General features: G+C 32.2%; 2 long non-coding RNA genes across 2 annotated transcripts; one reads left to right on the top strand and one right to left on the bottom strand.

Moving 5' to 3' along the window:
- Positions 1–41,175: 41,175 nt before the first annotated feature.
- On the bottom strand, positions 41,176–42,095 carry LOC126892524 (uncharacterized). The gene is made up of 2 exons (XR_007700889.1): positions 41,303–42,095; positions 41,176–41,239 (listed from the first exon to the last, which is right to left on the bottom strand). It is a non-coding gene; the product is annotated as an uncharacterized LOC126892524 (long non-coding RNA).
- Positions 42,096–43,398: 1,303 nt separating this feature from the next.
- On the top strand, positions 43,399–43,776 carry LOC126892448 (uncharacterized). Its single transcript, XR_007700835.1, has 2 exons — positions 43,399–43,649; positions 43,713–43,776. It is a non-coding gene; the product is annotated as an uncharacterized LOC126892448 (long non-coding RNA).
- Positions 43,777–72,089: the final 28,313 nt, after the last annotated feature.

The raw sequence follows: 72,089 nt of genomic DNA, 5'->3' as shown, positions 1-72,089 counted from the left end.
GATTGAATTTTTTCTGTAAGTGACTTTTGCTAAAGCCAACTTTCGCTGCTCTTTTTCGTAAACTTAACTTTGGATTTTCCCTTACTGAGTGCATAGCTAGGGTAGTAGCTGCATCATCGTCCTCATTATACGTCGTTTTCGATCTTTTTCTATTTTCAACAGATCCTGTCTCATTTAATTTCTTTATCAGCTTCTTCAATCCATTCCGCGTAACGAGTATCTACATCTGGATATTTTTCACTGAACATTTCAATCGAATGTCGGTACGAAACAGTTCCAATTCCATAACACTGAACAAGATAAATTATTTGTTGAACGCTTAAAATTGTCGAAAAAAATGACAATTCGCAAATTATTTATCGGAGTTAAACACTAGAGTATTGTTACAATTTCGAACTTAGTGCAAAATTTATAGGTATTTACGTAAAATTGGCTACACAATTAAGCAGCTTTTGAAAACGTTGAATTTTTTCAATTCGCTAAAATCGAAAAGTTTTTTCTCTTGGGCACCCCATCCGTGGACACACTCTATCTGAGTCTGACTAAATCATTTTCTGAAACAAAACGGTTTTTGAGATAATGAGTCATTTAAAAAAAATTGATATCTTACAGTTTTCTTCTAAAATAGTTACAATTTATATCAAGGAACTTAAAGATACAACATATTGGAATAATAATTTTTATTATAAAACGATTTTAAACAGAATATAAAATCAGTATAAACTGTAAAAAATTCATGTTTTTCATTGTTTTTTCTTTCTGAAAAAAGTACCTCTAAATGAATCACCCGTGTTCCTAGTTCTTCCATTCATGAGGAGTTGAGTAGCAACTTGGTTTGCTGTAACCTTGCAAGGTGGTTTATGTTCTTTTGCATCACAGCTAAGTTTTTTACAAGGTTCCTTGCTATTTTGCTACTATGTGTCATGTCCATTTTTCCAGAGTTTCAATCCACTTTTCCTTTCTGACTTAACTTAGCTGTTGTAGTAGGACTGCTTCGCAGTCAACCGTTTCTTGGCTAAAAGGGTCAGTAGAATAGAGGGTTTCGTATGTTTCATCAGTTCTCTGGACTCGCTGGACATCCCGGGAACATATTGTTGCCTACATTCTCTGGGGATAGCTTTTCTAGACCTCTACAAATTTTTCGTAGTTCTCTACTTTTGGCTCAAGCCGTAACGGTTCAGAATCTAACATGTCTGCATACTTTTGCCAGTTTGCCTTTTAGAAGTTAAATCTCCTTCTGAATGAAATAGTTTGTGGTCTGGCAATTGGAAAGATGTTTATACACCTTTGTTGTCTACGTTGAGTTTTTGGTATGGGGTCATATACTACTTTAGTACATCGGCATTCGAGGTTATTATTTGAAAAACAGATATCCGGGTTATTTTCTCTTCGAATTATTCGCGGGTTATTCCGGATTATTCGCGGTACAATCCCGGACTAGCCCGAATTGCGTCGCGAACGAGACTATTTGTAACGTATTAAAACGCTGTAAACCAGAATAGATATAGCTTTCAAGTTACTTAGTTATGGAAGTGTTCTGAAACTAGATTAGCTGGATTTTCAAGAGACTAAACAGTAAGGCTCAGGGGAGGATTAGGCCAATTTGCATGCCCTAGTAAGACGGTACCTAATGAAATACTTGAATGATAAAGAAAATAAATGAATATAAGGAGTAATGAAAAGAAAGGGAACTACTGACCAAGAAGATATTCAGAAGTAGTGTTGAGCGCCAGGGAAGGATTTTTTTGAATTCTTCTCCGAGTGACTTATATTGCTGCACCTAAATAATATTTCTAATAGGTACTAAAAAATGGTAGGATAATAAAACATATATTTATGTACAACCAAATTTAATGAAATATGCATACCTATACCCCTATATACAAATTTATACACTAGCTAACCAGTACCTGTCGTACTAGAAGGATACGCTCCTGTCGACAATGAGATTTACAGAAAAAAAATAAAACACAAAAATTTAATTAATTATACCAAGACAGTTATTTGAAATTACAAGTTATTTACCTAAACAAAAATGTTATATTGATATTGACCACAGTATTGGCTGACAATCCCGTATCTGACCTAAAGTGATAAACCTGAGTACAATATCTGATAACTGAAATAAAGGTTATGAAATAAGGGAATAAACACCTAGATATTGTATACAACACCTTTACACGATGGTTTATAACCTTCAGACTATTTTAAATGAATGATGTGAACGGTGAAAGGTAAAATTTGTTGAAAAATATTAAATATTAGACAGTTAATAAATTTTAGCAAAGTGAGTTTATATTATTATTAAGGTTATTTATTTCAAAGTTATTAAAACTATTAAAGTTTAAAGATATTATTGAACAAAAATTGAAAACGTAAATTTTATTATAAAACCTGTTGCTTTTACAAGTGAGAGCTGGTTTCTTCTCCAAAATCCTGCTAGATGAATGGTTGGAGATCCAAGTTATCCTCCAATCTTCCCCAAACCTGGGGGGGTACTGTCATCAACAAGGAGGTACGCTTCTATGACTGGCAAATCAACATATATTCCATAAAAATAACAAAATCGCCCAAAATTATTTTATTCCATGTCCAAAAAAAAACAAAAGCTGTGACTTGACTTAATCTTCTACTTCTCCTTCTCCACCAGTGGCTAAAAACAAACCCTTGATCAGCTGGTTGGCCTTGAGCATATATGAAACAGGGCCTCTACAAAAAGGTGTATCACCTTATCAGAACTTGACACAGAAAAAATCTAAGTAAAAAATGAGGTTTGATGTACATGCTTGAAGTGTCATTGACCTTGAGTATCCTTGACTGGAAAAAGCCTTTTTAAGCGAATATAAAGACGTATTTGAACAAGTAAATATGGATCTGATAATCAAGATTACACTATGGAGTTATTTAAAGGAGAGAATGAGCTTATCATTGATTTCAAACTTGTGGAGTGAAAATGTAATTCTAGGAATTTTTTTGATCTGTAGAACGTAGATTAGAAGTATTGAAACTGTGATAACTGAAGAATAGCAATGTTTTCAATATAATCTAAACATGGTATTGGGAATTATTTAGACAGTTACTTTTTTTACACGGAAAAGAAATGAAAAACCATAGCTACGTGACATTCATACATACCCATTGCTTTCCAAAAAACGGAGTTGAAAACAAAAACTCTTCTCTTGAAACACTCCACACCCCAAAACCAAAATAAAACTTTCTCCAACGTAAATTACTCTTCTTATAAATTAATATGTCAACCAAATTTCTATTTCTTATGCAATGGCCACCGGCGGAGATTGAACTGTTGCTTTCCCAAAAGCCGAAAACTAAGTGACGGACCGCTGCGGTTGCCGAAATGACAAACACGCCAGCCGGATGCCGGCATCGCCAGGCGAACCAACTTATAAAACCTGAATTTCCCAAAAATTACAAACATCATCCAAATAGTAAAAATCTAGGCAATACCTACTACACATGGAAGCGTATTTGGTTGCCTACTTATTGGAAGTTGCTTATAGGAATAAATATAATATCGTAACGATGGCACTCACCGTTACATATTATTACATTGTTCTAATACAAACCTGAATAGATTTTTCAGAACTTACCGAAGAAAATAGTATTAACTAATCTACTACACTTTTCGGTAGAAGTCAAGTGATAAAACTGAAAGATATTCCGATGATTAGAGTAACAACTCGAAATGTTACGCTCTTGCTCGGAATACACGAAACAAAAGTCTAAACTCTTCCAAACTAAACAGTAATAACTACAAATATTACACTTTCCGGCGGATGTACATATTTCGGCATTGTGAATATGCTTACAGATATTAAAATAGATTAGAGTAGGTATGTACAGGAGTGGTAATCTGAAAACTGCATATAGCTTGCATAATTAGTGCGAAAAGAACAGTATAAGGTTTTTCTGCTAACCGAGAGAGACCGAATATAGTATGAAATTATTATCGACATACGAGCTTATTTTTAACACCCATTAGATGAAATTCCAGTTTTGTCAAAGTGACATTCAGTTTTTATAACGGAAACGTCAAATGAACGTTTATTTTTTCAAAATAAAAATGTATACCACTCTAAATCGACGATTTTCGACTCTAATTGGAGTCATCATCAGAGAGGCGAAATCAATTTTCCTTATAACAGAATTTTAATAAAAACTGGTATTAGTGCTAAAACTGTACGAAATATTTTAAAAAGAAACAAGTACCATTGAAAAAACTTGAAAAAAACTTTTAAACCGAAAACTTTCAAAAACACCGTAAATGTTGTCGAACACCCGAAGGAAATTATACAAAAGATTGGGCTACTGCTTGGCGGAAAGTGGTGGACTTTTTGAAAATTCAATTTAAAATAGTTTTAATTAAAATTATAAAATTGATATTTTTTAGATTAAATTGTTAATTTATGCCATTAATGCCCAGTTGCGCCAACAAATAAACGATTGATTTGGATTGCCCGTTTATTTTAAAATATAGTTGTCAAAAAACTGTCAAATAAAAAACAGAAATTTTTACGATTCTCCCAAAAAGTATTAAATTTTAACCTTTTTGAAAAGAAAAGAAAAGTGTTCTGTTATTATATTTGATGGTAAAAAATGTATTATTTTTCGGGAGAATCGTTAAAATTTCTGTTTTTAATTGACAGTTTTTGACAATTATTATATTTTAAAATAAACGGGCAATCCAAATCAGAAAAACAATCGTTTATTTGTTGGTGCAACTGGAAATGAGAATTTATTTGTTATATAATATCTTTTATGAATTGAGATTAAAGAAATTGTTGATTTAATCTAAGATATATGAACCTGCTTTTATAAACTTGTAATCAGATCTTTGAAATATTTGCCCACACCTAAAAAATATATTTTCTTTCAGAAACAATGTACAGACAAGATTGTCCATAGTGCTTACGGGTCTATCACAGACATGTGGTTACACGTTATTCTCTCGGACATACAAGTCTATATAATATTTTTCTCAGTTCGCTGCGTTGTCTTAATGCCCTATAGTTAGATAATTTTTTCCATACCTGCATATATTCACATTTAAAAGTATGTACACATATATTATACAGCGTACATTTCAAATCACAATTACAATCATTAAAATTACAATTTCAAATTTGTTTCAACCAAATAAGTTATAGTATTATTTGTACTAGATTAGACTATGCACTTGTTTTCTGAAACTGTTTTATGTGTTGAACTATTAATAGACAAGCTTTCGTTATGGCTGTTTCTAATAGTAATTAATTTTGGAGTTAACTTATTTTTAGATTGTTTAATTACTAATTGAAAGTTAACATTCCTAACTAAATTTAAAACAACATTAATAGATTTATCCAACCTCCTGCACTGTTTTCCTCTAAATATGTTTATTTAATTTTTTTATGGAGTGCCTCCAGATACATATTAGTATTTATCCCTAAAAATATTCTATAACAATAAGCTCAGGCTTGAGTCTTTCCTACATAATATTTAAAGAAATAACTACCAAATGAACTTGTACCGGGATTACTATTCAAATCATCTAAAAAAATTTCTGACCCTAACAATATTTTTTTTCATTTGTCTCCCACTGTAACCCCTTTAAAGTCTTGAAAACCAGGGACCTCTTTTATTTTGAATTATTTCTAGTAATCTTGTTTAAATTCTGGAATAAGTTTCTTTGAACTTTGAAGTTTCTATTAGGAACATAGCGACTAATGTTCAGCTGGACCCATTATGTGCCGCCAAGCATTATAAAATGCTGGTGCACCATCAGACATACATGTCTGAGTATGTGTACTGAGCCAAAAAAATTTAAAAAGTGCAGAGATTTAGAAAATCAAAACGCAACTGGAATGCTGGAACCATATTTATCAACAACAACTATAGTGTACAATTGAAAGTTGTAATTATCAAGGCCATGTGTTCCATCAATACAAATCTTATCAGACCAACGAACTGTCAATACTGATGGAATAGGTATGAAGAAAATTGATGCCGCCAACATACAAGAGGGAGGTCCTAGAGAGACAGATAATTTTTCAGGTAAAATTTGACAGGCCGTGTAATTTCAGTTGCCTATGTCAACTTAAATCGGGAAAATAGACCTCATATTTTTTTAACTTTATTAACTTAATCAACTTAATTTTTAATACTGCCTATCAGCCCTGATGCCAAGTTAAAAAAATATGAGGTCAATTTCCCCGATTTAAGTTGATATATTACACGGCCTGTCAAATTTTACCTGATTCTTTTTTGTCTCTCTCAGGACCTCTCTCTTGTATGTTGGCGTCAATCTTGCTTCACTATTTGAATGGGACGGGGCCATTCCATCCGTATTGACAGTTCATTATATTAGACTCATATTGTATCAATTGCTCTTGTTAAAACTCTTCATTTTAATCAAAATAAAATCTTGATCATTTAAACAGCATTGATAGCCTTGCTCTTTAAATACAAGGTTAACATAACAAATTATAATAACAATTATAATTTATTCATTCTCAATTACAGCATAATACAAAACTTGTACTTGAACTTGACTGACAACCTATTTTATATTTTTTTGACATCTCAGAAGTCTATATTGTCAATACATAAATAATAACCGTATAACAATCATAGAGGTAATTATTAACAGAGAGAGTGTCATTCAGAGCGAAGCGACGACACCATCTTTTTTATTTGAATTAGTGCTGGTTCACTCTTGCCCATAGTAAAGCTGCGACATTTGTCCTTCCCTTCCGTACCTATACTCACACTTAAGGTCAACTTAGTTTCTATATACAATCTGTTAGAAAGAGATACCGCAAACCAGTCCATGAGATCTTGTCGTCAGGAAGCGCGGAAGGTAGGCTCACTCTATGTTAATATATAACTCTATGAGAACAATTCCCACTTTTAATGTTGTATATTCTCAGAGCATGGAGTACCTTTCATTCTCAACCCATAATCACACACTGGTTGCATCATTTTGATGAAGTTTTGTGCCATAGCCTGTTATAAAATCTCATTTAATGTTATGCAAATCCTTCTTCTCAAGAATCCACGAGGAAAATAAAATTCCGTATATCCTGTATCCTGTAAAAATCCTGTATACACCATACATCACAAAAAATACTGGAACCTTTACCTAAAATTTACTTTCTGTAAAACGATTAGAAATGTCTCAGATTGCCGTAATTTTTGAAAGTGGTGTTGTAAAATTAATTAAGGACGGTCGTTTAATAGGATTAGGTAGAAGAGATGGTTTATACAAAATCAATTTTGAAATAGTTCAATAAAAATATTCATGTTACTCTGTCCAAAATGACCAAAATAAAGAATTTATTAGATGGCATGAAAGGTTTTCACATTTAAATTTAGAAATCACTAGAAAAATTAATTAGACAAAGCTTTTTCAGCCAGGACAAAAGTAATAGAATTTTAGAAATAATACATTCTGACGTGTGCGATTCTATCAGTCCACAAACAATTCAGACCACAAAGGTTTCTAAATTAAGGTGTGATAATGGGGGTGAATATGTTTCAAAAGAATATTCAGTCGGAAAAATGAAAGAATACCCATGAACGAACATAAAAAACACGCTGTATTTTCCTGTCACCGTGTCTCAAAGAAAATTGCCCAGCGCAAGTTCATGTAATAATAATTACTACATGTACTTACTCTGGCCAATTTTTTGTGTGACACGGTGACAGGAAAATACAGCGTGTTTTATATGTTCGTTCATGGGTATTCTTTAAATTTTCCGACTGTAGAGTTTTGTAAAGAAAATGGCATTCTATTAAATTATACAGTACCTCAACAAAATGGTAGGCAGAGAGGATGATCCGTACTTTGGTGGAAATAGCTAGATGGATAGGAGAAGCTATAAGGGCATCATGTTATGTGATAAATAGGTCACCTTCGGAAAGCCTGGATGGAGACATTACACCAGTTGAAATATGGATCGATAAAAAACCAGAAATTTAAAAGTTTTTGGGAGTACTTGTTATGCTCACATTTCTGATGATTGAGGAGTAAGTTTTATGCTAAGGAAGGAAAATGTATAATGTCGGGCTATGCACCTACAGGTTATAGGTTGTGGAATACAACTAAAGACAAAATAATTATTGCCAGGGATTTAAGTTGAATGAAAATGAATTTTATTTTAAAGGATTGGCAACACTAGATGAAGACGGATAAATTAAGAGCAAACGTGATGAAGGTATGGATAGCATAGACAACATTGCGAAACCGGAAATGAACCTCAGAAATGAAATAGATCAAGTTAGTATTAATGAAGAAGTAAGAAATGAAGAACAGAGCACAAGTCGAGCAAAAGGGAGAGGAAGTAGAAATGTAAAGCCACCAAAATGACTAGAAGATTATGAGACTTATATGGCTCTATGTGCCATGAATTTGGTTGAAGATGTGCCACAGTCATTTGAAGAAGTAAAAGAACGGGATGATAAAGACTGCTGGGTTAAGGCAATGGAGAGGGAGATTGATTCGATAAATAAAAATGGTACCTGGAACATCGTCAGTAAAAAACCTGTTGGAAAGAATATTTTGGCTATGAAATGGGTATATACTTTTAAACCTTTTGAGGAGAGTAAATGTGATAAATATGAGGCTATAAGATTAGTAGTTCAAAGATTTGCACAAGAGAATGGAACAAACAGCTTATGAATAAATTGATTCTCCATTAGCGAAAATGACCACCATTAAGGCGATCTTGGCTATTGGAGACCAATTTTCATTTTATTTCAGACAACTAGATGTTAAGTCACCATTCTTCAATAGAACTTTGGAAGAACAAGAAGACTATATATGTAATAATGTTTTTAACCGTCAAACTTTTGATGAATAAAAACTTAATTGTGTTTCTCTCTGTAAGAAAAGGAACTTTATTATTTTATGTACAATATTAACGATTTACAGATACATTACCTGTAAGAAAAGAAACAACATTTAAAGCTTATATTCTAGATTCTAGTTTATTCTAAACAGGTAACAAATATTATTTCAATAATGCAAAATAACACAGGTTTACAAAAAAAAATAAATTGTGGACTATTTGACGAAACCATATGACAAGGGGGTTTTTGGGGTCGCTGATCACGAAACCGGGATCCGTTGATCTCTATCACATCAGATTAAGGTTATTTCAAGGTTAAATCAAGATAAATCGACAGTCGCTCTAAAAAAGTATATTAGGGGGTTTTTGGGGTCGCTGATCACGAATTCGCGGTCCGCTGACCTCTCTCACGTCTAGCTCAAGGTCGAATCAAGATGAATGGACACAACCGCTCTGAAAATGTATATTAGGGTTTTTTTGGGGTCGCTGATCACAAAACTGATTTGACCTTGAAATGACCTTTACTGACGCGGTAGAGCTCAACGGACCCCAGTTTTGTGATCAGCGACCCCAAAAACCCCCCTAATATACTTTTTCAAAGCCATTGTGTCGATTTATCTTGATTTGACCTTAAAATGACCTTGAGCTAGACGTGAGAGAAGGTAGCGGACCCCGGATTCGTGATCAGCGACCCTAAAAACCCCCTAATATACTTTTTCAGAGCGATTATCGATGTATCTTGATTTAACCTTGAAATGACCTTTACCTGATGTGATAGAGATCAACGGATCCCGGATTCGTGATCAGCGACCCCAAAAACCCCCTTGTCATATGGTTTCGTCAAATAGTCCACAGTTTATTTTTTTTTTGTAAACCTGTGTAATTAATTGTCACTTTCAAAACACCTCACAAGTCATAAGTCAACATAAAAATAAGAAGAAGAACTCAATGTTTTGACAGTGGCGTAACAAAATGAGAATATAAATAGATATTAAGAAAAAATAAACAATAGTTTTTCGTTACATCTTCCCCATCCCCCCCCCCCTTGGAGAAGAACTTTCAAAACAAAAATTGAACGTTCACTAAATATTTCCTTTCAATACTGGAGTAAGTTTAGTGATATGGAAGAGGTTTGATTCTGTTTTCCTATGCCCAGTATCAACTTCGTAAATTGAATTGGAAATCTTCTTTAATATTTTGTATGGTCCAATCCTTAATTCGTCTAACTTTTTTCTATTTAGACGGTTACCCTTTTCCACATATACTAAATCCCAATGTTCAAATCAATTTCCTTCCTATGCCGATCGAACTGCTTTTCATTGTAATCATGTGATTTTTTTGTATTTTTCAAGCCAACTGTTCTATCTATTTCGAGATCTGCATCTGTGACTTTAGGTTTTAGCTCGTTTGGTAGGATGCTTACTAGTCTAGGCGCCAAATAGAGGTCACCGTGTCCTTTTCAATTCTGATGGACAAACTCAACGGTTTCTTATGGATTTTTGGCTGCTGATTACGAATTTCGAGGGGGGAATTCGATCCGAGTGGTGAAAAATTGTTGTAAACAATTTAATTGTTTATAAATTGTTTATAAGGCTCTGGCTCATAAACTAAAAGAGATAAAAAAGAATGTTTTAAATAAAATTTGTTCGTTAATAAAAAACGAAGAAAAAAACGTTTACTAAACTTAAATCCAACAATTAGAACTCAAGATATTGTAAAATTAGTGCACAATGCAAAGTTCAAATTTCAAAATAAGTATTTTTCGAAGCTTTATCGATTGTAACTCGGCTTCTACGCATGCAAATGAGCCTTAGAAAGTCTCATTTTAAAGTTTAATAAATATGCTTTTAAACAAAGTTTGCTAAATTACTTTGTCTTCATGTGTTTTAAAGTTATATCCGATTGAAGTTAAAATTTTCTTAAAAAAATTGTACATTAATTTGTTTATAAGGCTTTCAAGCAAATTTGAGCTATAAACATTTATACTTGAATTAATAATAATGATAGAAGAACTCAAAAGGAACATTTTGAGCTTAAGAAAATGTTCGTATGTTTATTTTTTGACAAGATATCGATATTTTAATAGCGCGCTCTGAGGCGCGGGATTGGCTCACCGCGTAAAGGTTCACGCGCTAACTTCTCGATGCAAATTATAATATCTATGTATATATACGTTATGTTCATTTTTCATTTTTGAAGATCCTAGTAAAATTTTATCATATAATTCTTATAGTTAAATCATCATACTGTACCTCGTATCACCTTTCATTCTATTTACTTTGTCTTCTATTTTTTGTACTAAATGAGAAAAAAAACATTAAAAACTAATATTTCAGAAATATAACTAAAAAGTAAGTTGATATTATTTATTAATACTATTTTTACAAACATTATCTTTCATGCATCTGCATCGAGATATACAGAGAATCTCAGCTTTTTTACTTCTGCTAAGTCCTTAGAGCAATTTTTACAGTTACATGGTGGTACTAAGTCTGTTCTTATAGGCAGTAAAACTAAAACTTTATGGGGCCTCAGAGTCTAATTTTCTATATGATTTAAATATAAAGTGGATCTAGTTCTTTTGCAAGATCATCAAGTCACGTCAATTGTGTGTATGCCGCCACAACATAAATGCTCGTCTTATATGCAATGATGATGCTGTAAAAGAACTCGATTCATTATAAAATATAAAACATATAGAAATAAACTGCATTCACTTATCGACAAAACAAAACGGAATTTTTATAAAAATAAGATCCTAGAAAGTTCAAACAACAATAAAGAATTATGGAGTGTAGTACAAGATTTAAGTGGACCAAAAAAAGGAAAAGTACCTATTGAGAGTCTTAAAAACCAAATGGGAGATATGTTGACTGAGCCCTCTGATATTGAAAATGAATTTAATAAGACATTTTCAGAGATGGGCAAAAGTTTGGCTGAAAAAATTAGTACTAATCCCCGCCAAGTATATGAAAATACTGTCTTAACAAACTCAATGATTTTATTACCTACAAATACATTTGAAATAGAAACAATAATAAATGAACTTAAGTGTAAAAAGGCAACTGGTATTGACGACATTAATGCAGAATGTTTGAAAACAATTTCACCATACATACTCGAGCCATTGGTTCACATTATCAATATATGTATAGAAAAAGGAATATGGCCTAAAGCCTTCAAAACAACAGTAGTCATACCAATATACAAAAATGAAGACAAAACTTTTGCTGCAAACTATCGACCTATATCTCTTATTCCGCATATTTCTAAAATATTTGAATTATTATTGAAAAATAGGCTTACAGCATATATCAAAAAATATAATTTAATTTCCCCTCACCAATTTGGTTTTAAGCAAAATACTTCCACCCAAGATGCCATTTTGAATTTAACATCTAAAGCATATGAAGCACTTAACAAAAATAAAGTTTGCTTATGCGTATTTCTTGATTTGGCCAAAGCTTTTGACACTGTTAGTCACAATAACCTGTTACAAACCTTAGAGAAAATTGGTATAAGAGACAACTGTTTACAGTTATTTAGAAGTTACCTCTCTGAAAGACAACAGGTAGTAAGGGTCTCCGAAGTAATAAGCGGACAAAGAAGTATAACATATGGAATGCCACAGGGAACAGTATTAGGTCCTGTCCTGTTTAATCTATATATAAATGGATTATTTTCATTACAGAGTACAGGGCACATAATTGTGTTTGCTGATGATACAGCTATTATTTATGATGCTGAGAATTGGTATGAATTAAAAACAAAAGCAGAATGTGATCTACAACTAATGAAAGAATGGTTTGACTACAAAATACTAACAATCAATTTTATGAAAACTGTTTATCTACCAATATTTAACTCTAACTTGACCACTAATCTTTTCAAACCCCTTCAAATATCACATAATAAACAAAAATTTTATATTAAACCCGTAACAAATGTTAAATATCTAGGAGTTTTATAGATACACATCTAAAATGGGACTTTCACATTAAATATATCATTAAAAAGCTACAGTTTATCCTGTATAAGTTTAAACATCTTAAAAAACACATACCTAATATATACCTTCGCACACTATATTACGGACTAGTAGAAAGTCATCTCCGTTATGGTATACTGGCTTGGGGAAGCGCCCTAAAAACACACATTCTCCCACTGGAAATCATACAAAGAAGATTTCTGAAAATTATTATGTCTAAACCATACACCTACTCTACAGATAGATTATATAAGGATAGTAATATATTTGACTTAAAACAGTTATACTTTCTTTGTGTGTCTTTAAAATATCACACCATGAAAACAGACAACAATTTACCATCACATGAGCATGATACAAGAGGCAAACACCTTTATATGATTCCGAAAATGACAAAGTCCTTCTGTCAAAGAAGTTTTCTATTTCTAGCCCCAAAAATATATAATCATATCCCCAGTGATATCAAAAATACTAAGAATGTTCTTCTATTTAAAAAGAAATTAAAATCATTTCTGATGGAACAAACAAGAAATTTTTATGACATCATTATAGTAGCTTAAATTTACATACATTAAAAAACAAAAAAATAAATGAAACTCTAGAGTCACTACCAATTTTTATACCTATATTTCAAATTTTATATTGTTTTAAACTGATTTATTTTGTTTATTATTTTTATCATATTTAATAAAACATGCGTATATACACCATTCTTCAAAAATATTACTAACTAATTGAGCCATACATAATTGTTTAAAAAAAATAATTATTCGTGCTTTATTGTTAAACTAAGTATTTATTTTATTGTTTTCATTATATTATTTATTCTACGTATCATATTTACTAAAACAACTATGTATTTACAATTAAAAAAACGTACCTATCTATTTATTGTATTATAATATATTGTATTATGTTGCTATTTATGTTATTTATGTTATTTACGTTAATATGTTATTATTTATTATTTTATATCCTATTTACCGAAACAGGTGTATCCACACCTCTCGGAGACCTTCGGGTTAATTTATTCACTTTAGCTGTAAATATCTAAAAAGATTGTACCTATTATTGTTGACTAAATTATTATTATTATTATTAAACCATACAGAAGTAAAAACTTCTTTTGTATATTGGTATAAAAAGTTTTATTAAAAAACATAAAAGTCCTCCAAAAGGATTTGTAAGACGTTTTCAATCTGAATCAGATCATCCTCAGTGCGTTCTGCTTCGTAAAAGAAACTAGCAACTTTTTGAAAAAGGTTACATCGATATTTATGGTTTACATAATAATTAAGTGGTATTTGTAGCGACTCCAAGTCGATGTTACAAGATGAAATGTGTTAGGAGTGCTCAAAGGTTGGTCTGTGTCCACTGAACTGGCAAGAACCACGAGTTCTTAACGAGCAGGGAACCATGTTGACCTTTGAGCACTCCTAACACATTTCATCTTGTAACATCGACTTGGAGTCGCTACAAATACCACTTAATTATTATGTAAACCATAAATATCGATGTAACCCTTTTCAAAAAGTTGCTAGTTTCTTTTACGAAGCAGAACGCACTGAGGATGATCTGATTCAGATTGAAAACGTTTTGCAAATTCTTTTGGAGGACTTTTATATTTTTTAATAAAACTTTTTATACCAATATACAAAAGAAGTTTTTACTTCTGTATGGTTTTTTAAGCCGAGTTACGATCGATAAAGCGTCGAAAAATACTTACATACTTGACTGTGAGCCGATTTGGCGCCTCATAGCGCGCCATTAAAATATCGATATCTTGACCAAAAATAAACTTACGAACATTTTAAAAAGCTCAAAATATTCCTTTTGAGTTTTTCTATCATTATTGTTAATTAAAGTATAAATGTGTACAGCTCAAATTTACTTGAAATCCTTATAAACAAATTAATGTACAATGTTTTTAAGAAAATTATAATTTCAAACTGGCATAACTTTAAAACAAATGAAGATAAAGTAATTTAACAAACTTTGTTTGGAAGCCTATTAACGAAGCTTTAAAATAAGACCTACTAGGGCTCATTTGTATGCGTAGAAACTGAGTTACGATTGATAAAGCTTCGAAAAATACTTATTTTGCAATTTGCGTTGTGCACTAATTTTACAATATCTTGAGTTCTTACTGTTAGATTTAAGTTTAGTAAACGTTTTTTTTTCTTCGTTTTTTATTAACGAACAAATTTTATTTGAAATATTCTGTTTTATCTCTGTTAGTTTAGGAGCCAGAACCTTATAAACAATTTATAAACAATTAAATTGTTTATAACAATTTTTTGAGCACTCGGATTGAAATCCACCCTCGAAATTCGTAATCAGCAGCCAAAGATCCATAAGAAACCGTTGAGTTTGTCCATCAGAATTGAAAAGGACACTGGCGCCTAGACTATACATTTTCTCCTTCTACTAAATATGTTGGTAAAAAATTTGTGATGTTGTGTTCAGTTTAATTATATTTTTCTATACATTTTTAAGCAATTGTTGTCCATGCTGTTTTCCTGTCACCTTCATTTATTTTGCATCTGATTTTATTAGCCAATGTTTGGTTTAATCTTTCATTGATACCTTTACTGATACTGATTCTTTTGGATTTGTTTCGTTTAACTCTAATTCTAGTTTATGGTTTTTGACAGTTCTTACCTCTTGATTTTTCGGAACGTCACTTTTGCTTCTGAACCAGCAACTTGATTCTAGATGGTAACGTAAACCGTTCCCTTCTTTTTTACAAATTTTGCAGACTTGTTTTTTCTTAAAGTATGATATTTCTTCTTTTCTGAAGTCTTCATTTTTATTAAGTGTTTCATTGAAGAGATCTTCCGTTTATTTCAAAGTGTCTCTATCAATTATGTCAGCTATATAATTTGGGAGTCCAATAGCTCTCAAATTATTTTATATTTTTTATAAATAATTTTTTTATTCAATGACTTGTTTATTTGTAGTAAACCTTGGAGTCTTTCCTTTTTAAGAGCATATTCTAATAAAGAACCCTTCATGTATTTGAACTCAAATGCATACCTCACTGGAGTCCACCCTTTGTCTGCATAGGTGTCACAAAATTTGTTTTTCCATTCATCCGAATCAGAATTTATTGAATATTTTATAAGCATTGACTTGTACCAATCCACACAGGATCCTTCTAAAAATAGTCTTAGAATTTCAATTTTTTCAGTATTTTGATATATTTGCAATCTTGTGCACTTATTTTCAAATGTTTCCATCTATTGTAAAACAGTCACATTTTTACCTGTAAATTTTTCATCACCTGTAAATCACAAATTGTTCTGATACTTTTTTTATTAAAGGATTCAATTCATTGTTTTTCATTTGACTTAGATACTCTCTCTAAAATCTTTTCTAACGTATCTAGTGAGATACCAGGTGTGAATGTTATAGATTCTGTCCGTTGAATACTTTGTTGTTCTAAGAGAAAATCATTGAATTGTATATTCCCATCTTCGTCCATATAAACTTTCAAAATATTTTCATCTGCGATCCAAACTTTTCTTGTAGTGCCCCGTTTTGTTAGACCCCGTTTTACTTTCTGAAAAGCTGCTGTCGGCTGGATTTTTTCATGATAGGAAATATTTTGCATATCATTAGGTATTGAAAAAATTTCATTTTCCTCAGTCTCAATTGAGGTGATGGTAATGATATTTGTTTTTGTATCAGTCTGCAATGATTTAACGGTAAATTCAAATCTCAGTTTTGCCATTTTATAATGAAAAATTATTATTATATTTCTATTAACAAAAATGTTGTTTTGTAATAATGTTTTTAACCGTCAAACTTTTGGTGAATAAAAACTTAATTGTGTTTCTCTCTGTAGGAAAGGGAACTTTATTATTTTATGTACAATATTAACGATTTGCAAATATATTACCTGTAAAAAAAGAAACAACATTTAAAGCCTATATTCTAGATTCTAGTTTATTCTAAACTAGTGAACTCACTGAAGGTGGATATGAGCTATTACCTCCGATTTCGTTGAACCTTTATCGATTTTCATGAAAATTGGTGAGTAGTTAGAGAATACCTCAAGGAACAAAGGTGACACGATGCCAACTTGCGCTTTTACCCTGGGGGTGCATGCCACCCCTTCTCGGGGATGAAAATTATTTTATTAAAAATATTCCCATAAATCGATAGAGGAACAAATTCTAAGCAAAATTTGTTATATAAAGTTATTAAAATAAGTCAACACTTTTTGAGTTATTAAACATCAAAGATTTTAATTTTTCGTGAGAAAAATCCATGTTTTTAACCGATTTTTCATAAATAACGCAAAAACTGTAAGTTTTTAGAAAAAAATTATTATTACCAAAATTGAAGCTAATAAAAAAAGAAATAAACTCTTTAGTGTTAATTTAAAGTGAGTTATAGGTAATTGAATGTATATTTTTTTCGGCGAGTACCTAAATCCAAATATTCAAGCTTAAATAACGGGAAAATTATGTATTTTATAACATAAAGTATTAAACATTTGCCAAAGTACTTAAACTATCTATCAAATGTGTTTTTTTAATAACTGAATCAATTTTTACGATATCAGGTTCACCTAAAAACCATTTGAAAGATAATTTCAAGGGATAATAAACCAAGATGAATTTATCCTTTTAAACCCTTTACTTTTTTAAAAATAAAAGGTTAAATAGTCCCGGCTACATGGTTGTCGCAGCAAAATTTAAGTTTTAAACGTTTCTATCTCGGTTATTTTTTACCGTAGGCAAATAGTAATAACGGTAGAATATTTGGTACAAAAAAAACTAAAATTTGGTTATTTATCATTTTTTACGTATATTGAGTATTTTTGGAGTTAATATCAACAGAAAATGAAAATTACAATAATTTTAAAAATTCTAATTTTCTTAAATTATATCTTTTTTTTTCAAAAATATGCCTTCTAAACCGGTCAAAATTGTTGAAATCATTACTTATACTGATATAAAGAAATTCTAGTAAGAATTACTATAAATTTTAATTTTTGTGGAAATGGCGTATGGTTTATTTTTCACTTTTTCCTAAAAAATTCTAAAGGGCTCTCTTATTTTCATCATAACTTGCTTAATTTTGATGCTATTAACTTCTCCTGGAGGTCATTTGATAGGTATTCCGAAGTACTTTGATAAGTGCATTGCAATTATATTTTATAAAATGCATCGTTTTCCGGTTATTTAAGCTTGAATACTCAGACCTAACCATTCAATTAGCCCTAACTCACTTTCAATTAACATTAGTTTAGTTTTTTAAGCGAGGAGTTTATTACGTTTTTCATTAGATTCAATTTTGATAATTATAACTTTTTTCTAAAAACTTATAGTTTTTGAGTTATTTATGAAAAATCGGCTAAAAACATGGATTTTTCTCACAAAAAATAAATTCTTTGATGTTTAATAACTCAAAAAGTTGTGATTCATTTAAATAACTTTATATAACAAATTTTGCTTAGAATTTGCTCCTCTATCGATTTATGGTATTATTTTTAATAAAATAATTTTCACCCCCGAGAAGGGGTAGAATCGGCCCCTAGGGTAAAAGCAAAAGTTGGCATTATGTCACCTTTGTTCCTTCAGGTATTCTATAACTACTCACCAATTTTTATCAAAATCGATGGAGGTTCAACGAAATCGGAGGCGAAAACCTTCAGTGACTGCACTAAACAGGTAACAAATATTATTTCAATAATGGAAAATAATTAATTGTCACTGTCAAAACACCTCACAAGTCATAAGTCACCATAAAAATAAGAAGAAGAACTCAATGTTTTGACAGTGGCGTAACAAAATGAGAATATAAATAGATATTAAAGAAAAATAAACATTAGTTTTTCTTTACATATATATTCGCCCGAGGGAGTAGAATGTAAAAGTGAAGTATATGGGTTAAATAAGGCATTGTATCGGTTGAAACAATCATCAAAATGTTGGATCATCGAAATTAACTCTTCTTTACTTGAAATAGGATTTCTAAGGTCCGAAAATGATTTTTATTGATATATCACAAGAAATGATAATTTTGCAACATATCTCTTAATTTATGTAGGTGATATAATAATTTGTGGTCCTGATAATGATTTTATAAAGTTTGAATTGAAGGACAAGGGTAAACTTTAATATTTTCTTGGTTAAAATAAACTATGATAGAGACAAAGGTATTTTACATATTAGTCAGACAATATACAGAGTTTTATGTATGGAAACACTGAATTATCTCGAAAACGGCTTGGAAGATTTTTAAAGATTTTGGTAGGTAGGGGCTTTCTAATGCGGTAGATATTATAGTGCTAATTACATTGTTGTCATATTTTCCGTTTTTCTGGAAATCTAATGAATTTTCTTATTTCAAATGGAATACCCTGTATATTTTTTGCGTTTTGAAGTCCTTAAGAAATACTGATTATTTTTCATGTTATATTTTCTATACCTAAATACCATAATTTTGGAGTTATTGCTACATTTATTTAAAAAAAAAATTTTAAACAAATTATAAAAATCAATTTTTTCGGTCCAGGTAAACACTATTTTAGGTTGTTTGGATCATTGGGAACAAAAAAATCTTTTATAATTTTTCTCTAAAATTAATCGTTTCCGAGTTATAAACAATTTAAAACTGAAAAAAAATCGAATAATGACGATTTTCAAGGTTGAAGAACACAAGTAAAAAATATAATTTTTGAAATTACAAAGTGCCTGAATTCAAGTCCATCTCTTGTTCTAATAGACTGGCATAAGATTTTTTGCCTCCTTTTATTCTATAACATTGCTTTTTAATTTTTAATGAAGTGCATATGAGAGAACGGGCGATCGGGCTGCATTAGTAACTAAAAAGCAATGTTTTAAAATAAAACAATCTCAAATTAGTTATCGGTAACTGATAAAATAAGGCTTGGGCTTAAATTTGGGTACTACGCAGTTTCAAAAATAACATTGTCAATTTGTGTTCTTGAACCTTGAAAATCGTCATTATTCGATTTTTTTTTCAGTTTTAGACTGTTATATAACTCGGAAACGATTAATTTTAGAGAAAAATTACAGAAGATCTTTTTTGTTCCCAATGATCCAAACAACCTAAAATAGTGTTTACCTGGGCCAAAAAAATTGATTTTTATTATTTGTTTAATTTTTTTTTCTAAAATAAATATAGCAGTAACTCCGAAATTGTGGCATTTAGGTATAGGCAATATAACATAAAAAATAATCAGTATTTCTTAAGGACTTCAAAACACAAAAAATATACAGGGTGTTCTATTTGAAATACGAAAGTTCATTAGATCTCCAGAAAAACGGAAAATATGACAACAATGTAATTAGCACTATAATATCGGCCGCATTAGAAAACTCCTACTTATTAAAATCTATAAAAATCGTGCAAGCCGTTCTCGAGATAATTGAGTGTTTCCTTACATAAAACTCAATCTGTATATTAAACAGATCTTAAGAAAGTTTGGTATGGATTCTTGCAATCCTACTTCTATGCCAGTAGATCCAAAATTGAATTTGACATGCAGTGATAATAATAATAATTCAGATAAACCTGTAATGAGTTTTTCTATATTTAAGAATTTTCTATGCTTGAAAGTTTTTTTACGAGGGAGGTGTTATAGATAATTAAAAAAACTCCTTACTTATCCTTTTTCTTACAAGAAGAAGAAAACTGACAGATGATAGGTTATACATTATGTTTAAGAGATGTTTTTTGTATTTTTCCTGTAATTCAGAATAATCGTAGAAAATAAACGACAAATATGAAAGTGGCTGCTTTTATTAATCAAGCAAACTGATAATAAAAGAAAACAAAAAGTAACGCCGTAAGAACATACAAAAATCAATTCAATTCAGTTCAATGTATCAACCAAAATTTACAATTTTAAGTAGGTATAATAATAGTGTACAGAAAGACACCTACATAGATGTGAAAACATCTGTGTGTGTCTATAGAAAAAATCCTAAATAAATATAAATTATTAGTTATAAACAAACATAACTTAGAAAAATATTTGTGAATCAAAATTATTAAGAATTTAACTTAAAACCAAGTGAACAACATAATGTAAAAAAATTATAGGTATTAAGAATTCTAAATTAAAAAAAATTCAGGATTTACAATTCAAATTGTGTTTTGTTTCCAGTAATACAATCAACTACTTTTTTATTAAACTTTTTTATTGATTTGATTTCTTTTATTTTGTTTGTCAGTAAATTATAATACTTGGGTGCCCTAAAAATCACAGAATGTTGGCTTATTCCTCGACTTAACTGTGGTAATACTAAGGTTTTTTTATGTTACCTCTAGTTTGATAATTATGTTCTATTAGTGTCTGTTTCATTGATTTTGAGAAGGCATTTGACAAAGTGCAGCATAATGGTCTCAAAGAAAATTTGTTAAATAAAAACATAGACAGTAGAGATTAGAATTATATGTAACCTCTATTGGAATCAAACAGCAAAAGTGAAAGTTGAAAATGAACTGACTGAGGATATCCAGATTCGTCGTGGGGTGCGCCAAGGGTGTATTTTATCACCATTGTTATTTAATTTATATAGTGCAGCCATCTCAGAATTAGCGTTGGTTGAAGTCAATGAGGGCCTAATAATAAACGGTGAGCCACTTAATAATATAAGATATGCTGACGATACCGTACTTCTAGCTGGAACACTGGAAGAATTGCAACACTTTGCTCAACAACTAAATATACATTGCAACGATTATGGACTAAAAATAAATTTGAAGAAAACCAAGTTCATGGTATTTACAAAAGCACAAAACAGCAGAGTTAGACTAGTACTGGATAATACAGAAATTGAGCAAATATCTTCGTACAAATACCTTGGAGCATGGATCACAGAGGATACTGATCAGACAAAAGAAATAAGATGCCGCATTGAAATTGCATGATCCATTTTTAACAGAATGAGGCAACTTTTCTGTAATCGCAATATCAATACAACGCTCCGGATAAGAATGCTTCGTTGTTATATTTTCTCCACCTTTTTGTATGGAGTTGAGGCATGGACACTAAAACAATCCAACATTAAAAACCTGGAAGCATTCGAAATGTGGTGTTATAGACGTATTCGGAAAATATCATGGACAGATCGTAAAACAAACGCACAAGTGCTCGAACAACTAGGAAAACAATGCGAAGTTTTAAATTCTATAAAAATCGGGAAGTTGGAATACTTGGAGCACATCATGAGAGGTGAAAAATACGAACTATTAAGGAATATAATGCAGGGCAAAATCAAAGGCAGAAGAAGCGTAGGAAGACGTAAAATCTCGTGGCTACGCAATCTCCGTGAATGGTTTGGATGCAGCTCAATTGAACTATTCCGGCGCGTAACGAACAAAATTGTAATTGCCAGAATGATTTCCAATCTCCGATAGGAGCGGAACTTTAAGAAGAAGTGTCTGTTTGGAGAAATTTTTGTGAATATATGTATATGCAACATGTTGAAATATAGAGTGTTTTCAAGTCACAGATTTTATTATTATATAATTCATTTATACAGAAAAGTTTAGGTTTTTTACCATTATTTTAATAATTGAATTTTGAGCTACTTTGAGATTTCTTATGTTGTTTTCATATGCTCCACCCCACAATAAAATTCCATACCTTAGTAAAGGTCTAATTAAGGATTAATAAATCGTAGTGATTTTGCAAGAAACTCCCTTAGCAGATAAAATTTATGCATAAGTGCCCTAATCTTTTTCTTGGGTATGTTATGTGGTGTTCCCATTTAAGATTTTTATCTAAATATACTCCTAGATATTATATGGCATTTACTTGTTCAATAGGATCTTCAATGTTTTGTATGTTAATATTTTCAAAGTTTGGACGATTTGTATCATTTATAGAAAAGGCTACATATTTAGTTTTTTTTAGCATTTAGAAGAAGTTTAAATGTATCCAGAAAGTTTTTTAATATAAAATAGATCTTGTTGGCGTTTCTGTTTTGCTTCTCCCCATGTAGATGCAGACAAAATTATGACTGTATCGTCCGCATATGACACGATTTCACCTTTGATCTTAAGATTAAATATTGTGTTTATATATATTAAAGAGTATTGTGCCTAAAACTGTACCCTGTGGCACTCCAATTTTAATAGTTCTTGGTTCGCTGATAGCATCATTTATTTTTGTATATGTATTGTATTCTTTCACAAAGATAGTGAGTAAAAAATTTTTGCCCAATATCCCTTACGCCATATTTATCCAGAATATCCAATAATTTAGTGTGAAACCGTGTCAAATGCCTTGGATAAGTCAAGGAACACTGCAATACATTTTTGCCCTTTATCAAGATGCATAGTTATATCTTGCACAACTTCATTCATAGCATCTACTGTTAAAATGGTTTGCAATGTCAATGTTATTTTCAACTTTATTATCATTTTCAACCTTGATGTACTTAATTTCATTTTTTTTATTTTTTGTCTTTTTGTTTGTAGCCTCGTTTATAACATTGTAAATTTTTTAATGCTTTTGCTATTTTCATTTATTTTGTTTTTATAATAATAATTTTTGTTTGTGTAATTAATTTATTTAGTTGATTTCTGTAATCTTTATATTCAATGATTTTTTCTGGAGTGGATTCTTTTTTTAGATTTTGTTTAAGTTGATCTCTTTTTTTAATAGATACAATAATGCCATGAGTAATCTACGGTTTAATTTTTTTAAACGTATTTTTAAGAACTATGTCATCATGAGAAAGTTGAATTACTTCAGATATTTTTTTATAAGTTTTCCCGCAGTCTCTGGTTCTGCATAGTTCAAAATCTCTCTCCAGTTTACATTTTTTGCATGATTAAGAAGTTTTTGATAGGTTAATTTTTTATTTATTTTTGTGTTACTAAATGAGTTGCTACTGATATTTTTATTAAAATAAAAATTTAACAAGACTGGTAAACGATCTGTTATGTCATAATTAATTATATTTGGACTTACCTTTATAAAGTTTTCTTTCACTCGTGTTTTGAGGAATACATGATCAAGACATGTTTGAGATTCTGGTCTTGTTGCATCCTTATATAATGAAAAAAAAACATGAGAATTAAGGATAGAAATATGCGCGCCAGACGCTATTTATTATAAATAATAATAGAAAAATTTAATTCATTTTAGTATGTCTGTAATTTTAATATTATATTATTAACACATAAATAAATGCAAAATTAATTTGCCAGACATTAACTCGGTTGCAGTCATCAGCCAGATTGATTTAAAATCGTTTAAAATTATATATATTTTCATCAAAACGTACGCTGGCTGTGTTAAGAAATAAGACAAACAAAATATACAGGTAAATATATTTGAAATTAGTTTAAGACGAAAAATTTTTTTGTCATTATTTTTTAAACATTATTAGAAACATGAATTATAATTGCCAGACATTTCTGTGGTTGCTAAATGCGCGCCAGACGCTATTTATTATAAATAATAATAGAAAAATTTAAGTCATTTTAGTATGTCTGTAATTTTAATATTATATTATTAACACATAAATAAATGCAAAATTAACTTTCCAGACATTAACTCGGTTGCAGTCATCAGCCAGATGGATTTAAAATCGTTAGAATGATATATATTTTCAGCAAAACGTACGCTGGCTGTGTTAAGAAATAAGACAAACAAAAGATACAGGTAAATATATTTGAAATTAGTTTAAGACGAAAAATTTTTTTGTCATTAATTTTTAAACATTAGAAACATGAATTATTATTGCCAGACATTTATGTGGTTGCTAAATGCGCGCCAGACCCTATTTATTATAAATAATAATAGAAAAGTTTACATCATTTTAGTATGTCTGTAAATTTAATATTATATTATTAACACATAAATAAATGCAAAATTAATTTGCCAAAATTAAAATGTTTTAATATTTTTTCTTCAAGCTGATTATTTTTTAATTACATGGACATCTGCATCAGATTGAAGTGTTAACTCTTCTTGTAATTCGTCATTGTATGTGTCACAAAGAGAAGCTAATAACAGATATTTATTTTTTGCTACTACTGTTTCTTCAATTATGGAGACAATTTTATTAAAAATATGCCTGTGAATATCTCTCACATTGTGCCAGGAGGTACGTGTAGTATCGGAAATAATTTTTTTATATTTATTTAAATATTCCAATTCACATGAATGGTGATAAAAAATTAAACTATTTAAAGCTTTAATATCATTAATTTTTTTTAATAACTCTTGATTTTGTAATTTTGTTACCCACTCTGTTATTTTATCATATATCTTAACATCATTGCAGGAATGCAAAATTTGTTTCTTACACTTCAATTGTTTTCGATCTTTTCCACAATAAAAACATATTCTTTTATTACCTGTGTCTGTTGACTGATGATCATCAATCGGCGGGATTTCAGGACAAAAGTGTGTTTCTTGGAAATTTGAATTGGTACATGAACTTGAAGAAGCCTCGTCATCTGCCACTGTTTCACTTATACTAATTGAAGTTTTTGGTAATAATATCTTAGAACTAGATATACCAGAAAAACCTGTCGACGATAAATTGGAAAATTCATCACTATCTAAAACAGTGTCACTCACACTTGACAGCGAAGAACTTGATGTATGACGAAGATTTGACAAAACTGAATTAATGTCAGATATGTTACGATACTTAGCCATTAAGGCTGCAAAAGAATTGTAACATTTTTTATGGTATCCATCAGTGGTATTCACTAATAACTGTACGTTATTATATTTTAAATTGTATTTAATACGCGCACTCAAAACTTCTTTACACTTTAACAGTTTTTCATCCACAAAAGTTATTACATTCTCGTTTTTTTTTCTTGCAAAACACACATTGTATTTTATTTGCCATTATATTGTATCACAATTACTTTTCACTAAATAGAAACTCGACAAGAATCGTTAACAAACTATTAATTTATTGTGACTGGCCCATCTTAATAACATGTGCGGAAAACGAAATTCACCCCCGAAATTGTCGTATCTTTTGTTTGTCTAGTTTCTTAAACCAACCAGCGATCGTTTTGCTGAAAATACACTTTATTTTTATGATTTTCAATCCATATGGCTGGTGAATGCAACCGAATTAATGCCTGGCAAATTAAGTTTGCATTTATTTATGTGTAAATAATATGTATATTAAAATTTCAGACATACTAAAATGATTTAAATTTTTCAATTATTATTTATAAAAAATAGCGTCTGGCGCATATTTAGCAACCACAGAAATGCCTGGAAATTATAATTCATATTTCTAATAATGTTTAAAAAGTAATGGCAAAAAAATTTTTCGTCTTAAAATAATTTTAAATTCGATATATTTACCTGTACAGGTGCGCTGCACAGTAATGAACGCAACCTGTCTCAGTAGCCAGATGGCCGATAAGGTGTTCAAGTAAGCATAGGGAATAATATATTAAAAAACCAAGTGTCTTAAAATCACTGTTTTCCCGACGTTGCTAGCTCTTGGTCCATAATATTAAGTAACAAAATATTTAATTGAACCTGACCTATACTAATCACACTATTCATTGCACTTGGTTCAATAGTAGCTTTTTTATTTTCAATACAAATATTATTTAGAATATCAGCTTCCATAAAAAGTTTGTTTAGAACAAAAACTTGTTTATTTAAATACGCCATTTACAGCTTCAAGTCCTGTTCACACAAAACCGTCACCGGAGCCTCAATTTTAGTTTTTTTAGTAATATTTTACCATTTCTGGTAAAAACTGAGTAGAAGTTTTTTTTGCTTCTTTATCGCCATCGCTTTTTTAAAAAGCTTTTGAATCTGCGGCGTCAGATCTTCGTTTATGTAGATTTTACTGTTCCCATTTATACCACAAATATGGGTGTCAATTCCTTTAATTTTTTTCACTTTTTGAAAGAATTCGATTTTAGTTTTTTGGCTATTTAGTTTTACTAGCAGATTCATTTTCGTGTTTGCCTAAGCGGTATGTTTCACAAATTGAATCAGCTTTATTTTCAATATACATTGCCCTTGCAGCATGTTGCATAACTTCAGTTAGGGTTTTATTTTCTTGCTTCGGTATACCACCTATGAGGATATTTTGCACTATTTTGTGTTGTTCTATTTCGTTTATCCTGTTTTCCAATTCTTGTATTTTCAGTTTCATAGCTGCTTTGTCTTCTGTTTGTTGCTTTGTTTCCAAAAACAGCTTCCCAATAGCCTTCTTCTTCAAAAATCTTGAACAAAAGTGAAGACAGAAAACCATAAACATTGTATGAATTACAAAGAATGCTTCCAGCAAAGATTAAAAGATGATAAGCAAGAAGGCTATTGATAAACTGCGTCAGCTTCTTGCACCTGATGAATCTATTCGCTCACAGGGTTATTTTGTTGGATTATTCTCCCATTTTTAGACATGAATCGAGCAAAGAATTTAGTGTCCAACGATATACTGTGTTTGACAAGATGAATTATGTTGTCAAATTTCATCTGTTTAATTTGTAGCTATTCATTCGCATAGGCCAGCGTGGGTTGGCCGTAAAGTTTACGGTTCTGATTCACTTTGTAAAATTTGAGTAGTTCCATTAACCCAATAGGTTGCATTGAGCTGTGTTTGCTGATTACGCGAAAATTTGATGCGTCTAGCTTTCGAAATTCCCATCACAGTTTATTTACGTGGGCATCTAAAGTGTTTCACTTTTATGCTACTATTTAATAACCTGGCAAAAGACAATAAAGTGTTTTTAATATGGGTGTCAGATACGTTAACGAAACAAGGCTCGAGAGAAACTTTTGAAGGCCTTTCTTTGGCATCGCTAAAAATGCTATGAAAAACGAGGTTAATTAATGGCCGATAAAGAATCATCAAAATAAATGGAGAACCACTCAAGGGCAAATCCAGACTAAAAAATAATCAAGAATATTGATAAACAACTCTCGAACAGTTTGATGAACCTTAAAAAACGAGAGATCAAAACGGTCACTGAAATGGTGACTGGACATTGCCGTTTAAGAAATCACCTATACAAACTAGGTAAGGTGAATGAACCATAGTGCAGAAAGTGCGAAATGGAAGAAGAAACTGCCATACACATACTATGCCATTGCAGTGTGCTAGGTGATGTAAGGCAGGACTTCACTGGTCAAATGAGGTTTGAACCAGAAGAGATCCTAAAACTACCAATAAGAAAACTGTTGGCCTTCGTTGAGGCCACAGGACTTATTTAAGTTTAAGGAGAAGAACAGGGTTTGGTCTAAAGGTCGTATGACCAAGTGCCAGAGACTAACGAGTCTCGCCTGAGTTAAGAAGAAGAAGATGCTACTATTTAGTGTTTCACTTTTATGCTAAGATCGCCTTCTTCCTATCTTCCATTTGACCACAGCGAATGCTGTACAAATACGACACCAAATGGGTGATTCTTTCTGCAATCTTTTGTCAGATTAACATAAACTTCAGGGTTGTCAACTTCGTCGTACATCAATCTTTGTTTTTCAATTACAACGAATTCTCGATCGACTGGCATCATACTACATACTACAAGACATAACCGGTTATTGGATACCAGATTTCTATAGTTTCAAAAATATGATTGTAACAAAGCTGATCCAAAAAGACAAACACATATCTATTTTTATTCTGGATAAAGCAGTTAATAGTTATTTATGATATAAGTGTTAAAAGTACAATTTTAAGGCAAGCATGTGAAAGTTTGCAGAATGAGCGAAGCGAATTCAGCAATTCACATGAGTGCCTTAAAAATGTACTTTTTAACACGTATATCATACAGTATTTTTTCTACAAACGTCTTATAAGTATATCAACAATTATAATTTATTCATTCTCAATTACAGGACAATACCTACAAAAACTTTTACTTGAACTTGACTGACATTCCATTTTTATATTTTTCTTGACATTACATCAAAACTGCCTATGCTGTCAATACGTAAAGTTTTTTTCTACAAACGTGTTAAAAATGCAATAATACAGTTTTTCTACAACCGTGTTAAAAATGCAATTTTTAGCACTCCATAGGAGCGTTAAAAATGCTACTTTAAGGCGCTAGAGCTTTAAAAATTTTAAGGCACTGCAGTTAAAAGTGAATTGTCAAATTGTGAAACGTCATAATATTTATATTTCATTTATTAACATTAATACTAATAGTACAACTTGCGCAATTTGAAAAAGGCGGTTTAAAAGGTTTTTTAAAATTTAATGTTAACGGTGTTATTGCATTTTTAACACGTTTGTAGAAAAAAACTATTAAAATTTGTTAGAATATACAGCAATAAAAGTAAGATCTTATTCGATAGTTGTTATGATTTACGTATTGACAATATAGGCAGTTTTGATGTAACGTCAAGAAAAATATAAAAATGGAATGTCAGTCAAGTTCAAGTAAAATTTTTTGTAGATATTGTCCTGTAATTGAGAATGAATAAATTATAATTGTTGATATATAAGACGTTTGTAGAAAAAATATTGTATGATATACGTGTTAAAAAGAACATTTTTAAGGCACTCATGTGAATTCCAGAATTCGCTTCGCTCATTATGCAAACTTTCACATGCGTGCCGTAAACGTGTACTTTTAACACTTATATCATAAATAACTATTAAATTAAATTTTAAAAAACCTTTTAAACCACCTTTTCCAAATTGCGCAAGTTGTACTATTAATATTAATATTAATAAATGAAATATAAATATTTTGACGTTTCACAATTTGACAATTCATTCATTCAAATTCATTTTTAAAGCACTAGTGCTTTAAAGTAGCATTTTTAACGCTCCTATGGAGTGCTAAAAATTGCATTTTTAACACGTTTGTAGAAAAAAGTTTTAATTGCGTTGTTCCGGCTTCTGATTTTGCAGGCAAGTAAGGCTAGTCCTACAGGCAAGTAATAATCTCGTTTAGTCCCTTCTGAGCGAAGTGTTCTCCATACATATACAATTGGTTTTTCCTGTCGTTAAGCAACGTATTCCCAAATTATGAATGCTCAACTGACACAAATAAAGGGTGATTCATCTAGAGATGAAAAATAAAAAACAATGAAAAAAAATTAATTTTATTTGAAAATTTTTATTATACAAAATAACTATTCTTTACAATTACATCTTAAAGATAATTTCTTTTAAATGTTGACCGCGACTGCAGTTAAGATGGTCCATTTTGAAGTTCAAATTCGCGATGACGCGTTCGAGCATTTCGATTGGTATTTGACCAATGACTCGAGTAATATTGGCCTCCAATGCCTCAATTGTAGCCGGTTTATTCATGTAGACTTTGAACTTTAAGTAGCCCCAAAGGAAAAATCTAGAGGTCTGATGTCACAGGATATAGACGGCCAACTCACTGATCTGAAGCGTTAAATAAATTTCTCACCGAATCGTTGTCGCAGTAAAGTAATACTTTCACAGGCTGTAGGGCAAGTGGCGCCATTTTGTAGGAACCAAATGTTGTCGAGACCACGAGCTTCTATTTCAAGCAGCAAATAGTCCGTTATCACGGCACGATAACAGTCTCCATTCACAGCAACATTCTGGCCAGCTTCTGTTTTAAGAAATATGGACGGATGATTCCACCGGCTCATAAACTACACCAAACAGTTGTTTTTTCTGGATGTGATGTAAATTCTTGAACCCCAAACACGGACATTTTGTTTATTGACGTCCCCAGTAAGTCAAAAATGGGCTTCAATGGAAAACATTTTTTTTTTTCGAAAACAATGGATCTTCTGCAAGCTTATTAAGAGCAAATCAACTGAAACGGTGACTACTTGGAACGTCGATCGGCTTCAGATCTTGCACTAATTGAATTTTGTGTGCTTTTAAACTACGATCCTTACGTAAAATACGGTTAAGTTATTGCATACGACAAGCCAAGCTGTTAAGAACGGCGACGAATCGATTGTTCATTATTTTCGTGTACACCATTTGCTACTTCGGCTTTATTGTATTCAGTACGTGTTGAATATGGTCTATTTGGCCACGCACGTGTTACCAATAATCAAAACTGCGTTTCAAACTTACTGATGGTATAGCGAATTGTGCGTTCGGTATTCTAATTATGTGGACCGTAAGTTGCTCTAATCGCACGAAACACATTCTTCATAGAATGCCTACTTTCGTAATGTAGCTGAATAATGTCTAGACGCTGTGCCGTGCCAAGGATGAACTTCATCCTCGATATCATGCACGATATCCCATCAAATTCCCACCAAAAAAAGTACATCTAAATGAATCACCCTTTAGTATTCATCCGCAATATTCGTTACAGGAACAGGCAATTTTTTTTGATAATCTAAACAAAATGATAGGACGGAGGGACCATTACCTTTTGCTTCTTCCGAAATTTTGTTTTGAAACATTTCGGCTTTTCTTGCTAGCTTGAGGGTTTGTATCGCATTTTCATCATGGGTCACTTCAGTTTGTTGTAAATGTGTCAGGAACATATTGTTTCTTTACAGCTGTCTTTTCTTGGGAATCCAAATTATATGTTGTATTCTTTTAATTATAATGATTATAAATGGTAATTATAAATTTTTAGGTATCTGGAACTTTAGAGACAGAACGCAAGAGAGATTTTCGGGAAAAATCTCTTGTAGAAAGGGTTGAGTTGTTACCTTTTAAAAATTCAACTAACTAAATATTATTTTTCTTGTTATGATTATTCCACTCTCCCATATTGTTTCCCAAATTTTCATATTTTGTTAATAAATTAACAGTATTATACAGGGTGGTTTTTAGTGCGGGATCGGTCGGTAATTCCATTAGGGTACACAATATCGAAAAAAGTTATTTAGAAAAAATGTAGGCAATGCTATTCTCCACGCTTGGAAAATATGTCCATTTCTACAGGGTGATCAGTAACTGCGTGGTATATCAAACATATAATTTTTTAAATGGGACACCCTATATATTTTTTCATATTTATATTCCCCTCATAATTCTTCTTCATATAATATATAGTTTTGCATTACTATACAGAGTATTTAACAAGTTATGACCATTTTTATTTCGAAATCACTATGAGATTAACACCCTGTATATAAAGAAGTAATTCGTAGACAATAATTTGTTTTATGTAATAAGATAAACAATATACTGTAGTTTTTAAATTAAGCCCAATTCACATCATTGACGAATATTTGTATACAGGGTGAACTACAAAACCAAATTACGATTTTTCTACATTATTGTATTTAATATACTCTTTCATTTTTATATAGCATTCCCTATATCTAAACTGATTACGTTCCTAGATATTTTTAGTTTTCTTCAAATTTCGGGAATACATTCAATTTCTCTAGTAGAAATAAGTTAGTATTGAGTGATAATTAAACAAAATTATTTTTATTTGATAAATAACTAACACAAAGAATAAACCATAGCAATATGCAGTGAATATACCAATAAATGTGATATTAAGAAATTATCGTATTTCCCTAATATACAAGAATCGTAATATTCCTACAAAAAAAAACTTTGTATTGTATATAATAATATAACAAGGTTATTTTTATTCAATAAATAACTTACATGAAACATAAATCAAAACAATATACAACTGATGTAACAGTTTTTAGATTGGTATATCAACAGCGTTCTAAGCCAAGAATTTTTTAGTAGAAGATTCATTTTTATAAGCACTTTTAAACTACAAAACAAAATTACGATTTTCTCAATTTTTTTTTTAATAGATCACCCTATTTTTTTTTTAAATATTGTATTTATGATACTCTTTCATTTTTATATAGCATTTCCTATACCTAAACTTATTAGTTTCTGAGATATTTTTAGTTTTATTCATTTGCCGGGAATACAGTCAATTCTTATAAATATAAATAACTTAACAAATAAGTATTATGTAATAATATAACAAATATTTTCATTCAATAAATAACTAACAAAAAAATAATAAACCATAACAAAATTTAATGAATGTACCAATTAATGTGATGTTAAGGATATAAGTCTACAGTAAATGTTGAAAATGACCACTTTCACGTCTATGCAATTTTGTAACCGATATTAAAATGATCGAGCCACATTTCTAACATTTTTGTAAGTCAATATTATTAAAAGCTTCTTTTATTCTATTTTTCATATCATCAAGCGTTATTGGATGCTTCTGGTATACAAGGTTTTTTATATAGCCCCACTTGAAAAAAATCAATTTTGGAAGAACTGGAGCACCGTCGTATAAAAACCCCAACCGTCAAAAAATGTGGACCAATCACATAATCTCTAACAATATCACCTTAAACATTTATAGATCACCTAGTTTGAGTGTTAACAAAGTAGGGATTTCTTGATGTATACTAATGAAATTTAATATGAAAATTATACTATTAAAAACTGCGGGTCACAATCTGCAATTAGGAATGTGTTACTAAAAACTTCTTGGCTTAGAATGCTGTTGATATAATAATCTAAAACTATTAAATTAGTTGTATATTGTTTTGATTTATGTTTTGTGTGAGTTGTTTTTTAAATAAAAATAATCTTGTAATTTTATTATACACAAGATACCTATATTTTTTTTGTAGGAATTGTATGATTCTTGTATATTAGGGAAATATGATAATTCCTTAATATCACATTTATTGATACATTCATTGCATATTGCTATGGTTTATATTTTGTGTTAGTTATTTATTGAATAAAAATAATTTTGTTTAATTATCATTCAATACCGACTTATTTCTACTAGAAAAATTGAATGTATTCCCGAAAGTTGAAGAAAACTAAAAATATCTCCGAAAGTAATAAGTTTAGATATAGGGAATGCTATATAAAAATGAAAGAGTATAATAAATACAATAGTTATGAAAAATAAAAAATAGGGTGATCCATTTAAAAAAATATAGAAAATCGTAATTTGGTTTTGTAGTTCACCCTGTATACAAACATTCGTCAATGATTTCAATTGGACTTAATTTAAAAACTACAGTATATTGTTTATCTTACGACATAAAACAAATTATTGTCTATGAATTACTTCTTTATATACAGGGTGTTAATCTCTTAGGGATTTCGAAATAAAAATTGTCATAACTTGTTAAATACTCTGTATAGTAATGCAAAACCCTATATTATATGAACAAGAATTATGAGGGGAATATAAATATGAAAAATATATAGGGTGTCCCATTTAAAAAATTATATGTTTGATATACCACGCTGTTATTGATCACCCTGTAGAAATGGACATATTTTCCAAGCGTGGAGAATATCATTGCCTACATTTTTTCTAAATAACTTTTTTCGATATTCTATACGGTAATGGAATTATCGACCGATCCCGCACTAAAAACTCACCCTGTAGATAGCAGACTTTAAATCTGGTAAGGGTTGCCAAGGATACGTTACGGTACGTCATCTTGACAGTCGTCGATTCTTAAGTTGTTGTTGCTACTTGGAAAATAATTTATCAGGCAGTTGGCCTTTAATAGACACCCTCATTGGGGATATCGGCCTGAAATTATGATTATTGAGCTTGGGCATATTGTAGTGTTGCTGTAGGCAAATTTTGCCTGGTTTCCAAGTTCATACCGTATTATACGGGACCTATTTCCAAGGCACCACTTTAGATATATGTCGTAACGATTCCTGAATTCATCCCGAAGGAAACAACATCAGTTATTAGGCCTTAAACCACAGATATTAATAGATAAGGGTACTCCGTATTTATTGGTGGAAATACTCTGTGGAAGTAGAAGAATACATACTTGTATCTGTACCCTCACGAAAACCCTTCTGGCCATAGGGTTTCCTTTCCTTCCTTTTTTCGTTGATTTGTTTACATTCTATTATTACGTTGATCTTGCTTATTCTTCGCTTGGAATACATCGCTGGATATCTCGCTACAGATTTAGTATAAGGATTTTTATTAATTTATTCTTTATGCGTTTATGTTTGTGTTGATTAGCCTTTATTAATTTTAGTTTTATGTGTGAGTAGTATCTAGTGCGTTTTCGGTTCGTTATATTGGTTTGTTTTACAGCGGTTGGGCTTGAGCTCACGCGACGCTTATAATTTTCGATTAGTTTTGAGGGCTAGAAGCCCTATTTGCTTCGTCGCATCTAGTTACTTAGGAGATTTTTAAGTTCCCTTATGTATATCTTTATGAAGAAATCGTGTCCCAGCTATTACCATATTCTTAGACATCGCAAACTTTACGATTCTGAGACCATTATCATTAGAGTCTACATGTGGGCTCTCTTTTCCGATGTTAGGAGAAAATATATTCTCTCTTCCGACTTTGGCATTAAAGTCTCCTCTGTTACCCTCAAAAGTGATGATTTAGTCAAGGGAACCTACAAACTGCTTGACATTGAAACCGTCCCAAGGGTCTGTTTGAGTGCTACACTCCCGAGTTACAGGTCTATTTTTGCAGGAGCATACCGTCCTCTCGGGGAACGTCTCTGTTACTGCGCACTTCATAAGCTGCGTTGTAGTCAAAACGTGGATCGTTCTGAACGTCAACGTCTATCAGCATTCGGTCGGTTTCATCGGACCGCCTTTTATCTATCCATTTTTTGAGTGACCCTTTTTTCATATTATTTGTATTCCTCCGTAAGGCGAGTACGGCTTCCTTAATTGTTTTGTGAATATTCGGCACCTCTCTAATTATCCTACAGAGGTCTCGGGTTTATTTTTCCTGCAGAGTCAGGCATTCCGTAAAAATGAAATATTCCGAGCTTTCCTTCTTATGTATCTTAACCTCAATATCCGAGGTGCTAAAATTACGTTTAGCTCCCGTCAACTGAGAAAGCTCAAATCTATAACAATAATCGGTGAGGGAGTTTAATCTCGCCCTACCCGTTGTGCCTTGGTCTGCTCTTACCGCTTTTCCGGCGAGTCCCCGGTTTTCTTACCTGGAATAGGTTTATACACATCGTTCCCACGAGTAGCTAGGGAAGTGAAAGTCTGCTAACGCAGGGCCCTGCATGCGGCGGTAAGGTTACGTACAGTGAAGTGTCGCCACCTCCCTAGGGAAAGTGTTCAGGACCGCGTTTCGTGCAGCCATCCAGTCATCAGCACGGTGTATCACACTTTGACTTCCGGATTTTGTGGAACATTTCCTACCCATTTCCACATTCCGGAGGAATTCCTCCGGAATACGGAAATGGATAGGAGAAGGGGTTATACTGATTGTAGGAGTTTTTAAGTTGAAAATGTCCGTGGATATTTTTGTCGTAGACTATTTTTTACTATGATTTATGCTGCAGACGCGGAAGAGGGCAGTGAAGGTACAAAAGCCTTCAAATTCTTCAGGCCATGGTACAATAAGAGGTAGAGGGCGTCCCAATTGGGGAAGATTGCGGCGCCTTTCAGCGTCCGGTGATGGAGTCCGGCGCCCACCCGGTGCAACGTCACGTTGTTCTTGGTTTCGCTGGTCGTGTTTCCCTCACAATATTACCGACCAAGACTCGATCCTCCCACCAACGTCGAGTTAAATTGCAGTCCAGGAAGCGGATGCATATGTATTAGAAGTAACATTTTTATTCAAAAAGGTATCATGTTTGGTTGATATATCGATACATTTTTGGCAAAGTAACGTAAGTGACATTTTTGAAAATCATGTTTTTCCATTAAACTAACGCAATTATTTTTCAGAAGGCACTGCCAAAGTGTAGTAAGCCTATACATCTATTATGTTTAAAGTCATTCTAGGCTTACTAGACTTTGGCAGTACCTTCTAAACAATAATAGTGTTAGTTTAATGGAAAAACATGATTTTCGCCAAAAATGTCACTTACGTTACAATCATTTATGAAAATCATTTATTCCACATATATTACACTTGGCCTTCCGATCAGATGAGGGCAAGATATGTAAGCTTTCACTTCTTTTAGAATGTTATTTTAGATTTTCAAATTTGTACACAATTATTTACTTTACATACTTACCTTATAGTAGGGGAGGAAAGTATGCTAAATTTGCAGTCACTCGAGCGCTTTGGGGACCCATTCGGTTGCGATTATTAGGTCCTAAAACCAAAAAAAGTTAAGTAAAATTTTCCATTTTAGTGGGGACTTTCCATTTTTTAATTTAATTTTCCATTTCCAACAATCGTTTTTTTTTTATTTATAGCGACATCTATACATAATTCGAAAAAATGTTTCGAATAAAAGTTGCTTATTTTTACGTAAAGAATCCAAATCTACAATCAAAATTTGGGGCTCCTATTTAAGATTTTAAAGTAACCCCCACCCCACCTCTGCGGGGGGTCGTATTTGGTACCATTTGATATATTTTTCAAAAATATTGATCAAGTGTATTTTGCAGTTTTTTGATCTGATGTTTATTTTGCGAAATATCGCGGATTTGTATTTACAATTTTAAAATAAAAATGTATACCATTTTTATTCATTTTATTCCGTTGGATCTTTACCAAGCTGCAGACGGGGGTTGTGAATTGCATAGCGTAGAATTCCTTCCCTTTTCTCTTCACTGCAGCATCCATTTGGCTTGCATATTGTAGAAGCCTTGGAGGGGTCACCAGGGAAATGGACCAATAAGTTTTCAACTTAAAAATCGTTTAGTAATATTTTTCAATATTATTAATGTTGCTATTAGGATTGAAAACTTTACCTTTTAAATTTACCTCCCACCCCTCTCCGTGGGGGTCAGGTTTGGTATCATTCGATAGATTTTTGAAAAATATTGAACACGTATTTTCTAGCTTTTCGATATGACGTTCATTTCGCGAAATATTCGCTTTTTTTGTGAAACTTTTTGACCCTCCCATTTTCTTACGCCTCTTCAATTCGTCAGATTTTTAAAATATACACTCTTTTGCATGTACTTACCTTATCTTAATCTGACTATTTAGAGTATTTTTAAGGATAGATGTTTTTTTCGGGCCACCCTAAACGAACGCCCTGTGTTAAGAGCCAATATATGGTAGAGGTACATCTGCAGGGTACCAAGTTTCTCCCCATATGATAATCTGACGCGCTCGAGTAACTGCAAAAATCCCCGCTTGGGCTCCCCTACCATTACGTTAATATAGGAATTACCAAAATAATGATCTTGTTACTTCTACGTTTCACTATAATTAATAATGTATTCTTTTCTCTAATACTGACATAAGAATAATGCCTATTTATGATTATAATCTAATGCGTTGTATTTTCATTTTCTAAATTACGTATGTCGGCCAATCGCATCTATGTCGGTTGCTGGGTGCATTTTATCGTTATTAATGACATGTATCTTTTTCTCTGTTTCAGCTTCTCCTCACTACTCTGTAAAAGGATTCATAGTTACCGATACCGATATATATATATATATAAATTAAGAAGACAATGAGTCTTTGCTGACAGTAATTATATAAATTTGGTTATTGGGTTATGCAGCAAATGAAAAAGTGTACTCTTTTAAATTTCTTTAATCCGAGCTTTCGGTTAAGATTTTAACCATCATCAGGGTGCTACAAAGATATTTTTGGTGTAAGATAATATGAAAACATGTATAACATTTTGTACTTACAAACTTATTGAGGATATTTCAAATATGGTGTAACTAAAATGAGAATCAAACTTAACATGGTCATGTAAATGCTTCAATGGAAAAAACGTAAAATAAAGTAGTAATTTAGTAAAATAAAAGTTAATTAATTTAGCACAACTTCAAAATCAATAAAAGATAAAATGACATTTAGACATGACATGACATTATTTGAAATATCTTACAAAAATTTTTAATATAGATGAACAATTTATTGAAGGACCAATAGGGTCAATGATAAGAATTGAAATATTTTTAATTTTTATAAAATATTGTTAGCACTATAGAGGGATCGCAGTGATTGTGACTATAGGCCGACTATACTCAAAGGTAACACGAAACCTAATAGAAAATGATATTAAAGACAAAAAACCCGAAGAACAGGCGGGATATAGGGCCGGACGCTCCAATATGGATATTTTTTTTTCTCATTAAAATTTGCAATGGAAAAACTAGTGCAGAGAAATAGAGAAACCATATAGCTTCAATAGATTTGGAAAAAGCATATGACAGTGTACCGACCTCCCAACTATGGATAGAATGGGTAAATTGAAAATAAATCCAATTCTTATTAACGCCACTCAAAATTACTACGAACAAAAGTTTGCAAGAATTAAAATGGGACAAGAAATGACCTCTTCTTTTCAAACAACAAAGGGACTTGAAACAAGGCTGCTGTCTGTCACCTACATTTTTAAAATCTATTTGGACAGATTCTTAGTGAAATGGGTAAAAAAATTTGTAGAAACATGGGAATAAAGGTGGAAGAAAACACGTTATATACGACGATCTCAGTTATATGGTAAGAAAACTGCAAGAAAAATATGAGGTGGCAGGTCTAAACATGAATATGACAAAATATGAATATCTCTATATGTAACAGATGAAATATGTGACCTAGTCTTGGAAGACGACAAAATCAAAGGCGTGCATCCTGCAAATATTTGGGGGTCATTTTCAACAAGAAGGGAAATAGCGCAGATGAAATCAGGGAAAGAATTAACAAGGGCAGAGCAGTAACTCGTGCCTTAAGCTATCTTCTCTGTGGCAAAAATTAATCATCTGTTACATATAGAGATATTCATATTTTGTCATATTCATGTTTAGACCTGCCACCTCATATTCTTCTTGCAGTTTTCTTACCATATAACTGAGATCGTCGTATATAACGTGTTTTCTTCCACCTTTATTCCCATGTTTCTACAAATTTTTTTACCCATTTCACTAAGAATCTGTCCAAATAGATTTTAAAAATGTAGGTGACAGACAGCAGCCTTGTTTCAAGTCCCTTTGTTGTTTGAAAAGAAGAGGTCATTTCTTGTCCCATTTTAATTCTTGCAAACTTTTGTTCGTAGTAATTTTGAGTGGCGTTAATAAGAATTGGATTTATTTTCAATTTACCCATTCTATCCATAGTTGGGAGGTCGGTACACTGTCATATGCTTTTTCCAAATCTATTGAAGCTATATGGTTTCTCTATTTCTCTGCACTAGTTTTTCCATTGCAAATTTTAATGAGAAAAAAAAATATCCATATTGGAGCGTCCGGCCCTATATCCCGCTTGTTCTTCGGGTTTTTTGTCTTTAATATCATTTTCTATTAGGTTTCGTGTTACCTTTGAGTATAGTCGGCCTATAGTCACAATCACTGCGATCCCTCTATAGTGCTAACAATATTTTATAAAAATTAAAAATATTTCAATTCTTATCATTGACCCTATTGGTCCTTCAATAAATTGTTCATCTATATTAAAAATTTTTGTAAGATATTTCAAATAATGTCATGTCATGTCTAAATGTCATTTTATCTTTTATTGATTTTGAAGTTGTGCTAAATTAATTAACTTTTATTTTACTAAATTACTACTTTATTTTACGTTTTTTCCATTGAAGCATTTACATGACCATGTTAAGTTTGATTCTCATTTTAGTTACACCATATTTGAAATATCCTCAATAAGTTTGTAAGTACAAAATGTTATACATGTTTTCATATTATCTTACACCAAAAATATCTTTGTAGTACCCTGATGATGGTTAAAATCTTAACCGAAAGCTCGGATTAAAGAAATTTAAAAGAGTACACTTTTTCATTTGCTGCATAACCCAATAACCAAATTTATATATATATATATATATATATATATATATATATATATATATATATATATATATATATATATATATATATATATATATATATATATATATATTGTGAAACTTAAAGCTAAAATCAATATCAACAAAAGAATTAATATTAAAATTAAACTCACCAGGCTTCCGGGTTGAACCGCGTCGTTGGTTTCTAGGCCGAGCTTTCGACGTCCTCTCTGACGTCATCTTCAGGGCTTCCGGGGTCTCAGTCTCCTGAGGCTCCAGACACTACACTCACTACTCACTACTTCACTACTCACTGCAATACTGTATTGCAGTGAGTAGTGAAGTAGTGAGTAGTGAGTGTAGTGTCTGGAGCCTCAGGAGACTGAGACCCCGGAAGCCCTGAAGATGACGTCAGAGAGGACGTCGAAAGCTCGGCCTAGAAACCAACGACGCGGTTCAACCCGGAAGCCTGGTGAGTTTAATTTTAATATTAATTCTTTTGTTGATATTGATTTTAGCTTTAAGTTTCATTGTATTAACCGCGGAAACCTTTCCGAACATATATATATATATATATATATATATATATATATATATATATATATATATATATATATATATATATATATATATATATATATATATATATATATATATTATATATATATATATTTAAAGGTATTCAGCTAGTGAATTCAGAGGTTGAATCGGTCAATTTAGTTGGCAATTAAATAAAGAAGTCAACTACTTCATTGATATATTGAAAACGTTTCGCTTTACAATTTCGAAAGCTTCATCAGTTCACTACAAATAAAGGATGAAGTCTATAAGTATAAATAACCTTAACAAAAGTGATATAATACTTACAAAGCAATTTGTAGTATGTTTAAGATGTTAAAACAAAAATTCTACAGATACTACTCATTCTATAACAACAACTTAACGATACACTGCGGAAAAATACACCATGTATTAATGTTCATTGGCTAGTTATTTAATTCGGTGATTTGAATCTCACTGAAGCCTTCATTTGTAGTTGATCACCGTTAGACGAATTAGCGGCAAATGAGATGTTATTTTTCCCTATGCCAAATCCACCCACTAGCCGACGACACGCATGTTTGTAAGATTTATGGCTCAAGCCCTTGAGTAAGAGGTAGAATATTGACTTAACTTATACAGGGGTGTTAGAGAAATTTTTTGTTCGAAGGGTAGAATAATGTGGCAGAATTATTTGAAGCTTTAAATCTCGGAATATGGGTTGTGTTGATTTGTTTGTTATGTAAGATAGGATTTATTATGGCAGAATTATTTGAATCTTTGCATCTCAGAATATGGGTTATGTGGGTTATAAAAAAAATACCGGTGGGCCTGGAAATAGATATGAAAAAACGGACTACTTAGCAATATCGGAAGAAGACGTCAATGATTTGGCAATAGATAAGTAGGAATAAAAGGAACGGAATTTTAAATTTGGGTTTTGTAATGTCGAAAAACGGAACAGCAGGGGCAGAAATAAAAATGAAGAATATATTGAGACAACAGATCTTGCATCAGACAACTCTATAATGATCTGGAATAAGAACATCAAGGGAAAGAACAAAGAAAAATGTGATGTACCTAATAATTGTACGAAGCATCATGGCATATGCCTCCGAAATTTCGGTCATAAACAAATCAATCCAAAAGCGCATTTCCCAGTCGAAATGGAAAACTGGGAAATTGTTGTGGTCTCACAAGAAAGACCAAGTAACAAGTGAGGAGATGAGGAGAGTGCAATCGAAAAATATGCCCTGCAATATAAGGACGAAAGAAGACTGAATGGTACGGTCACGTCTGCGGAGCAGAAAACACATGGATGGCAAGGTTGCAGAATGAAGCCCAAGACGAACAAGAAGAAGAGGACGACCGAGAAAATCTTGGAAAAATGAAGTCGGAGGCTGTGTCTAATAAAGGGATGGAAGACGAAGACTGTGAAGATTGACTACAAGAATTGGAAGTCCTGGCTGACGGAAGGGAAAAAGCCTGGCTGTAGGCAACACCTTACAAAAGCCAGGCTTTTTCCCTTCCGTCAGCCAGGACTTCCAATTCTTGTAGTCAATCTTCACAGTCTTCGTCTTCCATCCCTTTATTAGACACAGCCTCCGACTTCATTTTTCCAAGATTTTCTCGGTCGTCCTCTTCTTCTTGTTCGTCTTGGGCTTCATTCTGCAACCTTGCCATCCATGTGTTTTCTGCTCCGCAGACGTGACCGTACCATTCAGTCTTCTTTCGTCCTTATATTGCAGGGCATATTTTTCGATTGCACTCTCCTCATCTCCTCACTTGTTACTTGGTCTTTCTTGTGAGACCACAACAATTTCCCAGTTTTCCATTTCGATTGGGAAATGCGCTTTTGGATTGATTTGTTTATGACCGAAATTTCGGAGGCATATGCCATGATGCTTCGTACAATTATTAGGTACATCACATTTTTCTTTGTTCTTTCCATTGATGTTCTTATTCCAGATCATTATAGAGTTGTCTGATGCAAGATCTGTTGTCTCAATATATTCTTCATTTTTATTTCTGCCCCTGCTGTTCCGTTTTTCGACATTACAAAACCCAAATTTAAAATTCCGTTCCTTTTATTCCTACTTATCTATTGCCAAATCATTGACGTCTTCTTCCGATATTGCTAAGTAGTCCGTTTTTTCATATCTATTTCCAGGCCCACCGGTATTTTTTTTATAACCCACATAACCCATATTCTGAGATGCAAAGATTCAAATAATTCTGCCATAATAAATCCTATCTTACATAACAAACAAATCAACACAACCCATATTCCGAGATTTAAAGCTTCAAATAATTCTGCCACATTATTCTACCCTTCGAACAAAAAATTTCTCTAACACCCCTGTATAAGTTAAGTCAATATTCTACCTCTTACTCAAGGGCTTGGGCCATAAATCTTACAAACATGCGTGTCGTCGGCTAGTGGGTGGATTTGGCATAGGGAAAAATAACATCTCATTTGCCGCTAATTCGTCTAACGGTGATCAACTACAAATGAAGGCTTCAGTGAGATTCAAATCACCGAATTAAATAACTAGCCAATGAACATTAATACATGGTGTATTTTTCCGCAGTGTATCGTTAAGTTGTTGTTATAGAATGAGTAGTATCTGTAGAATTTTTGTTTTAACATCTTAAACATACTACAAATTGCTTTGTAAGTATTATATCACTTTTGTTAAGGTTATTTATACTTATAGACTTCATCCTTTATTTGTAGTGAACTGATGAAGCTTTCGAAATTGTAAAGCGAAACGTTTTCAATATATCAATGAAGTAGTTGACTTCTTTATTTAATTGCCAACTAAATTGACCGATTCAACCTCTGAATTCACTAGCTGAATACCTTTAAATTTAAATTAACGGTCGCATACCTTGCAATATATATATATATATATATATATATATATATATATATATATATATATATATATATATATATATATATATATATATATATATTGATACATGTATCCATGTGACTTCCAAAGAAGATTCTCGTAATACGTTGTTACTTCATATATACCGTTATGACTTCCGATTTCGGAAGTCACAACGTTTTGCCTATATTTTTACGAATTTGGCTACTAGATGGTATCAGAAGGCTTATATTAAAAATTTCGCTGGAAGTCATATCGTATCTAACATACTCATAAGATCAGATTTTAGTTCGACGGTATATCACCAGCGCTAGTGTCGCTCCCGTGCTACTATACAGGTTATGTACACAACGCGTAGCGTCTTCCGTATACCACACCGCTCGGTGTGACTTCCGTTTTTTGGCAACCCTGTGTAACGGTTTCCAGACATTTATCTGTTGTAGATTCGCGGTCCTAATCGTACTTAGTGTTTTGTGTGCCTTTTGTTTTTAAACATGAATAATAGCAGATCTGCTTTACTTTTAAAGTTAGCCTTAAATGAAGGTACAATAAGTGATTATATATCTCTATAATTATATATTTTCTGTACTTATTTCAATCTATAATATTTACTTACCTATTTACTTATATACATTCATTTTTCTCGTGTTTTTGTTTACTTCCTTTTTTACAATGAACTTCTAATTTAATCTACACTCACCGGCACGAAAAACGGGCACCCTAAAAAAATGGGTAATTTTTTATGTCTCGTATCTCCCAAAGCTTTGGTCCGATTTAAGTAATGTTTTTAATATGTTATAGCCTTATTATTTAACAATATAGCTATGATAACATTGTTGATAGACAGGTAAATTTTCATTGTATACCGGGTGTACCAATCAAACTGGGTTTTTTTCTCAATTTTCACAACACCCTGTGGAATATTTAAATTAAAGCCTAACTATAGCTCCAGGTTTTATTAACATTCTGTTTTTTTTATTCATTCGCTTACGTTGGATAATAAAAAAGTTAAGGACTTTAACAACTAGCCATGTTCTTTATCGATACAGGTGTTTCTAAATATAAGTGCGACAAATTTTAAGGGGTAATTTCTGCATGAAAAAATAATGATCGTGTGGCAAAATAATTTTATATTTGCAAGCATTTGCGGACATAGCTTTATCAAGTAAACGATCATTATTTTTTCATGCAGAATTACCCCTTAAAGTTTGTCGCACTTATTTAGAAACACCATGTATTGATAAAGAACATGTTTAATTGTTAAAGTCCCTAACTTTTTTATTATCCAACATAAGCGAATGAATAACAAACAGAACATTAAGAAAACCTGGGGCTATAGTTGGGTTTTAATTTCAATATTGTATAAAGGCTAGAATATTCCACAGAGTGTTGTGAAAATTGAAAAAAAAAAAACCAGTTTGATTGGTACGCCCAGTATACAATGATAATTTACCTGTCTAGAAACAATATTATTACAGCGATATAGTTAAAGAATAAGGCTATAACATATTAAAGAAATACTTAAATCGGAGAATAGGTTTAGGAGATACGAGCCATCAAAAATGACCCATTTTTTGGGGTGCCCGTTTTTCGTGCCGGTGAATGTATCTATTAAATAATCTAAATTATTTTTAAAAATCTTATTAAAAGCTTAAATACAAGAAATGTAGGTAAATGTTCTCATTTAACGAAATTTCCGAAAATTGTGTATTTTTTTACCCAAGTAGGCTGAAAAATCGATTTTATAGTTATTGTTATTTCGAAAGTAATAAAACGTGTAAAAATTACAAAAAAATTGAATGTACAATTACAATTGAATGGAATTAAATACACGATAAAATGAATCAAGAGCGATAAAAAGTTTAAAGTAATAAATTCTAGTAATAATATAAAATACAGTAAACTCTCTCTTAAGGGGGTAGGCGCAAAATCTCTGTCCAATGCTATTTAAATACATTTATTTTTTTCGAATCCTGAGAAAACTAATAAATATTTTTTAAAACATACACCCAGAATGAAAGATAACATTATTACGGGGGACCGAAAGTCCCTTAGAATAAAAAAAAGTTTCTTTTGAATGAAATATTCGAAATTAAAAATCACACTAACTTTTCTCTTGTTTTTTCATCCCATTATCTTTATTAAAATAAACATATATTAGGTATATAAGTTATTAAAATAAACATTATATAAGTTTTCAGGGACTTTCTGCCCTCGGTAATAATGTAAGCTTCCATTCTGCGTTTAAATTTTTCAAAAATACTTATTAGTTTTCTCAGAATTCGAAAAAAATTAATGCATTTAATTAGCACTGGACTAAGATTTTGCGCCTATCCCCAACGAGCACCTCCTCTATACGGACGGTATTTAAAACAAAATTCATTTGCCGATATACTGAGCCTGTACTCTTCCGGACAATCCCTTAAAATGATGTGTACCTAAATGAAAAAAAAAATACATAGATATTTTTTCCAAATATTTTAGAATACAAAACTACAATATTTATATTTTATTATTTCAAATTAACACAGAGATGACAACGAGTGATATTTAATAACTCTTTACCTTATCAGCAGTAGGTAATAAAAATCTGGTGCTAGTGTGGGATCCGTCATTAAAATATTTTGTGTGTCGGTCATTAAAAGAAATGTGACATCATAACGCGTTGCTCTAATAATACTTTAACATTGATATTATGTTGTGACTAAAAATGTTAACGGAATGTCTGCTTGGCAAAAGAAAACATCGGCACAATATCAATTTTCTTCTTTGATATGTTACCTATGTGTATGCCAAATTTCATGTCAATCTTAAGTGGTTTTTTAAAATTTATGGGTTTTGCAATATTTTACCGTCAGCGAACGGACTAATAGAAGAGGATCCGATATAAGGCCGATCTGCATCGATATATTTAATGGATAACAATAATTATTGGATATGTAATTTAGTATGTTAACAATTATAAAAAACAAGGGGTGCATGATCTAATTTTCTTCTGACTATAATCAATTAATAATTAATAAATGACTTTTATCTACTCTATGTCATATTATAATATACAAATTTTTAGTTTGTGAAAACTGTCATTATAGATAGCAGTGCTTTAAAGTAAGCATGAAGTAACAATGTATTTTAAATGGGATTTACTTTTTCTCACTGTTTTTGACACACTTTCATATAATTAAATATTCTTTCTTAACTTTCGCGTTTCATGGTGATGACATCTTCTTTTTCTTCAAGTGCCATCTCCGCGAAGGAGGTCGGCAATCATCATAGCTATTCGGACCTTGGAGACGGCTGCTCTGAAAAGTTCGTTTGATGTACATCCGTACCATTCTCTCAGGTTGCGCAACCACGATATTCTGCGTCTCCCTATGCTTCTTTTTCCTTGAATCTTTCCCTGCATAATGAGTTGGAGCAAGTTGTATCTCTCTCCACGTGTAATATGTCCGAGATATTCCAATTTTCTGGTTTTAATTGTATTTAAGACTTCCATTTCTTTATTCACCTTTCTCAGAACCTCTTTGTTTGTGACGTGTTCTGTCCATGATATTTTTAGAATTCTTCTATATACCCACATCTCGAATGATTCCAGTTTTTTCATTGATGCCGCATTCAAGGTCCAAGCTTCCATTCCGTAAAACAGAGTCGAGAAAACGTAGCACCTAGCCAACCTTATTCTTAGCTCTAACCTTAGATCTCTTGTGCAGAGCACAAGAGAGGTGATGACATAATGAGCAATAAATTACAAAAAAAAAATTTGACAGTTTTGTGGTTTGAAAGAAATTAGAATTTTTATATGTCACAGTTCTAAGAATTGTAGAATAGAAATGAATTCCAGTGACGAAGAGTTACAGTATTTTTATTTGTTTATCGTAGATAAAATATTGTATGAAATTGTGCGTGAAGTACTTTTTGCGAACTTACGCGATGTATAGCACTCACTCCGTTTCATAAATAACTATTTTCATATATTAAAAAAAAATGTTTCGACCCGGGTAGATATTATTCCAGATTTTCAGATTTGGGCACAGAGTTGGATTGTTGGGGCATATATGGAGAGCAGGTAGCGCAACAACTATAAACTCAATTTTACAATGGAGACCCGGAGTTAGAAGGAGACGCGGAGGAACTATAATAAATGGTTACAGGAATTAAAGGAAGATTTATATAGGGCAGGAATTAGAGACTAGCAGAAAAACAAAAGAGGATAGAAAGAAATGGAGAAGCATAGTCAACAGTATCGAGTAGCAGATTGGGAAAAATCTGCTCGAAAAAGATGGATCTAGATAGCTTTTTAGCGGGTAATCCCCACCTGGAGGGTTTAGCCATTTAATTTTTTATTACATATTATTGGTACATCAAAAATTAAAAGGACGGTGCCTGTAATAAAATCTAAAATATTAAAATTTTCTATAAGTGCAAATTTATTTATTAACATTTTTGATATAATTTTCATAAATAAATGACTTACTATTAACACTTTTGTAATTAATTCCAATAAATCCATTTTACAGCAATAATAATATATTAGTATTTTTGTTAAAATAAATATCAATCATATTATCATAAATAACACAGGTTTACAAAAAAAACTAAATTTCGGACAATTTGACGAAACCATATGACAAGGGGGTTTTTGGAGTGGCTGATCACAAATCCGGGGTCTGCTCACCTCTATCGCGTCAGGTAAAGGTCATTTCAAGGTCAAATCAAGATAAATCGACAGTCGCTCTGAAAAAGTATATTAGGGGGTTCTTGGGGTCGCTGAAGATGAATCCGGAGTCCGCTGACCTCTATCTCGTCTAGTTCAACGTCATTTTAAGGTCAAATCAACATAAATTGACACAATTGCTCTGAAAGTATAGGGAGTTTTGGGGTCGCTGATCATGAAAACTGCGGTCCGTTGAGCTCTACTACGTCATGTAAAGGTCATTTCAAGTTCAAATCAGGAGGAGTTAACAAAATTGATTTGACCTTGAAATGGCCTTTACCTGACGTGGTTGAGCTCAACGGGCCCCAGTTTTGTGATCAGGGACCCCAAAAACACCCTAATATACTTTTTCACAGCGATTGTGTTGATTTATCTTGATTTGACCTCGAAATGACCTTCAGCTACACGTGATAGAGGTCAGCGGATCCGGGATTCGTTATAAGCGACCCCAAAACCCTCCTAATATACTTTTTCAGAGCGACTGTCGATTTATCTTGATGTGTCCTTGAAATAACCTTTACCTGACGTGATAGAGGTTAGCGAACCCCGGATTCGTAACCAGCGACCCCAAAAACCCCCCTAGTCATATGGTTTCGTCAAATAGTCCGAAATGTATTTTTTTGTAAACCTGTATAATCAAAAGAATATCAATATTTTAATTTAAATAGACAACTTTAAAACACAGACAACTTTATTCATAGTAAAAGTTTCAAAAGATCACACATTACGCTCAAAATAGGAGGTAAATCTAGCAGACGAGTCGTTGTGACTTCCAAAATATGACAACACCGCTGGAAGTGACAACGCGCCTTGAACTACCCTATATATGGAAGCCATAACGTATGCTGTACGCTTCGGTATATACGTATATATATACAAAATTTATTTTGGTAAATCCTTTCCCCTCAATAGGTAGACCCATTTTATAAGCCCCCCTTTTACCAAATACACAATTTTTAAAAAATAATTCCTAGTAGAAAAGGTGGAAGTCGGACAGCCTCTTCTGTATACCGGAAGTCACAACTTAACGTGCATCAATATATATATATATATATATATATATATATATATATATATATATATATATATATATATATATATATATATATATATATATATATATATATATAACTAATATTTGGGAATGCCGAAAAAGTCTTTTTAAAAAACTTTATTAGAGCTAAAACAACTAGTTATAATAAAAGCAGAATCTAGACTGAACTAAGAATACAATTCAATAAAACATTATGAAAAATGCAAATACACAGTTCACACGATTTCACCTAGCGTCAGCACTCATGAGTTCAAAGTCAAAGTACCATGTCATCACTTCTAGGCTGGAAATCCATAGGCGTCCCTCTATTACTCCTCTTCCCCTGGAATGAGGCCTGTTGTGGAAGGTCAAATTTTGAACTGGAATCAACAGGATCAGTATGACTTCTTCCTCTTTCTTCTCTTCTTTTTCTTGTTATTAATTTCTTATAGGCAATGTAGATTATTGTTAATACTATGGCAAAATATAGTAAAATGGTCCAAATGCTGGGAATGTGATAATTGTCTGTTTGTTTTATGATGGGTGTGATTCTATTTGTAGGAATTTTCTCAAATTTTAAACTCTTCAAATTTATTTTTATGGGTGAGATGTTTAGCTGTTTGAAGTTTAATTTTGGCTGGGAAATTAATATTGGCTGTCCAAAAGTTCGCTCTTGGAATAATAGTTCTTGGTTTTTGAAAAAGATAGTACACTGAGTAGTTTCGATCAGGAAGATGCCTGTCAGTGTTTTAATTTGTACTTCTTCGGAACATTTGAAAATTAGTTTTTCCTCCATAGGAAATATTGCCAAAAATTGGTTCATTTCTGGTATGATTTCGATGTGGTTGCTTTGAATATCGGCTTTTATTTTATCTGGGTTAGGTTTAACACCTTCTGGTGTCACGATATGACCCAAGTATGCGACTTCCTTCTTTAGGAACTCAGATTTATCTATTTGGATTTTAAAGTTTGATTCTCTTAATCTTTGAAATACTTCTCTTAAATTAACTAGGTGCTCCTGAAGACTTGTACTAAATATAATAATATCGTCAAGATATACCAAACATTTTTCATTCTGTATGCCTCGCAAAATATTATCCATAACCCTTTGGAATGTTGTCGGGGCGTTACGGAGTCCGAAAGGCATTCGCAAAAATTCGTAATGACCATTTTCCGTACTAAATGCGGTTTTTTCGATGTCGCTTTCTGCCATCTCGATTTGGTGAAATCCAGAAGCGAGATCAAGTGTCGTGAAATATTGACACCGTCCAAGTTTATCTAATAGGTCACTAATATTAGGTAAAGGGTATCTATCACCAAGTGTGACAGCATTAAGACGTCTATAATCTATTACTACTCTAAATTTAGGTGTCTGGGAGGCGTCCATCTTCTTTGGGATCACCCAAATGCTTGAGGACCAGGCAGAGTTCGATGGTCTAATAATGTTTTGATCCAGCATACTCTGGATTTGATTTTGCACTTCTTTTCTATAAATTTCTGGGTATCTATACGATTTTGAATATACTGGTATATCGTTTGTTGTCTTAATAGTATGTTTAATTTTATTAGTAAAAGTTAATTGATTTCCTTCGACATGAAAAATATCGGAATATTCTTTTATTAGCTTTAATATTGAATTTCTTTCCTCAAGATTCATATGATCTGTTCTAACTTTAGAAATATCGAACTTAAATTTACCAGCATATATTGAATTAAAATTGGGATTTAAAGTTTTATTCGTATTCATCGAACTTTTCCACCACGATTGGGGAACTTACATTTAATTTAAAATAAGATTCACAGGGGTTTAAAATCGTGCAAATAGCCTTATTATTTTCTACTTTAGTGAGACATTCAGGAATTTCTAGTTTGCCGATTTGTGTATATGGTATAATTACATCACCATTTTTAATATTTGCTACATTTAAACTGATAACTTGCTCGGTCCGTGGAGGCACTACTATACAATTCGTGTCACCACTATTATTACCGGCTTTATAATAATTTATTTTTATTTTACTATGAGAAGTAATTAAAACATTATTGGCTAAATCAATGCTTGCATTTAATTTTCTTAAATTATCGAGGCCTAATAGACAATCAAAATGTCCATGGAATTTGAAAATTTCGTAACTTAAACTTAACTTATTTTTAATTTGAAAAATTTTCGATAAAGGAATTTCAGTACAGTAATTTTCCTGTCATGCTCCAAGTGCAGTTGAAATTTGAAAAGGTTTATGAACAATTGAATTTTTAAAATATTTTTCAGCGACTTCTGGGGTTACAAACGATTTTGTGGCCCCAGTGTCTATTAGTACTTTTAGATTATGTTCAGGAAATACAATGTACGGCAATTCACTTTCGTTATTTGTTAGATTTAAATATTCAACTTTTGTAACTAAGGATTTTCCGAGGCTTTGTTCTCTAAAAAATGATTTTCATCGCTTAACTCAAAATTTTCCTCGGTATTGTCAATGTTATGCAGTTCCTCAGGTATTATATTTTGGGGTTGACTTGCAAAATTATTATTGAAGCGTCTTTGGTGACTTTGGCTTGTAAAATTTGATGGTCTAAAAGTATTGTGACTAGTGGTACTCATTGGAGTTGGGGCTTGAAATTTTTGATGTGGGTTTGATTTAAAGACGTTACTACTTCTGTTATTTGGAAAAATATTAGTACCTCTGTTATTATTTGGATAGGAGGTTGATGCTAAGGGTTGTTGATAAAAAGGTCTCGTGTTTTGCTGGAATTGTGTAGGGTTCGATACAAATGGAGTTTGAAATCTTTGTCTAGGTTCATTGAATGTAAATGGTCGATCTGTTTGGGGAAAATTTTGTTGGAAGTTAGACCTTGGTCTTGGATTATGATTATTCTGAAAATTTGGCCTTGTTTGCCTACGTGAAGAATTATTTTCATTTAAATAAATTTGAAAATCATTGGTTAAAATACTTAGGGCAGAGTTTAAATTATCTGGATTTTTCGTGCGCATAAAAGTGCCAAGTGGCTCTTTGAGACCACGTAATAATACTCGAAGGGCTAAACTTCGAAAATAGTTTGAAAGAATTAATAGTTCTTGTGCATTAGAACGTGTAGTAATTAAAGATATTTGTAAATTTAAAAGATGTTGTACTTTATTGAAAAAATCAAAGGGAGTTTCATTATTTTGTTTTAACTCTGACATTTCTATACTCAATGTGTAAATATCTCTTTTATCAGCGTATGTATTCAGTAAGGCATCTTTGAGATCTTTCTATGTTCTAACTACACATGCTGATATGTTAATAGCAGCTTCACCTTTAACTTTCGCTAATATACTAGACATTAAATATTCATTCTGAAAATCACCTAAATCTACTGTGTTATAAAATTTATTTACTAATTTTTCACAAATTTCCACGAATCTAGGAAGTAATGTAGTTTCTCCGTGGAAATCCGGAATCATATCGAGATATTCTTTTTTTAATTGTGGGATTTGTGGGGTTGCCATCTTTATTTTATTTTTTAAGCAAAAATTTAAATTAGAATTACGATTAGTGGTTAAAATGGGATTAGAACTAAAATTATCTTTAATAGGAAATGTTGAGTCAGAATCTGAATCTGATGAATCAGAATTAACTAATTTTTTAGGCTCTCTATACGACATATAAGCACTTACCAGAGAATTATTGTCCACTCCATGTAAGCCGGTTCCCTCTGAAGGTCTGGTTAGGCAGGTATCTTCGATATTCACTCGAAAAATCTACTTAACGCGATTCCTGTTACGCAGGGCTACTCGATCCACCCACAGGAATATAACACACCGAATAAAGGCCAATAAATCGTTGAAACGAACCGAAATTTATGTCCGTTAAATTTCGTTTGACCTATCCTACTGACTGCGCCACTAATATTTGGGAATGCCGAAAAAGTCTTTTTAAAAAACTTTATTAGAGCTAAAACAACTAGTTACAATAAAAGCAGAATCTAGACTGAACTAAGAATACAATTTAATAAAACATTATGAAAAATGCAAATACACAGTTCACACGATTTCACCTAGCGTCAGCACTCATGAGTTCAAAGTCAAAGTACCATGTCATCACTTCTAGGCTGGAAATCCATAGGCGTCACTCTATTACATATATATATATATATATATATATATATATATATATATATATATATATATATATATATATATTTACTCCCAGCGTATGAAGTGAGCCACATATCAAAAGAAACTGCGGTTGAAGTGAGGTCCTATACAAAGTGAGGTCCAGTATACGGACCTCACTTTGTCAATCAATGTAAGACTTTTTCGTAGACATGTACTGATAGCAAACACTGTGTTTTTTTACAAAAAAAAAGTGGGACCTTATTTTGTATGGTCCACATCAATTTTTAGTTCAGACATTTTCCGCATAGAGGCGCTGACTTTGGCGTATATTTTCTAACCATGTATATTCTATGCCCTGTTGAAGAACTTACGATACACATAGTGAGGACCATACAACTGGCAACATCGTTCAACCAATCTTTAAAACAGTGGATCGTCGCGTAATAAATTCAAACAGTACAAAAATGTATAATACTTTAATCCTTTTTAAGAGCGTAGACCCGTATTTTTCAAAAATTTAAACGCAGAATAAAAGTCTACATTATTGGCGAGGGCAGAAAGTCCCTTATAATAAACAAAAAGTTTCTTTGAATGATATATTTAAAATTAAATATCAGACTAATTTTTTTCACACCTGTGACTTATTAAAATAAATGTTATAGAAGTTCTCACGGACTTTCGACCATAGGTAAAGGCAAGCGTCCACAGGTCCGCATCGTACGCATCGGATTAATTTTTCACACTGCGTCCACTGTATCGGCAGCGATCGGATTGCCGATGCCACTACCTGCTAAGGTAGAAAAATTACCAAGGTAGACTTTAAAATTTTTTGTTTATTTAATTTAAAATATGATATTTTGTAAAATATGATATTTTAATGTATTTTTTTAGTAATAAAAAATCCGCAAAAACGTAAAATATATAGTTCTTTTTTAAATATCTACAAAACGAAACATGCTAGGTACATACAACCTAATATGAAAAGAAAGCCTGTAATATTTACTACAAAATGCAATAATAATATACAGGGTGTACCATTTAAAAAAATGAAAACAAAATTTTATGTGCAAATAGTGTTCACATTGTATATATATTAATATACCTATGTCAAAGATATTAAATTATTTAAAAATGACAGTATACTAGTAAAACTCTCATGCCATTTTAAATATTTCGAAAATTATTAACTTTAGACCTATAAAACCTTACACAAACTCTGCCTACATGTTTTTAAAAAATACACATAAATACAAAATGATTTCTAGACATTTTTTATCGGCATACACAATTTTTAAGGAATACCTACACAAAGATGTAACAATTTGAGTTAAATGAAACATAGTAACTACATCAGTAAAAGTTTCTTTTTATACTTCTCTAATATTTAGTTCCAAAATACCAGTTAAACCAAATTCTCTTAATCTATTTTAAAGTTCCAATAAATCCAGAAATTATCTTGAATAACAAGAATTTAAAGATCACCTTAGATGTTACCTGTTTATTACTGGTGGCAATACTTTTATTAAATAAACTGGTTAAATACTGGTAAACATTATTTATTAAATTACTTTTTTCTACAGCCGTGCATAAAGTATCGCGCTTTCATATACATAAATATTAATATTAATACACGTTTAATTATCGCTTTCATATTAATACACGTTTTACAGTTCATAAAGTACATGCAGTAAACTCTCTTTAGGCCATTTTAATAAAGGCCATTTTCTTCGGATCTATTGATCATTTGATTAATTTATGTGGACAGCAGTCTTTTGCACAAAACACATCTTGTGTAACATTTTTCAGAACTACTGTAGAAGCAATTTTTAAGTTTTTTTTTATATGTTTCCATTAGCTGATAAGAAGTGCTTATTAAACACAACAAAACATCTGTTAAGCGACTTTCCACAACGCGTTGGAGTTCTCAGTCCATTATAAGTCCATAAGTATTGGCAGAACATTTTTATAGTGTTGTTGCTTCAATTGATTAATTCTCTCATCAACAAGAAAATTTATACACCAGAGGTACTGCACATAACCTTATGCCCGCTTTGTGCAATTAAAGGCATAACCGTTGATCAATCATGACCAAAATAGGGGCACTTTGTCTTTATATTGAAGAAAAACGTAATCATATTATGTATAAATAAAGTAATACATAGATTTTGCCACGACAAAATATGACATTCCCACCTAAAAACTAATTCGACGTAGAAAACGAATGGATAGTGAGTTAGCTACCTATATAGGACTTACACTTCGAGCAGAACTTGAAAAAGATAATATTATGTTAAAATGTTTTAATATTCAATGTTGAACTCGAAACCAGATCAGTCCAATATGGCTTTATTGTTCGAGGCTGTGCAGACACACACTTTGCTTTTCCACGAACAGTGAACAGTTGAAATTAGCTGTTTCAACATTTTGTGACTTTTACCATGAGGAGGTATCAGAAGAACCTCCTGCTAGAAATACCAAGGCTCAGAAGACTTTTACAAGCGACCAATATTACAGCATCTAAATGGTTAGCAGTAGACTTTTTAAATTCATTGTAGAATGGGATTTTATGGAATCTCTCCCAAACTTAATGGTCGCCTTAAAATTGTTTATGACCATTTTTGTATCGGTTGCTTCATATGAGAGAAGTTTTGGGAAATCAATCAAGAATTACTTGCGAGAAACAATGACGTCAACAAGGCTAAATAACCTAGGTTTATTAACTATCGAACGGAGCGGTCAATGTTAGGAATAACTCTGCGAGACAAAATCAAAAACGAAGAAATCAGGAGAAGAACAAAGGTGACTCACGTCATCGAAAGGATAGCCAGGTTGAAGTGGAGATGGGCAGGACACATAGCCAGAACGACAGATAGGCGATGGACGAAGAGGTTACGGAAATGGAGGCCAAGAGAAGACAAGAGAAGCGTCGGTCGATCGCCTACAAGATGGACTGATGACTTAACAAAGCTAAAAAAAACTGGATCAGAGCGGCGCAGGATAGATGGGGTTGGAAATGAGGGGAGGAGGCCTATGTTCAGCAGTGGACTTTTGAGGCTGGATGATGATTAACTATCGAACATGAAGCAACACAAAACATAAATATAGAAAATGTAATTTCAGAGTTTGTCGCTAGTAAAGCTAAAAAATATTTTAATTCATTCACATAGTGTAAACCAAAAAAGTAAATAAACTTATATCGAACTGCCGGGAACTAGATAGTGGTAGCACAAGATAGGGAGACATGGAGAAACTTAAAAGAGGCCTATGTTCAGCAGTAGACGATAGCGGTTAGACGATGATGATGATAATGATGATATACTATTTACTGCAGTTTCGTTAACTATAATTCTTAATTTTTTTATTATTCAAAACATACGTTTATCGGATTTTCGTTGATTTTAACAATCTTTATTTTTAGGATTTGCGGTGACACCATCGATTACCGCCCCGGGTGTCACCCACGCTAGCTACGCCACTGTGTGTGAACCCTTGAAACAACGGGGGTTTTTACTTTTTTCAATTAAGAGTGGTTTTTCTTTGTCCCCTATCATGTTGGTGCAAAATAGTATTGTGATTCTTTCTTTGGAAGCCTTACCTCCAGTGCATCTTTCTCCTTTCAGGGTATAAATTTTGTTGGGTAGGGCTCTAAAAAATAATCCCGTCTCATCTGCATTAAAAATATCTCGCGGAGACTATCCTTTAATTAAAGTGAGCAGTTTTTCCTTCCAGTTATAAACCACAAACAAATCGACAGCAGCTGCTTCGCCACATATGGATTTGAACGAAATATTATGTCGCTTACAAAATTTCTCGAGCCATCCACAAGAAGCTTTCATATCAACACTTAGCTTCTTTGCAACTTCTATTGCTTTTTCTTGGATAATTTTACCAGAAACGGGAACATTTTTAGATCTCACTTTACAAAACCAATCGAAAACAATTTGGTCTAATTCAGCACCCTCGATTTTAAAAAATTTTCTTTTGGCTTCCAGGTTTCCGCACTCAGAAAATTGATTAATTAAATAACTTTTATGTTTCAAAATTTCACTGGCTTGAGTTTTTCCAATTCCAAATTTTTCTGCCAACTTTCTAACACTCGACTTATGCGTCTCTGCATAATGAACCATATCGACTTTTTCTCTCAAACTTAAAAACTTTCTTTTGGTGGACGCCATGTTATTTACGTTGCAAAACCTTTAAAACTAAAATTATTTCAGTTACTTTAATTTTATATAGATCGATGTTCAGATAAAATCTATTGCGAAACTTAATCCGAAAATAACAAAAATTAACTTGAATTTTTGAATATGCTTCATCTGCTAGTTCCGTTAAAATTGTATTCTAGACAAAACACAATAACGTTATTATAAAATTTAATGTTCCTGGTACATATCGGCATTCTTTTCATCGGCTGACGCAGGACATTAGTAAAATTTATTATTTCACTTGCTTTGCTTAATACAGTTTGTTAATGTGAAGCGGAAACATCAAACTTTTTTTACTTGGTGCCGATAACCTAAACATTTGTAATATCAAATATCACTCATGGACATCTGTATTGATTTGAAATAATAAATCTAAGTAGTTCTATAACATAATATCGGTCGTGTAAAGGCCAAAGGGCGTAACCCTAAAAAATTCGAAATTTCGATTTTTGGTTATTTTCAAAGACCGACCAGAAATACACCTCCCGGACAAAGGTCATACCCATACCCCATCTATGACTATAAACCTATAAAATATCAGAATAATGTCATTTTGTACATTTGACGGTTTCCCAATTTCATCCCAACATTTGGCGAAACCCTCACGGCGTAACCCAGAACAGCTAATATCACGTACCGGATAATTTTCGTAAGCCTAACTTTTCCTTGGCATCACCTGATCAATGGTTCTGGCCAGAGGGCGTAACCCAAAAATTGTGGTTATATTGACAAGCTATTTTATGGTTTCTGGAAACATCTACTGCTGTGGAAAAAGTTTCTATTGTATATCTTAAGCCAGGTCATACTTATATGCCTGTTCATTCAATACATGCCACAATTGAGTCAAACCTAAAAAAGAAAATAATTTGGGCTCCTTTAGAATGGCCAACGGTTATTGTTAATTCACGTACACAACCGCAGCCCTACGAGGTAGAGGTATTGAATTATACTGACTTCAAACATTTTAATGCTCTTCAAAAAGCTATTTTTCCCGTATTAAAGAAGGATAGTACCTAACGGAAATAGCAAAAAACTATCCGAATTGAAGCTAATAGCTTTTGAAAAAAATTCTTCCACGGTGATAGCAAAAGCATCATTAGATTCGGAAAGTGAAGAAATAAGAATTTGCGTGAAAGAACAAAAAACAAGGCAATCAACCATTACTTTACCTTCACTGGCACCGCTATATAACGAAGAATTAAAATTGGTATCTAAAAAATACGAGGATCTAGTGAATTTAATTAAAAATAATGTTATTCCAAATCGGTACCACGAAGAATATTATCCAAATGAGATCAGACACTTCGGAGCCGGATGAACTTGCTGAAATTGATGAGGAAGACTAATTTTTGTATATTTTGTTTATTATTAATACATGTACTCGTAATATAGCACTATTTAGGATTACTATTTTTTATTATTGTATACCTATAAGATCATTAAAAACAAATTATTAATAATTGTTAAAATTCTGAACTGGATGTATTATTGTCCTAAATGTTTTGCAAATTTGTTGTATATCCGAAAAAAAAAATCACATTTTATACAAGATACACAAAACTTTTTTTATTTGTTTCATTTTTTTAAGTGATTCCACCCACAGGCTCGTTTGTGTAGGTATAGCATTTATTTTAAATAATACAACTATGCCTGCACATTCTGCATCTGCACAACACACAGCTGATTGATATTGATACTAAAAAATATCTTTTAATATCTGTTTTTAGAATAAGCAGGTCATGTTTGCTGAATTGGAGATCCCATAATAGGAATGTCAAGTTCATCAAAATAGTTAGTTCAGCGTATCACATTTCTTAAACATATTTCAGTGAGCGTGAGAATCATTAAGGAATACAAACGTTAAACAAATCAAAAATTATTGATGAATTTAAACAGTATTTTTTCTCCGAATTCATTATTTTTTTATTATCCTGTAACTAAGTATTAAGGTTTTATTATCTAAGATGACCCGGCAACCGGCAAAACCGGTTATTACGAAGTAAAAAAACCGCCAAAAAAGCCAACCAACATAAAGGGGTTTCTGACATTTACAGCGTAACCCTCATCTGCCAAAATTCGTAACCCACAAAATATGATATAAAATTCTTATATCTTATATTCGTAAGCAATAATATAAATTTTTGTTGTATTTATTTATTTCTGGAGATGACGTGCTACAAGTAAATAGTAAAAGAAAATTTAAACTAGCTACATAGTACAAGTAATTAAGTTTTTAAGCCTCCTGTAAAATTCATAAATTGAGGGTTACGCCCTTTGGCCTTTATACCATCGATATAATGTAATATATTTGGATAAAAATTTTTTTACTGTCCGCATTTGTACCATTATTTATTGTCCGCGTCCGTTGTTGAGAGTGTCCGTTGAAAGGAGTTAAAAAGTACAGGTTCGCATATTGTCGAATGATTTTTGTTTTAAAAATCGTCTCTATCGTTAAGAGAGAGTTTACTGTATTACTTTTTTTCACTAGTTAAAAAATGAAACTACATATAATATAGTAGGGGAGGAAAGTATGCTAAATGTGCAGTCACTCGAGCGCTTAGGGGACCTATTGGGTTGTGAAGAGTAGGTTCTAAAACCAAAAAAAACTAAGTAAAGTTTTCCGTTTTAGTGGGGAATTGTTTCAAATAAAAGTTACTTATTGTACGTAAGGAATCCGAATCTGCAATAAAAAATGGGGGCTCCTATTTAAAATTTTAAGTAACCCTCCAACCCAATCTCCGTTGGGGGTCGTGTTTGGTGCCATTCGATAGATTTTTCAAACATATTGAATAAGTGTATTTTTAAGCTTTTCGATCTGATCAATTCGAGGAATATCGCGGGATTCGTATTAAAAATTTAAAGTTTACCCCCCACCCCTCTCCGTGGGGAGTCGTGTTTGGTATCATTAGAGAGATTTATGACAAATATTGAGCACGTATTTTTTAGTTTTTAGATCTATCGTTCATTTCGCGAAATATTCGCTTTTTTTGTGGAACTTTTTGACGCGCCCATTTTCGTACGCCCTGCCCAAATCGTCAGATTTTTTAAATATACACTTTTTTGCATGTAGTTAACTTACCTTATCGTAATCTGATGATTTCGAGTTTTTCTAAGGATACATTTTTTTTCGGCCCCCCTTAACGAACTCCGCTGTGTTTAGAGCCAATATGTGGTAGAGATACATCTACAGGGTACCAGGTTTCTCCCCATATGATAATCTGACGCGCTCGAGTTACTGCAAAAATCTCCGCTGTCCGCTTGGGCTCCCCTACCAATAGGTAGCTAGGATTTTGACGTTTATTAGGCACCTACCTAAATAAAAATTACTTGACATTGTCAAAATTTATATCGCATAAGTTTACAGTAAACTACATTTTATTGTCTAAAATATATTTTAAATATGATATTATTGCAGTTTGTGGTCTAAATACATACTAGATTGGTGTAATAAGCCAATTAAAAATATTCAGAAACTTGAGTGTAGGTATTATAAGAAGTTACTGTTAATATGTAGTATATAACCACGTTACAGGAAAAATTGTTGTATAAGAGCGATAACCTAGTGAGTAGACCTCGGATTCGTAAACCAGAGGTTTCGAGTTCAAATCCGGGGTGTGGATCTCCGATTTTTTTATTTATTGTTACTGCATTCATGCAGGGCCGGATTTAAGGGAGGGCAGGCTGGGCAGCTGCCCGGGGCCCCCACATTTCGGGGGCCCCCACAAAGTCCTAAACATAAGAGATTCATTTAAACAGATATTGGCAGGAGATACAGGAACAATGTATGACAAGTATAAAATGAAGGAGCGAAGGAGTGATAATATTGCATTGTTCATGGTTATGTTTTTGACCTTCCACCGGGTGAGTGTATTGCTTCGTTTGTAAATTCTTATGAAGTGATGAGAAGAGAATTTTGTGATAGGAAACATGTAGATGCAGATAGTAGGCTTATGGATCACGAAATGTCTAAAGCACACGAAAGAATTGGGCGTATTGATACTGAAGTAGCAAAACAGACCCAAGAAATAAAGAATTATTGGAAAATGGTAACTCAAAGACTAATTTTAGAGTTATAAAGTTTATTTGTGAACGAGATTTAGCATTTCGCAGCGAAAAGGAGTTGTCGAGTTCATCACAAAATGAAAATTATTTGAAAATACTCCAGTTATTAGCTGAATATGATCAATTTTTGAAGCACCATACTTTAATAAATATTCAAATCCTGGAAGCGGACATGTCAACTATCTTTCATCAACCATATGTGCGGAAATTGTACATCTGATGGATCAAAACGTATTAAATGAAGTAGTTTCAAGGATTAAGAAGTCAAAATATTATTCAGTTCATACAAATCAATTAACTGTGACATTTCGTTACATATAATGTTTCACTCTTGTTGAAAGGTTTACCATATTTTTGCCAAATCGCCGTCATAAAGCAGAAGATATATTTAATTATCTAATGACATTTTTTGCAAGAACATGATATCGATCTGAAAAACTGCAGGAGACCGTTCGACGTTAATGCGTCAGATATCAATGGAAAATACAATGGTGTTCAGGCTGAAATTATAGAACAAAAAGGTACATATCCATGCACCAAGGGTGCTCCGTGCTCGGTGTAGCTGCTTAAATGGATACGGCATGCGCTCCCCTACATATAAACAGCAAACCGGTTAAATCACTGGTTCGCGATCACCAACGTATCTACTATGTGGAGCTGCTACACCGAGCACGGAGCACCCACGTATGCACACGTACCTTAACATCTTGGAGTTGTGGATTCCTTGTGTCGCCCACTCTCTAAATTTAGTTTCAAAAGCTGCAACTGAGTGTTATCATGCATTAGCATAGCATCGCATTCTTTAATTTTTTAGAAGAACTAGCTTATATATATTTTTCACTTCCTCTACATATAGATACAACTCAACAGAATGTTTTAAAGCTGCGTCTTAAAGCGACAGCAATACAGACCAAAAATATTATTGTTCCTAAAAGAGCAAATACTACTAGATGGTCATCGATGTAATGCCGCAAAAGAACTAGTTAAAGGTTATATTCAGATTAAAGGAGCAATATCCAAAATTTCGGAAGACTATGAGCAACAATCTAAAACTCATTGCAAATGGTTTGTTGTACCTATAATCGAATGTGTTTACTGGAAACAGAGAGGATATCAGGGAGGACAAACAGCACAAGTCGTATTCTTCAAGATCCAACTATTGACCTTAATTCAGGAGTGGCAGCACTTAGATCACTTATACAAATTTTACAGTCAAGACGTGACAATTTCGAAAGATATGAGAACATCGGGGAAGTTTATAACTCAAAATTTTATCGGTATTATAGATTACGTCTAAGTCAGAGGCTTTCTGCATAGGATTCCATCTATTCCAATTTTGGATTTTTACATCATTTTGGAAAATTGGAAAATTTAACTCTGAATGAAATTGAAGCTCACTCAATAAAGCTTACCAACATTTATAGCAATGATTTAGATGAAAACTTATGTGTCCATCTGGTACAGTTTGTAAGATTCTTTAATTCATTTAAAGGGGAAATCAGCTCATCAAATATAAGCAAAGAATTTCAAATGTACCAACTGCTAAAAAAAAAGAATATTAATGATGCTTTTCCAAATGTTGAGGTGACACTTTGTTAATATTTAGGTCTGATGCTAACTAACTGCAGTGGTTAGAGATCATTCTTAAAATTTAAGTTAATTAAAAATCGACTTCGGTTTATGATGGGCCAAGAGTGTTAGACTCATCTCTCTACAATGAGCATTGGCCACGATGTCTAAATGCAACTTATGTCCCACATAAGCAAGAAATTTTTAATTAAAATATCTCGAAAAGTTCCCGGACTTTAACCATACATCTTACTATTATTTTTAGTATTTTACTGTAACAAGTTACAGCTCTTGTACTTTTTATTATTTAAAATTATATTTATAAAAGTAGATCAATATTTTTTTAATGGTAGGATGTAGGGCCCCCACACCAATTCTGCCAATTCTGCCCAGAGGCCCCCACAGGCTTAAATCCGGCTCTGCATTCATGTCTATAGACAATGTTGCAATCTATCGGGGGGGGGAGAGCAAAGTATGCTAAATTTGCAGTCACTCGAGCGTTATGAGGACTAATTGGGTGGTGACTATTAGGTCCTAAAACCAAAAAAAGTTTCCATTTTAGTTTAAATTTTTTAATTTAATTTTCCATTTCCAATAGGTAATCGTTTTTCCGATTATAGCGCCATCTATCCATAATTCGAAAAAATGTCTCGAATAAAAGTTGCTTATTTTTACGCAAAGCATCCAAATCTGCAATACAAATTTGGGGGTCCCATTTAAGATTTTAGAGTAACCCCCCACCTCACCTCCGTTGGGGGTCGTGTTTGATACCATCCGATAGATTTTTCAATAAAACTTTGAAAGTGTATTTTGCAGTTTTTCGATCTGATGTTCATTTTGCGAAATATCGCGGGGTTTGTATTTAAAATTTTAAATTTACCCCCCACCCCTTTCCGTGGGGGTCATGTTAATTCGATAGATTTTTGAAAAATAGTGAAGACGTATTCTTTAGTTTTTCGATCTGATGTTCACTTCGCGAAATATTCGCTTTTTTTTGTGAAAGTTTTTGACTCATCCATTTCCTTACGCCCCGCTCAAATCGTCAGATTTTTGAAATATACACTCTTTTGCTTGTACTGAACTTACCTTGTCTTAATCTCACATTTCGAGTATTTTTAAGGATAGATTTATTTTTTCGGGCCCCTATTAACGAACATCCCTGTGTTAACAGCCAATATGCGGTAGAGGTACATCTGCAGGGTACCAAGTTTCGCTCGACGCGCTCGAGTAACTGCAAAAATCCCTGCCTGGGCTCCCCTACCACTATTACAATGCGGTTTATAACTAACATCAAACTAGTGCATATCTATATCTAATTGAATATACAGGGTGTTTGGTAAAGAATGGGCCATAACTTAACCTCAGATTCCTAAGCTTAGAATAGGTCGATTTAGGCTAACTTACCTTGGTACAAAAGTTGTTAATCACCGAAAGCATTGATTAATAACTACATTTGGAATATTTATAATCAATGCCGAAAGTCAAAGTTAAACTTTTATTTTATTTATTTTTTAATATTTCCTAGGCATGGGACAACAACACGAAATTTGGTATATGGTGCTGGTACTGTACAATCTACTAAATTATGTTTAAACAAACGTTTCTGGCTACTACCAGAGGCGTACGACGGCAGAACGTGAATGGTTGACCCTTCCCAAATTCTACGCCACTCGCGGAATTGATATTTTAGTGCAATTTTTTGATTCTTCAATACTTTATTATACAAAACCATTAGTTTTCGAGATATTTGAAGGTAAAACGAAGGAGCATAAAACATTAACCAAAATAAGTGTGCCTTTTCATTTTTAATTTCAAATATCTCGAAAACTCATGACTTTACCGTTACGAATGAAAAGTATATTATTTGCAGAGAAAGTATTGCAGAGAAAGTATTGCAGAATCTAAAAATTATGCTAAAATAGCAGTTTCATCAGTGGCGTAGAATTTCGGAAGGATCAACCATTCACTTTCCCCCTGTCGTACGCCTCTGATCGTAACCAGAAACGATTATTCAACATAATTTAGTAGGGTGTACATTGCCTACACTTTCTGCCAAGTATCACATGGATATGTCAAATTATTTTAAAGTATTTTTTTAAATAATTTATTCTTTATTTATAACTTTAAGAACTTTAAAAACTATTTGACATATCCTTATAGTACTTGACAGAAAGTGTAGGTACTGTACACCCTACTAAATTATGTTAAATAATCGTTTGTGGTTAATACCAGAGGCGTACGACAGGGGAAAGTGAATAGTTGACCCTTCCCACATTCTACGCCACTGAAAAAACTGCTATTTTAGCATAATTTTTAGATTCTCTAATACTTTATATGCAAATAATATACTTTTCATTCGTAACGATAAAGTCATGAGTTTTCGAGATATTTGAACTTAAAAATGAAAAGGCACCCTTATTTTGATTAATGTATTATGCTCCTTCGTTTTTAGCTTCAAATATCTCGAAAACTAATGGCTTTGTCGTTACGAATGAAGAGTATGTTTTTTACATAAAAAGTATTGGAGAATCAAAAAATTGCACTAAAATAGCAATTCCACCAGTGGCGTAGAATTTGGGAAGGGTCAACCATCCATGTTCCCTGTCGTACGCCTCTGGTAGTAGCCAGAAACGTTTGTTTCACATAATTTAGTAGATTATACAATAACAGCAACACTTACCAAATTTCGTGTTGTTGTCCCATGCCTGTCAGGAAATATTCAAAAATAAATAAAATAAAAGTTTAACTTTGACACCCTGTATTTAGGTTATTATCAACTTTTCTACTAAGTTAAGTTAGCTTAAATCGACCTATTTAGAGCTCACAGGAATCTAAGGTAAAGCTATGGCCCATTCTTTACCAAACACCCTGTAGGTATTAAAGTTATTACTTTGTTTATCTTTATTTTGTTAGTTTTATTTTTGTTAGTTTAGTGGAGTTGAAATCAAATAAGTGTTTTGCCTGTAAATAAAATTAACAAACAGTACGAGCAAGAACAAATCGTCCACATCCTTCTTATAACTACAAGTGACTGAAACAGGAAACGTCGGTAGAAACGACTAATCTCATATTTACCGACAACACTGTATGGTCCTCACTTGATAAGCTGTAAGAAAATATACACGTAAAGTTGTCCTCACTTTGTGCTCATAACTAAAAATTATATACAGTCTCACTTTAATAGCTGGGTATAATGGCCTCACTTGGGTGGCAATATACTTGAACAATACGGGACACATATACGTAATTTTTTTTGTGTATACTGGTCATTTTTTAATTGCTATTTACTTGTTAAGGTCACTATGAAGAGTTGAAACGATTATGTCTACGTTTTCTACCGGTCCTCACTAAGTGCGCGTAATGTCAGGACCTCACTTTGATATCTGTGCATAAATATATATATATATATAATCTGCCTCTTCGCACTACGGCATCCGAACTACAATTTATCAGAAGATGACACAATATCATAAAGCAATTGAAACGCTTTTTATCATCTTGTCTGAACTGAGGATAATAAGTATGAAATATTCCTCTCAAGATTTCAATATAGCATGCAGTCACGTTCTATATACACGACTGCATGCTATATTGAAATCTTGAGAGGAATATTTCATACTTATTATCCTCAGTTCAGAGAAGATGATAAAAAGCGTTTCAATTGCTTTATGATATTGTGTCATCTTCTGATAAATTGTAGTTCGGATGCCGTAGTGCGAAGAGGCAGATTGGTATGTTTTATGTTCGTAGTAGTACAAGTGGATCCAGTACTGAACCCAGAAGTCATAGTTCCAGTACTGTACCCAGAAGTCCCAGTTCCAGTGCTGTACCCATAAGTGTTAAGACCAATACTGTAGCCACTATTGAGATCACCATAATTGAACTGCGAGTACTGTGACAATCATTGATAGTTCAAATATCTGTAGTGTGTTTCTTCTTTTCTTTCTGGCACATTTTTATAGTTGGGGTTCTGATAACTCAGGCGGTAGATGTCTGACTTCCACGTAGGTAGGCCGGGGTTCGCTTCCTAGCGCCGCGCCGGCGAGAACATCTAGACATTTTTAAAATGTCTATAGGCCCTAGGTCTACTCAGCCTGTATAAAATGAGTACCCTGGGTAAAACAAGTGGTCTAAATGGGCGGTTGAAGCGTAACACTTGCCCTTTTACCTTTCTTGTATACCGTAGGCCCTAGAGATAGCAGATTACCCTGCTATAATTACAAAACCGCGTTAGCGGTATAAAACGAGAGACTATTATTATTATATTTTTATAGTTATAATATATTTTCTGTATAGCTATACATTTTCTCCAGTTTTTGTTTCGTGGTCGCCAATTCCCTTTTCAAATTTTTCTTTTCTTTAATTAACTCATGCATTTTTTGTAGTTTGTATTCAATGTAGTTGAATTTTCTCCATCGTGATTTTCTTCATTTCCCCAATTATATTTACTATATTTTCCATCATATTTTTTATATCTTCAAACTCTTTATGTTTCCTTTTGTTATCATCTATTAGTTGACTCATTCTGGTTCATATTTTTTCCTCCTTTTTCCCTCATCTGGACTATTTTCGTCAATATCTGACATGTTTTACTTCCTTCTTGTTTAAGTATTATTAGCAACAATGCTTCAATACTACTTCAGTTTCACTGGTGGGTGCAGTTTAAACTTTTATTGAGTTTTACTGGAAGTCGCCCACATTGATTTAGATTTCTCGGCTCACCTGTTTGGAACAAACTATTTATTATCACCAAACGCACTTGTTTTCTTTAATTGATTCCTGGTGTATAAAGGTTTATTTGTAGTCTAATACAAATTGGTATTTGTTGTTTTTATATTTTCACGTTAATTACTTTTAAATTATCACTTCAACGATACTATTCCTTATTGACTTATAAAAACCTAAAAACTTGAGGTAGAGTTAGTTCACTGTTTTCTAACTTATCTGGTTGAGGTATTTGCAGAGTTCGAGACTTCAGTTTTTCATCAAATTTGGTGTTATGTATTTAACACCCCCCATCGGAAATTCTTCCATTTGTCCCAAAATTACATAATTGGCATTTCTTACAGCCATAAGCACGAAATTGTAAACTCCTTTATAATTATCAAAATAGATTCCTGAATTAGCTGGTGGAACTATCTGAACATACTTTCCGTCAATGGCACACAAACAATGAGAAAAGTTACATTTTTCCTCGAAATTATATTTGAAATACGCTTGCATTCGCTTCAAATTTTTGGAAACTAGAACAAAAGATACTCTATCAAAATCTTTGCAAGAATATAGCACTATCATCAGTAATATTTTTAAGCAATTACACACGTCTGCCTGCTTATTATAGTGATTAATTGGTTGAAAAAATGTAATCATGTTTTAAATTTTTAGATAACTGATCACGAAAGCAGTTGCACTTATTTGGTACTCTCACCGTCAGTTGAAGAAAATGAAGATTCTCAAATATCTGAACCTTACAAATATAAGCAAATACTTCCACTTATAGTAAAACGCCATCTGGTTGCTAAAAATCAGATGCTAGGGATGATCTTTTGATTGCAATGAATGATAAATTAAACCGATCAAAAGCAGATGGGTATCAAAAGGAGGATTTCCGGTTAGTGGAGAAAGTGTTGCTATGAAATTAAGGGTTCCTAATTATTGACGTTTTATTTGAGGCAGATTGCAACAATTTAGACAAGTAATGGAGTTTATAACAATCTTTAACCCTTGCCAGTTTACCTAACATTTCTCACAGAACATTCAACGATAATCACACAGTTACTTCTGGTTTAGTTGGTATATGTCAAAGTAGATATATTGATAAAAACACAACTAATAGTTACATATATCTCTGACAGACTCAGTAGTAGTTATTCACAGATTTCTGCATCAAATTCTTGCAAACCTTTACCGACAATGATAATAATTGATTCCTTAATTATCAATATTGTAACCAAACATTTACATGTTTTAAAATTTTTATGTTTTGACACCTATAATGGGTTTTTGCTGATTTCTGTTAATTTTTAAAGAACACTTTCTTTCATTTTTATTATGATAAGATACTGCTTTATTTGGTATTAAACGTAATTTCATAGTTTTTACCTGCCTCTTATATATTTTATTACCTTTAGATAATATTTTGCAGCACACGTTTCGGGTATTATTCTGCCCAAGGCTTGAGGAGAGATGACAGTGAAAAATTTCAAATCCCGTGCTTCTTCCCGTTGCGTTGCTAAAACTCTAGAATTGTAATACATGTATTAATAACAGTTTTTAAAAGTGAATGCCAGTTATACCGGGTGTCCACTTATATTTTCCCCCATTTTAACTGCCTATAACTTCTAAACGGCTTAAGATAGAAATATGCGGTTTTCGCTGAAATGTTTTATTTTAGTAAAAGTTTTGTCTGAATGGACTGAATTTTTTATATCGCTTTCAAATACGAAAAGAAAAATGGCGGATTTTTGAAGAAAACGTTGTTGACTTTTTTTTAATAGAACACCCAGTATATTTTTTTATAAATTGAAAGAAAGGTCATTCACCTATCCAGCGATATAAAGTTTTTCAAAATCGGTTGTCAAATCCCTGAGTAATTAATTTTTAAAATGAGCGGTGCAACGTGTATATCACATACCTAAATAACATAACTAAGCAAAATGATATTATGTTATGTAATTTCCACATTGCATCTTTCATTTTAAAAATTATTTGCTCAGTCATTTGACAACCGATTTTAAAAAATTTAATATCGATGGATAGGTAAATGACCGTTTTTTCAAGCTACAAAAAAATATACTGGGTGTTTCAATAAAAAAAGTCAACAACGTTTTTTTTTAACATAAAAGAGAGACTTAGACATAAAAAAATGGTCATTTACCTGAAAACTTGAAAAAACGGTCATTTCCCTATCCAACGATATAATTTTTATAATATAATACTTTATTTGAAATAGGATAACCTAATATAAACATGCTAAAGTACATATAGTCAAAACAATACAAGTATTGATATAGTCCATAACATAATTTAAAAAGTAAAAAACTAAAACTAATTTAAAATGTCAATACTTAATGTTGTTCTGAAGCTATTTTCTTGTGGCATTTTTATAATCAAGTATATTCAAATGGGAAATAAGCCACAATTTTACCTAAAAATGATTTTATTAACGTTTCGACGCCCAAGTCGGGTGTCGTTGTCAAAATACAAAATAATTCTAAATAAACAAAAATGTTGTTGCTTAGTAAAAAAATCTTCTAATAATTTATTTAATCTGACATTTATATCGGCAATTCAGACACGTATTATACATTTTAAAGTAGACGACTTTAAAATGATATTGCCAATATTGGTGAGTTGCGTTTCTGGGACGACTTTACTAAAAGATAGTTCATTCGATTACATGAAATCAATCTTAACTCAAGAATATCCGCCACAAAAAATCATAGCATGTGATCTGTCTTTAAAAAGACAACCAAATGCAACGGTGGCACTGAAATTCTCGCGTTAGAGATTCCATAGTAAATCACGAGGGAAAACCAGGAAAAACCTCGTGATACTATCCCGACATCGTAAGTATTTGGGTTTACATTTAGTTTACTCTCAAAACTAATACCAAATTTTGACTTGATATTTTAAATTTTAAATAATACTAAAATACTAAATATGTACTAACTCGATATGTTACTGATTTACTAATTGTGGTATTTTCTTTCTATTGATTTCCTCCTTTAATATGGGTAACCACATCCTACTGCATTCTACCGAGGAATTTGCGACACAATTGGTTTCATTTAGCATAATTAGAGCCGCTTCTTTGATTTTTCTCTTTTTACTATCTGCTTCTTTTAGGACTATACTTGAATCTCTCCACTGAACTCTATGTTCATTATCCCATGCGTGTTGACATATTTGAGATCTATCAAATTCTCTATTTTTTATATAAGACTGATGTTCATTTACTCTAACGTCTAATGGTCAACAACACACACCAACAGATATCTCAATTACAAATCAAATCATAACATCAACGTTAAAAAGGGAATCATTAAATCTTTATATGATAGAGCCAAAATTACTTGTTCTAACGAAAATTCATTTTTAGAAGAAAAACAATTGTTAACATCTGTTTTATTAAAAAATGATTATCCCATATCGTTTATAAATAAGGAATTGTCAAGATTGGATCGAATGGAACAGAACAACTTAGAACGGGATCCTACAACATTCACAAGAAATAATACGAGGAAAATATCAATACCATATGTAAAAGGACTATCCGAGAAACTTAAAACAATAGGAAATAAATTCAACATATCAACAACATTCAAAACAACAAACACATTGGAGATCTATTCTATCTAAAACTAAACCTAACAGTGAACAAGAAAGAACAAAGAATTGTATTTATAAAATACCTTGTGAATGCGAACAATTTTATATAGGTGAAACGTCAAGACCATTAGACGTTAGAGTAAATGAACATCAGTCTTATATAAAAAATAGAGAATTTGATAGATCTCAAATATGTCAACACGCATG

This window comes from Diabrotica virgifera, chromosome 9 (genome assembly GCF_917563875.1).
Source record: "Diabrotica virgifera virgifera chromosome 9, PGI_DIABVI_V3a".
Taxonomy (NCBI): Eukaryota; Metazoa; Arthropoda; class Insecta; order Coleoptera; family Chrysomelidae; genus Diabrotica; species Diabrotica virgifera.
This window is presented reverse-complemented; position numbering and strand designations above follow the sequence as displayed.